At 43.9% G+C, this 69580-nt stretch overlaps 4 protein-coding genes, 1 long non-coding RNA gene and 1 other non-coding gene across 6 annotated transcripts; 2 read left to right on the forward strand and 4 right to left on the reverse strand.

Moving 5' to 3' along the window:
- Positions 1–11421: 11421 nt before the first annotated feature.
- LOC113881852 (olfactory receptor 2H1-like) lies at positions 11422–13274 on the reverse strand. The gene has a single exon (XM_027524981.1). It carries the CDS (start codon positions 13209–13211, stop codon positions 12258–12260), a length of 954 nt encoding a protein of 317 aa, XP_027380782.1. The 5' UTR covers positions 13212–13274; the 3' UTR covers positions 11422–12257.
- Positions 13275–15374: 2100 nt separating this feature from the next.
- Positions 15375–41456, reverse strand: LOC113881861. The gene is made up of 4 exons (XR_003508185.1): positions 41372–41456; positions 31163–31263; positions 26981–27176; positions 15375–15583 (listed from the first exon to the last, which is right to left on the reverse strand). It is a non-coding gene; the product is annotated as an uncharacterized LOC113881861 (long non-coding RNA).
- On the forward strand, positions 16278–16383 carry LOC113882314. Its single transcript, XR_003508331.1, has one exon. It is a non-coding gene; the product is annotated as a U6 spliceosomal RNA (small nuclear RNA).
- Positions 25271–26940, reverse strand: LOC113881858 (olfactory receptor 2H1). The gene has a single exon (XM_027524989.1). The coding sequence runs from the start codon at positions 26902–26904 to the stop codon at positions 25966–25968; it is 939 nt and encodes a 312-aa protein (XP_027380790.1). The 5' UTR covers positions 26905–26940; the 3' UTR covers positions 25271–25965.
- On the forward strand, positions 41316–43769 carry LOC113881859 (ubiquitin D-like). The gene is made up of 2 exons (XM_027524990.1): positions 41316–41488; positions 42740–43769. The coding sequence occupies exons 1-2, from the start codon at positions 41471–41473 to the stop codon at positions 43208–43210; spliced, it is 489 nt and encodes a 162-aa protein (XP_027380791.1). The 5' UTR covers positions 41316–41470; the 3' UTR covers positions 43211–43769.
- Positions 43770–43933: 164 nt separating this feature from the next.
- On the reverse strand, positions 43934–46359 carry LOC113881454 (putative olfactory receptor 2I1). Its single transcript, XM_027524484.1, has 2 exons — positions 46320–46359; positions 43934–45923 (listed from the first exon to the last, which is right to left on the reverse strand). The coding sequence occupies exons 1-2, from the start codon at positions 46357–46359 to the stop codon at positions 44926–44928; spliced, it is 1038 nt and encodes a 345-aa protein (XP_027380285.1). The 3' UTR covers positions 43934–44925.
- Between the last annotated feature and the right edge of the window lie 23221 nt (positions 46360–69580).

The following is a 69580-nucleotide window of genomic DNA, read 5'->3' on the forward strand; positions in this document are numbered from 1 at the left end:
AAGAGCTCACTCCAATATATCAATAAGTTTAACACAAATTATGTTTTCCTATTTGAAGCTCTTATCAGACAGTTAATAAAATTGGAAAAACGAATTGCTATTTAAATTATTTTGTGGGATAGACATACTTTTCTAAACTCATAGGGAGTGTTTGAAGGGGAAAGAACGCCTGATGGAATAACTTGGAGACCTTGATCTTCTATTCTCCCTTCAGATATCTCACTATGTTTTCTATTTAGAAAACATTATTAAGACCTCTAACTCCTCCACTGTCCAATAGGATATGGGGACTCTGAAACATCACCAGTGGCCAGGCAGAAAATGTCTGAGAGTGATAGAGAAAGTGAAACCCCTGCAGTAGGACAAGGGTGGAGGATGGGTCTGGAGAGAGAAAGGGAAAGCTGCACAAAGCAGACTTGAGGGAAGTGTTTTCAGTTTTCAAATTTTATTTGTACCTTAGGTCTTCATGTCATTTCTGGAAAGGGAACAGGGGGAGTAGATGGTTAAAACTTCTCATAATTAAATCTCTCTCTTCTCATAACCTTTCTCTCACCCTGAGGCATACAGGATCTTAGTTCTCTGGACCAGGGATTGAACCCATGCCCCCTGCAGTGGGAGAGTGGAGTCTTAGCCATTGGACCTCCAGGGAAGTCTAGCCTACACCATCTTGGTGCCAAATCTGCATTCTCTGGGGAGGCAGGGAACTTTAGTCAGAATCTCCTGGTGGGAGAGCCCAGGAATGACATTTCCCAGGGATGATATTTGTTTGTTGATACCCCTTGGATCTGTGCCCGCAGCTGGCCCTGAGCTGCAGATCTGTAGGTCTAGCTGCTTCCATGCATGGTTCCCTGGACTCCCTGCATGTTTTGAACATGCCAAGGTCTCTCTGTCACCGGGTCACTGAGCATGACTTTCTGTCCACTGTATTCCCAACACTGTGAATTTACAATAATATGCAAGGTAAGCAGCATCTCCTCCAGGAAAACCTTCTTGACTCTCTTCCATCCTGTTCTGGGTTACATGCCCATCTTCTGTTCTTTTATACTTCCTCTGCAAACCTCTCAGAGGCCATTTCTCCAGCCATAAGTTCATCTGCTTACTTGTGCTTTACCCTCACTCAACAGTAGGAGTCTCAGATCAGATCAGATTAGATCAGTAGCTCAGTCGTGTCCGACTCTTTGTGACCCCATGAATTGCAGCACGCCAGTCCTCCCTGTCCATCACCAACTCCTCATGAGTTCACTGAGACTCATGTCCATCGAGTCAGTGATGCCATCCAGCCATCTCATCCTCTGTCGTCCCCTTCTCCTCCTGCCCCCAATCCCTCCCAGCATCAGAGTCTTTTCCAATGAGTCAACTCTTCGCATGAGGTGGCCAAAGTACTGGAGTTTCAGCTTTAGCATCATTCCTTCCAAAGAACACGCAGGGCTGATCTCCTTCAGAATGGACTGGTTGGATCTCCTTGCAGTCCAAGGGACTCTCAAGAGTCTTCTCCAACACCACACTTCAAAAGCATCAATTCTTCAGCGCTCAGCTTTCTTCACAGTCCAACTCTCACATCCATACATGACCACTGGAAAAACCATAGCCTTGACTAGATGAACCTTTGTTGGCAAAGTAATGTCTCTGCTTTTAAATATGCTGTCTAGGTTGGTCATAACTCTCCTTCCAAGGAGTAAGCGTCTTTTAATTTCATGGCTGTAGTCACCATCTGCAGTGATTTTGGAACCCAGAAAAATAAAGTCTGACACTGTTTCCACTGTTTCCCCATCTAGTTCCCATGAAGTGATGGGACCGGATGCCATGATCTTCGTTTTCTGAATGTTGAGCTTTAAGCCAACTTTTTCACTCTCCTCTTTCACTTTCATCAAGAGGCTTTTGAGTTCCTCTTCACATTCTGCCATAAGGGTGGTGTCATCTGCATATCTGAGGTTATTGATATTTCTCCCGGCAATCTTGATGCCAGCTTGTGTTTCTTCCAGTCCAGCATTTCTCATGATGTACTCTGCATATAAGTTAAATGAACAGGGTGACAATATACAGCCTTGATGTACTCCTTTTCCTATTTGGAACCAGTCTGCTGTTCCATGTCCAGTTCTAACTGGCGCTTCCTGACCCGAATACAAATTTCTCAAGAGGCAGGTCAGGTGGTCTGGTGTTCCCATCTCTTTCAGAATTTCCCACAGTTTATTGTGATCCACACAGTCAAAGGCTTTGGCATAGTCAATACAGCAGAAATAGATGTTTTTCTGGAACTCTCTTGCTTTTTCCATGATCCAGCGGATGTTGGCAATTTGATCTCTGGTTCCTCTGCCTTTTCTAAAACCAGCTTGAACATCAGGAAGTTCATGGTTCACATATTGCTGAAGCCTGGCTTGGAGAATTTTGAGCATTATTTTACTAGCATGTGAGATGAGTGCAATTGTGCGGTAGTTTGAGCATTCTTTGGCATTGCCTTTCTTTGGGATTGGAATGAAAACTGACCTTTTCCAGTCCTGTGGCCACTGCTGAGTTTTCCAAATTTGGTGGCATATTGAGTGCAGCACTTTCACAGCATCATCTTTCAGGATTTGGAATAGCTCAACTGGAATTCTATCACCTCCACTAGCTTTGTTTGTAGTGATGCTTCCTAAGGCCCACTTGACTTCACATTCCATGATGTCTGGCTTTAGGTCAGTGATCACACCATCGTGATTATCTGGGTTGTGAAGATCTTTTTTGTACAGTTCTTCTGTGTATTCTTGCCATCTCTTCTTAATGTCTTCTGCTTCTGTTAGGTCCATACCATTTCTGTCCTTTATCGAGCTCATCTTTGCATAAAATGTTCCTTTGGTATCTCTGATTTTCTTGAAGAGATCTCTAGTCTTTCCCATTTTGTTGTTTTCCTCTATTTCTTTGCATTGATCGCTGAAGAAGGCTTTCTTATCTCTTCTTGCTATTCTTTGGAACTCTGCATTCAGATGTTTGTATCTTTCCTTTTCTCCTTTGCTTTTTTCTTCTCTTCTTTTCACAGCTATTTGTAAGGCCTCCCCAGTAGGAGTCTAGGAGGTCATAATTGTGTCTCATTTTTGGCTGTGCCATGCAGCTTATGAGATCATAGTTCCCTGACCAGGGATCAAACCTGTGCCCCCCTGCATTGGAAACAGTGCATTTTAATGTCTGGACCACCAGGGAAGTCCTTCATAAATTGTGTCTTAATTGTCTTGTGTTTTTAGCACTCCTCAGGCATGCTGTCTGGCACTTTAAACAATAAATATTTAGTAAGTGCATGAATGAATTATTAAATGAATAAATAAGAATAAAAAGTGAGAAATAACATTTTGTGAGTATTATTATATTTCAGAAACTGCACAAGGTATTATTAAATGGTACCTCATTAAGATTTTAGCATTCTAGTGAGGTAAGTGTTAGTAATTTTGTTGGTAAGCAGGAGTCCTATTAGTAGTAGCTGGTAAGCAAGGGTCAAATACAAACCTCTATTTCTATACTCCTTGTCTTCTCCTGTTTCCTCTTTCAGTGGAAAGAAAAGAGGCGTGTGTACACGTGTGTGCTTTTTTATTATAGCAAAGATACAAGTTGAGGGAAGGAATAGAGAGATAAAGGAAAGCTGAGGATGCAAGGAGCCTTAGGATGAATGAGAGCAAGAAGGGTTTGGTGGAGTGGGGTCTATACATAGGCAGGAGCATCCCTGAGTGGTGCGCCCTGCCTGGAAGAACATATATGCCTCCACTGGGCAGAAGGGACCAAAGAGTTCATGAGTGCAGGACTCAGAGCCTGGAGGAAGACAGCACCCTGGTGCAAAGGTAGAGGAGAATTGCTGTCTCAGGACTATAAGTGGAAAAAGACAACACTGCGAAACAATTCCACAGAGCAGTAAAGAAACTGCCCGCTGGAGCTGGGGATTTCCTGCTTAGACAGGATCTGGATTCTGAGAAACAGTGTCCTTTCAAGGAAGGAAAATAACAAATCTGGACTTGGATCTCTCTTTTCCCTCTTCCCTTCTTATATGAAATTTCCTCCCAGCCCAAGTCCAGGGGGAGGGCTCTCCTAAGTGCCCCAGTGTCCTTTTGCTGACCACAGGTTTTTCTTGGGAACTGATTCCTCTTTGCTTTTTACTGCAGTGTCCATCTGACATTTTCCCATCTGTCACAATAAACTTTTTCAGAGGCAAATAAAAATCTCTTTTCTTTTGCTCCTCTAACAAATCTGGAAAACCAGTCAAGGTCAAAGATCATGCTGTGGAGATTTTGGCAGGTTTTAAAACAAATGTCTCAGATATCCAGAGCGGCCCAGCATGGTCCTAGCTGGCCGGGTGATCTAGGGCTCATCACTTCCCCACTGGGACTCCCTGGAGAAGATGCCTCTTTCCCATCTCTTTCATAAATGCCCATGAAAGAAGTTGTAAAACTGGGATCAGCAATATTGCTTCAGAAATGCCAAGCAAACTCAACAAAAATGCACCTGTGAGTTCTTATATAATGATGGTTAGGGGGAAAGTCTGTCCACTTTCAAGAAGGACCATCTGGAAAATATCTGCCAAATTCCAAAATGGACATGCCAAACTAAAACAACCCAAATATTTTTCAGTAATGGGGAAATAGATAACTGAACTGTAGAACAGCATCAGCAATAAACATGGATGGATGATACCTGCAAGCAACGATATGGATGGACATGCCACATACCAATTGAATGAAAGAAAACAAGGTCAAGGAGACTACAGAAAGTATGATACTATTCATAACTCTTCAAACCAAGCAAAACTACACAGAGAGACAGAGAACGGGATAAGCTACTTTGAAATTCAGAGTGTATTTGTTTTTTAAATAAATAAAGCCCAATCTAAATGCTGATAGGAGTTACTTAAAGAGTTTCAACAGGGAATGAGGCATTTAAGAGCCCTCTGATAGCTCATCCTGTTATATTTGGAGTCTAAAGTTTGACTTTGGGAACTTAATGTTTGGTGACACAATGTATTGAATGTAACTAATGTATGTTTTGTGTTAGTCGCTCAGTTGTATTCAACTCTTTGTGACCCCATGGACTGTAGCCCGCCAGACTCCTCTGTTCATGAGATTCTCCAGGCATGAATACTGGAGTGGGCTGCCATTTCCTTCTCCATAATGTGTGTTCTCTTATTAATTAATTAAGAGATTAACATATATTCACTCTCTTAAAGGTACAATAATGTTATGACCTGGGCTTCCCTGGTGGCTCAGTTGGTGAAGAAATCTGCCAGCAATGTAGGAGACCTGGGTTTGATCCTGGGGTTGGGAAGATCCCCTGGAGAAGGGATCTTCTCTCCAGTATTCACCTGGAGAATTCCATTGAGTGTATAGTCCATGGGATTGCAAAGAGTCGGACACTATTGAGTGACTTTCACTTACTCAGTCACTCAGTATTATGACTTAAAACATAAATGGTTCTAAAAGGAAATAAATATAAACAAAACTGAACAATCAGTGTTTAGGACCATATATGTATGCTTTTAAGGTGTCATAAAAATTTGAAAACCATGTTGATTATGACAAAATTATGCTTTAGAGTTTACATATATTACATTTATTCATTTGTGGTACCAAATTTGGTGACAAAAATATAATTTTTTAAAAAACTCATATACATATCCTAAATCCAACAATTCCACTTTAGGAATTTATTCTATTAATATACTCATATATGTATTAAATAAGATATATAGCAATGCAAGTATATAGTCATGTGATATTATTTGTAATTAAAAATAGAAACAACATTTATCAATAAGGAACTAAAAAAAAAATAAATGGGAAAAAATGACCTCAGATGATTCAAAAAATGATGAGTTATAAGGGGATTTTGTTGCATCAGATGAAGATTAAACAATGTCCTAAATGGCTCTTCAAAACTTCAGATTCTAGAATTTGTGCTTCTTACCCTGTAGTCCAACACAGAGAATAAAATAAAAGAATCTGAAAATTTACAACAAAGAGAATAGTCTGCATTAGATTGCTTCTCCTGTCAATAATAATTATAAATTCTCTGAAAATAAAAAATATTAAAAAAACAGCACATAAAGTCAGAGGGAGTGATCAAAAGCAAGGAGAAACTAGAGGACATTTGACCCTTGAAAAAAGAGAGTTATTCTGCATGAAATTAAGGAGAAATCCCAGGAAAGAGGAAACTGCAAAAGGACAACCCCCCCACTATCCCCAAACTACATACTTATGAAAGAGAAATTCAGTCAAAAGTATTCCTTTGTTAATACTTTCTGGATACATAACAGAATATTGAGAAATACTGCAATAGTCCAAACAAAATAGGCTCTCAGTAACTGATTGCTGAATTAATGAAAACTAATTAATTAATCCATATTTCACATTAGTTTCTTTTGTCTTCACTTGGTAAGTCTGAGATTCCAGTGTGAGTCTCCATCTGTCTTCTGCACATTCACGCCTTCCCCCCTCCCACTGGACCACATTTGACCAGGAAGAGCAGGGGAAGAGAAGGAGCTGCTGGGTGGTGATGTGCTGGGAAAGAGGCTGAGTGAGTGACGAATCATCCACCTGGTATGACCTGACAAGCACCCAGGGTGAGTTATTATAAAACAGGTGAGAACACATGTTCAGACAGCCCTCTAGGTCTGGACAGGAATTGGCTGTAGTTACCACAGCTCCCCAGTGAACTTACTCCTTCTGGGCTCCTCTGAACACTCAGGGCTTCAAAGAAGTCAGGACCTATTCATGGTTCAGTGAGCCTTTCAGAAGTGAACTGGTGATCATATCCTGAGATTTTTGAATCATGTCCCTTAAGTACTGCCAACTTATGTGTCTTATTGAATACACTCATAGGCTGTAGATCTTCTGATTTTTAATTATCTGTACAAATGTTTCCATTTGTATCCAATTCAGTAGCTTCTGTATGTTTCTGTCTGCTCTGCTAAGTGATGTCCAACTCTTTGTGACCCTGTGGACTCTAAGCTCCTCTGTCCATGGGATTTTCTAGGCAAGAGGTACTGGAGTGTGTTGGCATTTCCTCCTCCAGGGGATCTTCCCGACCCAGGGATTGAACCTGTATTTCCTTCATTGCAGGCAGATTCTTTACCTGCTGAACCATCAGGGAAGCCCCTCTATGTTTCTAAAATAACCTCCATTTTTCTCTTTAATCATTTGGTTCCCTGGTGTAACTCTTCCTATCTTAATGCACAACATACATTAGCTCATTTCCACATAGTAAATTGGCAAATATTTCATATTAATATTGTTCTCTCTGCCGTGTTTCAAACCTCTTGGAAGAATTCTCTGATACCCACACCACCCACACACTCGTACACTTTATTCTTTCATTCTCTATGCCTTTGGCCTCGTACTTGCCCCAAACTCAGTTGTGCAGTGGCTACTTATGTTGAAATTGTGTCTCTGACCATCTTGATCTGCTTCAGACACTTTGAGGTTGTGATTGAGTGATCTCATGCTGGAGTTTGTCCTCGAGTATCTAATAGATAACTGTCCACACAGACTGAGTACATTCGGAATGTTAGTCCTAAGTGAAGTGAAAGTGAAATTGCTCAGTTGTGTCCGACTCTTTGCGACCCCATGGACAGTAGCCTGCACCAGGCTTCTCCGTCCATGGGATTTTCTAGGCAAGAGTACTGGAGTGGGTTGCCATTTCCTTCTCCAGGGAGAAGAGGCTTTAGTCCTAAAGTCTCTGTTAAACCATTTATTCAACAAATCAGGTTTCATGAAAACATATTGTTTACACAGCTTCATTTAATTCTCTATTGTATTTCCCCTACAGTCTGTCTAGAAAGGATTTTCTTATATGGGAACATTAGGGCCTCTGAGCAGAGGGAGTTGATAAACAGGCAAGAAGAGTAGAGGTTTTTTGGTTCCACTAAGAGAAAGAAGATGAAGGTGGTGTATGGTTAGGCCACTCAAGATGGGTGCTCTCTTGCTCTATCTGTTCACTCCTGCTGACCAGTTCCTGCCTTACCTCACCCTACTCACAGGACTGACCTTCCCCCTCTTAGTCATAGAGCTTAATCAGTAACTATCTCCATGCTGGCCCCAGGCTCCAGCAGTCATTGTTCTTATCTTTGGGTCAGGTCAAAACAGTTTCACTATGCTAGTTTATCAGAGAAAAACATCTGATCCTTGACAGGCTTAATGGAGGGGTTAACCTGCCTCCTGAGAAATCTGTATGCAGGTCAAGAAGCAACAGTTAGAACTGGACATGGAATAACAGAATGGTTCCAAACAGGGGAAGGAATATGTCAAGGTTGTATATTGTCACCCTGTTTATTTAACTTATATGCATGAGAAACACTGGGCTGGAAGAAACACAAGCTGGAATCAAGATTGTCAGGAGAAATATAAAAAACCTCAGATATGCAGATGACACCACTCTTATGGCAGAAAGTGAAGAGGAACTAAAAAGCCTCTTGATGAAAGTGAAAGAAGAGAGTGAAAAAGTTGGCTTAAAACTCAACATTTAGAAAACTAATCACATGGCATCTGGTCCCATCACTTCATGGCAAATAGATGGGGAAACAGTGGAAACAGTGACAGCCTTTATTTTGGGGGGCTCTAAACTCAGTGCAGATGGTAACTGCAGCCATGAAATTAAAAGACACTTGCTCCTTGGAAGAAAAGTTATGACCAACCTAGACAGCATATTAAAAAGCAGAGACATGACTTTGCCAACAAAGGTCCATCTAGTCAAAGTTATGGTTTTTCCAGTAGTCATGTATGGATGTGAAAGTTGGACTATAAGAAAGCTGAGAGCCAAAGAATTGATGCTTTTGAACTGTGGTGTTGGAGAAGACTCTTGAGAGTCTCTTGAACAGCAAGGAGATCCAACCAGTCCATCCTAAAGGAAATCAGCCTTGAATATTCATTGGAAGGACTGATGCAAAGAACTGACTCATTGGAAAAGACCCTGATGCTGAGAAAGATCGAAGACGGGAGGAGAAGGGGGTGACAGAGGATGAGATGGTTGGATGGCATCACCAACTCCATGGACATGAGTTTGAGTAAACTCCAGGAGTTGGTGATGGACAGGGAGGTCTGCATGCTGCAGTCCATGGGGTCACAAAGAGCTGGACATGACTGAGCGACTGAACTAAACTGACCTGATGAGAGGTGTGCTCCTCTGCTTGTTTCCCTGGTAACAGATGGGCCAACCAGAAGTCAATTCCCCCTTTAACTGGTAACCTTCCCTCATTCTTACCCCCACAGCTAATGTCTGCTCTCTGCCTTATGCTCTGTGGGGGTCACTCCAGGACCTTTCTCTATCCAATAAACTGATATTCAGTAAATCATTGATGTCTCTGTCACTGTTCTGGGCTCTTTCTTCAGACTTAAGGCTGGGTGATTACAGGGCTTGAGAAACTTCATGGTGTAGCCTAATAGGTAATCATGAAAAACATGTATTACAAATGTTTGAAAAGTGGAATTAGGCTTAGCATTCATTGTAGGGCAAGATTAGAATTATTAAATAAAATGGGAGATCTACATTGAAATTATGATAAGGCTGGTAAAGGAGGCCAAGAAGACAAGAAGATTGGACTAATAGATGGCTGAAATGAAGATTAGGATTAAAATAGAGTTAATGCTGCTGTTCTTTGCTGATGCCAGAGTAAATGTTAAATCCAAGCCATTTTGTGTTGGGACTGGAATGGAAGTGGAAGTGTTAGTCAGTAAGTCGTGTCCAACTTTTTGTGACCCCATGGACTGTAGCCTGCCAGGCTCCTCTGTCCATGAAATTCTCCAGGCAAGAATACTGGAGTGCCATTCCCTTCTTCAGGGGATTTTCCTGACCTAGCGATTGAACCTGGGCTCCACATTGCAGGTGGATTCTTTACCATCTGAGCCACCAAACCTAGGCTTTTCCTTTTTCTTATTTTATCAGCACATACCTGAGAGAATTTGGTATTGTTGCCATTGCCATGGGAAAGCTGGGAGACGGTATCTGTGAGATTAGGACCCCAAAACCCTTTACATATTCTTCGGAGACATTCACTCACTCATTCTTTTATAGAACTAATTAGGGGCCAACTTAGTGCAACTTCCTGGTCCTTGCTTCTAGGACTCTGAAGCCCAGTGCAGGAACTGAGGAGCATACACCATGTACCAAAACTTCCTCCAGGAGGCTATTGTTTCTTGTTTCCATGGGATGCTTTGGAGCATATTGTAAACTCTTATTCCAGGGGAGCAAACCAACTAAACGCTTTTTTTAGATTGGGATGACTTCCTCAAAGTTAAAAAAAACTTATTTGGTTGCACTGGGTCTCAGTTGAAGCATACAAGATCTTTTAGTTGTAGCATGTGAACACTTAAGGCATGGGCATGTGGGGTCTAGTTCTCTAATCAGGCATGGAACCCAGGCGTGGAAGCATGGTCAGAGAAGTCCCCAGTTTCCTCAAAGTTTACTGAGAGCTTGAGAATTCTCACCTGGGCTAGGGAGACACTACTTGTATCCAACTGTAGGATGAAGATCATGAAAACTTAACCCAGTCCTCTTGGGTCCAAAGCTCTGACATTGTTAAGCTATTACGAAATTCTGGGTCTTAGTTTCTGCATCTGATAAAGGATATTACATGTTTCATAGTATTGTAATAGCGATTAAAAGAGCCAATGTGTGTGAACTACTTTAAATGGTACCTGGGATATCATCAGATCAGATCAGTCGCTCAGTCGTGTCCGACTCTTTGCGACCCCATGAATCGCAGCATGCCAGGCCTCCCTGTCCATCACCAACTCCTGGAGTTCACTCAGACTCACGTCCATCGAGTCAGTGATGCCATCCAGCCATCTCATCCTCTGTCGTCCCCTTCTCCTCCTGCCCCCAATCCCTCCCAGAATCAGAGTCTTTTCCAATGAGTCAACTCTTTGCATGAGGTGGCCAAAGTACTGGAGTTTCAGCTTTAGCATCATTCCTTCCAAAGAAATCCCAGGGCTGATCTCCTTCAGAATGGACTGGTTGGATTTCCTTGCAGTCCAAGGGACTCTCAAGAGTCTTCTCCAACACCACAGTTCAAAAGCATCAATTCTTTGGTGCTCAGCCTTCTTCACAACTTCACCAACTCTCACATCCATACATGACCACAGGAAAAACCATAGCCTTGACTAGACGAACACCCACTATTTAATACGTAATAATAACAATACGATCATTATCATCTTTCTGAGCAAGAGTAAAGGACTGATGACCCTGGACAGGTCTTAGGTCAGGAGTCTGAGATGCCAGATGTAATACCACATATTGCCATTAGTAGTGTTAGTCACTCAGTCGTGTCCGACTGACTCTTTGCGACTCCATGAATTGTAGCCCTCCAGGCTTTTCTTTCCATAGGATTCTCCAGGCAAGAATACTGGAGTGGTTTGCCATTCCCTTCTCCAGAGAATCTTCCCAACACAAGGATAGAACCCCGGTCTCCTGCTTTGTAGGCAGATTCTTTACCATCCGAACTACAGGGAAGATCCATTAGATGGCACCAATCCCTCCTTGTCAAAACTGTTCACCAGCATAAACATTTTGATGTCTCCCTCTCTGTCTTAGTGGTTGGTCTGTCATCTGTGGGTGCCAGAGAAGAGGAGGCAGTAGAACTGAAGAAATTAAGGTTTCTCCTAAGCCTCTGTTCTGACTTCCAGCCCAAGTATATGGAAAACAACTGCCTGTAATTGTGAAGCTGCCAGATGGAAGTCATAGGGCCTGGGATTTAGTCCTAACACTATGTGTCCTTGGGTGCATCTTGGAACCCCCTGGGCTTCACCTCCCTGTCTCCTTGATGTAAAATAGAATGAGATAGCAAAATAGACACATAGGGAAGTGGAAAAACCTTAAGGGAGAACTAAAGAAACTACAGTAGAAATTAGAAGTGGAGGTGAAGAAATAGTGACAATGTGACAAGGAGGTGAGCTAGAAATAGAAATGATAAAGTTGGGGAGATCAACATTTTGTGTGAAGCACAAAATATTACATTTGATTCATATGTTTCATATAGGGCTACATAAGTCCACTTAACACATTTTCAATTTTTGTTTCTCTTTGTGTGTGTCTCTCTGTGTCACACACACACTTGCATGCACACACACATAGGGGCTGTCATCCATTTCTGAGGCATCTCTCTGTGTCACACACCCACACTCACACTTGCATGAACACAGAGGGGGCTGCCATTCATTTCTGTGGTATGATGGATGTGAGGAGAGCAGAGTTGTGTGGACACAGACTTCCTGGCAAAACCACTGAGAAGCTGTTCTTGCTTTTCCAGCACATCAGGCAGCATTCCCTCGGCTCTCTCTGGAGTCCACATCCTTTCCCAGTAACCTCCTGAGCGCACTCTTTACCTCCTTGTTCCTCAGGGTGTATATGAGAGGATTAAGTAAAGGAGTGCCCACTGCATAGAAGAGACCAAAGAACTTGCCTCTCTTCTGGGCGTAGGGATTTTTGGGCTGGAGGTAGACAGCAATGCCCGAGCTGTAGAAAAGAGTGACCACAATGAGGTGGGAGGAGCAAGTCCCCAGAGCCTTCCTCCATGCTACTGCCGAGTTAATCCTCAGCACTGCCCGGGCAATGGCACCGTAAGAAACCAGGATGAGGCTGAGTGGCACAACCAAGATGAAGACACTGGCAACAGCCATCTGGATCTCACTGTAGGTGGTGTCTCCACAGGAGAGGTGAATTAGAGCTGGGACCTCACACACAAAATCATCCACTCGCCGGTGGCGGCAGAAAGGCAGACGGAGGGTCGGTGGTGTCTGGACCACTGACTCCACCAGCCCAATGACCCAGGCCATGGCCACCAGCTGCCAGCACAGGCGGGGGTGGATGATGGTGGCATAGTGGAGGGGCTGGCAGACAGCCACATAACGGTCAAAGGCCATCACGGTCAGGAGGACACACTCCGTGGTCCCCAGGAACAGGAAGATGAAGAGCTGGACAGAGCAGCCAAGGAAGCTGATGGTCTTCCTTGGGCCCCAGAGGTGGAACAGCATCTGCGGGACACAGCTTGTGGTGAAGCAGAGGTCCAGGAAGGAGAGGTTGGAGAGGAAAAAGTACATCGGGGAGTGGAGCCTGGGGTCCAGCATGGACAGCAGGATGATGAGTGTGTTGCCCACCAGAGTCAGGAGGTAAGAGATTGAGACAACCATGAAGAGGATTCTTTCAAGCCCTGGGTGTTCAGAGAAGCCCAGAAGGAGGAAGTCCACTGGGAAGCTGTGGTTGACCATGGCCTGTTCTTGTCCAGACCTAGAGGGATGAGGGCTGTCTGAGCTGTGTGTTCCCACCTGTCTTATAATAACTCACCTTGGGCACTTGTCAGGTCATACCAGGTGGGCGTTTCTCTTCTGTCGTCACTCACTCAGCCTCTTTCCCAGCACATCACCATCCAGCAGCTCCTTCTCTTCTCCTGCTCCTCCTGGTCAAATGTGGTCCAGTGAGAGTGAGGAAGCTGTGAATGTGCAGAAGACAGACGGAGACTCACACTGGTCTCAGATTCACTGGTTCAGTTTAAAGGGGGCTGGTGTAAAGCATGGATTAATTAGTTCACCCAACATGCATTTACGGAGTGCTGCTATTTTCAGAGCACTATTCTAAGTGTTGTCTTTTTCCTTATATATTTGTTGGAAGAAATAGCAAGGTATATACTTTGAATACATTTTCTGATTGTAAATGATGTCTGTAGATTTGATCATTTCTCTATTGTTCTGATGAATTTTTAGAGCTACTTATTTATACTCCCTGGATTTTATGCTTGTTTATTTGCGAAGCAGCTTATCAGAGATGGAATGTTTATCTATGAGACAGGTTTTCCCTTTGTGTCTAATGACAGATCAGTTTGCTTGCCTGAGTCACAGAACCAACATTCCTGCTTGGCAAGCTGGTCCACATGCTCAGTCTCTGCCTTGGGAAGCCTACAGGCAGGAGGTGAGGTGGTCCCGTGCACGCTAAAATCATGGAGGAGATCTCAGGAACACTGTCAAAGACTCCAAGATAAAAGTCAGGAATACCAACACACTGAGTGAATTAGAGAAAAAGTCAGAAAGATGAAGGACCAACTTGGGTAGGTGTAACAGGGAAAGCTTCCTAGAGGAGGTAACTGGATTAAAAAAAATAAATAGGGAAGTACTGGGGTATAGAAGGTCAGCTCAGGAATGGGGTGGAGGCTGCAGCCACTCTGGCAGTTGAGAGACAAGGACTCAGGGTTCTCTGGTCTTACAAGACCTTCAGAAGGCGGCTGGGGGATGGTGGCAGGCGGCAAAAGTGCCCTGCAGCTCTAGGGCGGCCTGAACATCTCCCATCACAAGATCTCCATTCGTGTTTAAGCTCTATTGCATCCCCCTTTTGCCAGAAAGTTCTGCTTTTGCATCTTTCTTGGTTTGTTCTTTCTTTTTCTCCTGTAGTTCTTTTCTCCTTTATAGGATATATTTAAAAGTACTTTCAGATTGTTATACTCAAATGAAAGTGTAAACAAAGCATATCTCTATAGTCTAATGAGTAATAAAGTCAACCCTGGTATATGTGCCAACCTGGACCGAATCAATGTCTCAAGTATCTTAGAAGCTCCTAGGAGCCCCTCCCTGACTGCTCAATTGCCCATTCCTGAAAGTGTAACCACCGTTTTGAATTTGTTTTTAACATTTTGAATTTTAAATTGTGACTTTGTTTTCTTTTTTGAAGATGTATTTTACACACCATAAATTCACCCTTTTAAAGGGTATAACCTAATGGTTTTTAGTATATTCATAAATTGTGCAACCAGCATTATCAATCCCAGAATGTTTCATCTCCAGAAAAAGAAATCCCAGGCCCCTTGAGCAGTCATCACCTCCTTTATTTTCTTTACTATAAAAGTCCTTGTACCCTTAATCAAAAACCAACTATTTTTTAAGATTAATTCACCATCATCCTAATCTTTTTTTTTTCATTTCTAACTTTCTCATTCTTTTGCCATTTCATTCCCTTGCTTCCTCTGCTTTATTCCTGAGTCTCTTTAAATGAGATCTTTCTTAGTGAGTTTCTCCTTTTTCTCTCCTTTGATCTGTCTTTTCGACTTTTATTTTCATTTAGCATCTTTCTCCTAGTCCTTTTCCCTCTGACACATTCATTCTTTAGCTTATACATTGATTCAGTTTTTGCACCCCCAAAGTACCAGCCTTGTGCTAGGAGCCAGGGCAGGGGTTGGCGGGTCCACTAAAAGGAGTTTTACATAATCCAGTGATCGGTACCTGCTCTTGCTATTAGCCATAACATTTGTTAAATGCTCCCTATGAGTCAAGCTTGGTGCCAATCAACTCTTTGAACACCCAGTTCTCATAGTAACGCTGCAATATTATGTTATTATCCCACATTTACCAAGAAGGGAACAGTTTCAGAGAGGTTAAGTAACTTGGCTAAGGTCAACCAGCCAGTTAGTTTCTGGGTTGGGATTCTAGTCCCTGTTTTAGTTTGAAGCTGTTGAGGACATGTGAAATGTGAAAACTCCTGCCTCAAAGGAGGAGAACAAACTTTTCACTTACCTTCAGTTAGATAAAAATCTCTTTTGCTGCCAATGATGACAAAACTCTTAACTGGTGCCTAGCTTTCTTTTCAAGGGGAAAACCTAAAGTAAAGAGGAATGGACATCCTTGAATGGGCAGTAGGTGTCTGATCACAATACAGATTGTTAATACTTACTGCTAGGCACTTTTCTAAGTGTATGCACATGTCATATGTTGCAGTTGATTCATACTAGCTCTTGATTGTTCGGAGAGGGAGATGGCACCCCACTCCAGTACTCTTGCCTGGAAAATCCCATGGACGGAGGAGCCTGGTAGGCTGCAGTCCATGGGGTCGCTAAGAGTTGGACACGACTGAGTGACTTCACTTTCACTTTTCACTTTCATGCATTGGAGAAGGAAATGGCAACCCACTCCAGTGTTCTTGCCTGGAGAATCCCAGGGATGGCAGAGCCTGGGGGGCTGCCGTCTATGGGGTTACACAGAATCGGACACGACTGAAGCGACTTAGCAGCAGCAGCAGCTCTTGATTGTTAAAATTTCAGGAATTTTGTGAGACACATGCTAAACTATTGGTAGCTTGAGTCAGCCATGGCAGCCATATTTACATAATGGAAACTGGCAACACTTCAATTTAGGGCTCTGTCTCCCCACAGCCCAGCTGGTTGTTAAACCTTTGCCAGCACATCTCTGATTGTCCTTACCACAGTTCTGTGTGTTATTTTCCTTTTGGTGGTGGTGGTGGTTTAGTCACTGAGTAAGATGAGAAAATTGAAACTAAGAATATTTAAATAGCTTGTGCTCCCTCTGGGCAGCACATATACTAAAATTAAAATGATACAGAGAAGATTAGCATGGCCCCTGCTCAAGAATGTTTAAATAACTTTACTCAGACAATGTAGTTAGTAAGCTGATATTTGAATCTAAGTAGTGGGTTGTAGAACCCACTCCAGTATTCTTGCCTGGAGAATCCCCATGGATAGATCAGCCTAGGGGGCTACCATCCATGGGGTAGTAAAAAGTTGAACATGACTGAGCGACTAAGCACAGCATAGTGGGTTGTAGGGGCTCCCCTGCTGGTGCTAGTGGTAAAGAACCAGATGAGGGTTGAATTCTTGGGTTGGGAAGATCCCCTGGAGGAGGGGATGGCAACCCACTCCAGTATTTTTGCCTGGAGAATCCCATGGACAGAGGAGCCTGACAGGCTACAGTCCATAGGGTCACAAAAAGTCAGATAAGACTGAAGTGACTTAGCACACACTCATGCAGTGGGTTGCAGAGACTGCGCCCCAACCACAGCCCTGAGCATCTCTGGAGGGAAGGTGAGGTCAATGGAGTGGAGGTCAGAGTTACCTATGCTGTGGAGCTCCTTGGGAGTGAAATGGCAAAAGAATCTTCTCCCTCTGTCTGCAGGAGCTGTTAACCTGTTTTTGTGGGAAGGGAGGTTAAGGATTGACACTGGTGTGGTGGTGGAGGGAGGAGTCCCAGTACGCCCATCCCATGGAGAGGTAGCACTCATTACTGTGCTAAGACCCTGGGGCTCACAGTTTACAGGCAACTAGCTAGATATTCCTTCGGGGGAATATCTAGAGGAGATGCTTCAGCAATAGTCATCCCTGTGGGAGGTAAAAAGGTTACCAACCGATTCTGTCAATAGGGAGAACTAAGTGATCTCTCCTTTTCTCCACCTCCAGAGAGTCCCCCCAGGCTTCCAGATAGTCCTTTCAAGCCTCTGATTCATCAATTCAGGATCCCATTTTTATTTTTTTGGCTCTACCTGAGGTCTTAGTTGCTGTGGGCAGGCTTTTCTCTAGTTGTGATGTCAGGGTTTCATAGCATGTGGGTTCTTAACTCCCTGAACAGAGATTGAACCAGCATCCCCTGCATTGGAAGGTGGATTCTCAACCTCGGGACCATCAGGGAAGTCCCAGGATGCCATGTTTATTTTATTTTTAAAGATTAATCGGTTAATTTTATTTTTGGGTGGCTATGCTAGGGCTTTTTCTGGTTGCAGCCAGTGGGAGTTACTCTCTGGTTGTGGTGCTTGGGCATGTGGGATCTTCCAGGACCAGGGATCAGACCCCCGTCTCCTGCATTGGCACGTGGTTTCTTAACCACTGAACCATGAGGGAAGTCCTTGCCTGCTTTTTAAAGTTCTCTACTTCTTCCTTTTCCATTTCAGTCTTTTTGAGTCAGAGCACACTGTGACACAGAATTATAAAAGCCTAGGGTTGGAAGAGCACTAAGCGTTCAGTCTAACCCTCATATGATGTAGCTGCATCATTATCACGCCCCTCCCCCATCAGAGCAGGGCTTATGGAGTTCTCTAATAAATGGCATCCTGGCCCAGTCCAGATCTCAATGGATCTGTTAGGTGCATGGACCTACCCAGTAGTCATCATTGAAGACCCTGAATATATAACTGGAATGTACGTACTTGGTAGAATCTCTACAACTGCCCTTTGGTCTTTGGAGTAAGAGAGGTGGGAGTGGATGGGAGATGTGGAGTGTGGGGCACCCACGTTGGAAGGGCTGTGAGAAGGCGACCATCAGGCTGGGTTAGGGCTGTGGGACTGCTGAGGGCTCGTGTCTTCTGGGCACACAGCTGGGACAGGGCAACACGGGATGTCCTCATACCTTCTCCCTGGACCAGTGCAACCACTGGACCCAGAGAGAGAAGCCCTTTCTCCTGCAGTTCCTCCCGAACCCTCTGAAGAAGCTTAATGTCCTCCTCACTGTAAAGGAGAAATCTTGAAAGGAATTCTGTCCATTAATGCATAACAGTTACTGAAGCTGAATTTGGAGCTGAGTCAATATATTGGTAACTGGTATGCATCTACAAATAAAATAAATATAAGTGTGCAATGTCCTTACTTTTAAAAAAATTTAATATTTTTATACTTTTGACTGGGCTGTGTGGCTTGTGGGATCTTACTTCCCAGAACAGGGATTGGCCCTGCATCCTCAGCAGTGAAAGCACAGAGTCCTAACTACTGGGCCACGAGGGAATTCCCTACTGTCCTTCCTTTTAAAAATACTGCCAGCATAGGGACCTCCTTGGTGGTCCAGACTTTGCCTTCCAATGCAAGGGGTGTGAGTTGAAAACATCAATCAGAAGCAATATTGTAACAAATTCAATAAAAGCCTTAAAAACAAACAAGAATAAAGACATCAATCAAAATGTTTTTAAAGGGTACTGCCAGCACATTATTTATACATTTGCACACCTCATTTTGTTCATTTGCTAAATGATCTTCTTAGTTTCTTATGTGGCCTTTGGTTAACTCCTAGAGGTTCTGAAATGGTTGTTTCTATTTTGTCCAAATTTATTAATTTGTTTTGAGAAGAAGATTTGCTAGAACCTCTCATCTATGCATTCTGCCTCCACTGAATTTCTATTCTAACCATCAGTAAATAAAAATCCAAAGTAGGTTTGGGTTTGGGTTTGGTTTGCATTTCTAAAGCATTATTTTTTCTATTCTATTAATAGTGTGTTTTCAAAGCACTTTCTCACATTCTCTCATGAGACTTTCCTTCTAGAAGGAAAGGAAGCATCTTCCCCAGGGAGGACTCGATGGGTGGATTGATTTGGTCAAGGCCACTCCATCATCCTGGGGCCAGATGGGAGGTTCATGGGCTGATGTGCTACTTACTTCATCTCCTTAACCTGTTAGAATTCCCACAGTCTAATTCTACTCCTTGTCTGATTTATTTTTATATTGCTAGAGAATAAACAGGGTCTTCTCAGGTGGCTCAGTAGTAAAGAACCAATGCAGGAGATGTGGGTTCGATCCCTGGGTAGGGAAGATCCCCTGGAGAAGGAAATGACAACCCACTCCAGTATTCTTGCCTGGGAAATCCCATGGACAGAGGAGCCTGGCAGGCTACAGTCCATAGGGTCACAAAAGAGTCAGGCATGACTTAGCAACTAAGCAACAAAAACTACAGAGAATATATAAGCTGAGAATATTCTGTCTTTAAGAGAATTTTACTTTTTTAGGACACAGAGCAAGAGAATCCATTCTGATGCTGCATTCGTAGCCAAGCACGTGTGAAAACTCCTGAGGAAAAAAAATGTTTTTGATCAGGAATGAAGGCAGCTGGGGAGTCCGGGTCTGTTCTGTCTCTGGGAGGGAGGTCATATCACACAGGAAGGGAGGAGCAAAGGGGGATGACCAGGATCCTAGGCTTTTTTTCACATTTCTTTAAAGGGCAGCATTTCCCTGAACTCTGGCCCTCACTGGGTAGGAAATCCCCTGGGTTAGTCTTTCTCGGAAGAAGCCCATGTTTCCCCCTGTAACAGCTGCAGGCTGTAAACCCCCAGCTCCAGTGGGCAGGTTCTCTGTTGTCACTAGGGTCTGGCCAGTCAGGAGCCACATGACACTCAGTGAGGTTGGAGGTGAGGATTTCTATTTGTGAAATCTGTAAGGGGAGGGGAACTTACTTTAACTGACAGGAAGAGGTAACTGACACACCTCTAAAACTCTGTCTTAAAGTATAGTGTATCAATAGATACAGATATGAAACTCGGTTATGTCAACAGTTTCAAAAATGATGGCCTCTGAAGAGACGGATTATTACTCATAGATTTCAAGAGGAGGTGGCCGTGCAGGGCCATGTTAGAAAGCAGCAAAGTTGGTCACAGGAAGAGAGAGGAGCAGAGAACTGTGGACAGGAGGCTTTCATGTGGTTTCAGCAGAAAGGAATGGACAAGACAGAAGAAGGAGGTTGAGAACTAGCTAGTTTGTATAATGTCAGTGGACTCTGACAAAGGGGCTATTTCTAGTTGTCTGGAACCCACCTGGAGAGATTTGGGCAGGTGGATGGTGGCCTGGAGTGTGAGGGCTTGATGAAGGAGGTGGTTGGGGACTGAGCTCTGAGTTGGTTGATTTGCATTTGAAAAGCCATTCTCAGGGTGATCTGTTTACTGTGCAACTGTTGTGCCAGGGCTTTCTCTAGTTGTGGCAGGGGCTGCTCTCTAGTTCCGGTGCACAGGCTTCACATGTGGTGGCTTCTCTTATTGCAGAGCACAGGCTCTAGGTGCCTGGGCTTCAGTAGTTGCAGCACTCAGGGCCAGTAATTGTGGCTTGCTGGCTCTAGGGCACGCAGGTTTCAGAAGCTGCAGCATTGGGGTTCACTAGTTTTGGCTCAAGGACTCTAGAGCCAGCAGGCTTCATTAGTTGCGATTCTCAGGCTCTAGAACAGGGGCTTGCTAGTTGCGGCACCATTGCTTCGAGGCATGCAGAATCTTCCAGGACCAGGGGTTGAATCTGTGTCCCCTGCACTGGCAGGCGAATCCTTATCCACTGTGCCACCAGGGAGGTCCAGGAATGAGCTAGTCTTGGGGCAAGTCCCTCCAGGGCCAACAAAACCCCAGATGTCAAAGCATCAGTTCAGTTCAGTTCAGTCTCTCAGTCGTGTCCGACTCTTTGTGACCCCATGAATCACAGCACGCCAGGCCTCCCTGTCCATCACCATCTCCGAGAGTTCACTCAAACTCACTCGAGTTCACTCGAGTTGGTGATGCCATCCAGCCATCTCATCCTCTGTCGTCCCCTTCTCCTCCTGCCCCCAATCCCTCCCAGCATCAGAGTCTTTTCCAATGAGTCAACTCTTTGCATGAGGTGATCAAAGTACTGGAGTTTCAGCGTTAGCATAAGGAGCAATGGCTGCGCTTTGCTAGAGCAGCCGTGAAGAGATACCCCACGCCCGAGGTAAGAGAAACCCAAGTAAGATGGTAGGTGTTGCAAGAGGGCATCAGAGGGCAGACACACTGAAACCATAATCACAGAAAACTAGTCAATCTAATCACACTAGGACCACAGCCTTGTCTAACTCAATGAAACTAAGCCATGCCCGTGGGGCAACCCAAGATGGGTGGGTCATGGTGGAGAGATCTGACAGAATGTGGTCCACTGGAGAAGGGAATGGCAAACCACTTCAGTATTCTTACCTTGAGAACCCCATGAACAGTATGAAAAGGCAAAATGATAGGATACTGAAAGAGAAACTCCCAATATGCTACTGGAGATCAGTGGAGAAATAACTCCAGAAAGAATGAAGGGATGGAGCAAAAGCAAAAAAAATACCCAGCTGTGGATGTGTCTGGTGATAGAAGCAAGGTCTGATGCTGTAAAGAGCAATATTGCATAGGAACCTGGAATGTCAGGTCCATGAATCAAGGCAAATTGGAAGTGGTCAAACAGGAGATGGCAAGAGTGAATGTCGACATTCTAGGAATCAGCGAACTGAAGTGGACTGGAATGGGTGAATTTAACTCAGATGACCATTATATCTACTACTGCAGGCAGGAATCCCTCAGAAGAAATGGAGTAGCCATCATGGTCAACAAAAGAGTCAGAAATGCAGTACTTGGATGCAATCTCAAAAATGACAGAATGATCTCTGTTTGTTTCCAAGGCAAACCATTCAATATCACAGTAATCCAAGTCTATGCCCCAACCAGGAATGCTGAAGAAGCTGAAGTTGAACGGTTCTATGAAGACCTACAAGACCTTTTAGAACTAACACCCAAAAAAGATGTCCTTTTCATTATAGGGGACTGGAATGCAAAAGTAGGAAGTCAAGAAACACCTGGAGTATCAGGAAAATTTGGCCTTGGAGTACGGAATGAAGCAGGGCAAAGACTGATAGAGTTTTGCCAAGAAAATGCACTGGTCATAACAAACACCCTCTTACAACAACACAAGAGAAGACTCTATACATGGACATCACCAGATGGTCAACACTGAAATCAGATTGATTATATTCTTTGCAGCCAAAGATGGAGAAGCTCTATAGAGTCAGCAAAAACAAGACCAGGAGCTGACTGTGGCTCAGACCATGAACTCCTTATTGCCAAATTCAGACTGAAATTGAAGAAAGTAGGGAAAACCACTAGACCATTCAGGTATGACCTAAATCAAATCCCTTATGATTATACAGTGGAAGTGAGAAATAGATTTAAGGGCCTAGATCTGATAGATAGAGTGCATGATGAACTATGGGATGAGGTTCGTGACATTGTACAGGAGACAGGGATCAAGACCACCCCCATGGAAAAGAAATGCAAAAAAGCAAAATGGCTGTCTGGGGAGGCCTTACAAATAGCTGTGAAAAGAAGAGAAGTGAAAAGCAAAGGAGAAAAGGAAAGATACAAACATCTGAATGCAGAGTTCCAAAGAATAGCAAGAAGAGATAAGAAAGCCTTCTTCAGTGATCATTGCAAAGAAATAGAGGAAAACAACAGAATGGGAAACACTAGAGATCTCTTCAAGAAAATCAGCGATAGCAAAGGAACATTTCATGCAAAGATGAGCTCGATAAAGGACAGAAATGGTATGGACCTAACAGAAGCAGAAGATATGAAGAAGAGGTGGCAAGAATACACAGAAGAACTGTACAAAAAAGATCTTCATAACCCAGATAATCACGATGGTGTGATCACTGACCTAGAGCCAGACATCCTGGAATGTGAAGTCAAGTGGGCCTTAGAAAGCATCACTACAAACAAAGCTAGTGGAGGTGATAGAATTCCAGTTGAGCTATTCCAAATCCTGAAAGATGATGCTATGAAAGTGCTGCGCTCAATATGCCAGCAAATTTGGAAAACTCAGCAGTGGCCACAGGGCTGGAAAAGGTCAGTTTTCATTCCAATTCCAAAGAAAGGCAATGCCAAAGAATGCTCAAACTACCGCACAATTGCACTCATCTCACACACTAGTAAAGTAATGCTCAAAATTCTCCAGGCCAGGCTTCAGCAAAACATGAACCGTGAACTTCCTGATGTTCAAGCTGGTTTTAGCAACGGCAGAAGAACCAGAGACAAAATTGCCAACATCCACTGGATCATGGAAAAAGCAAGAGAGTTCCAGAAAAACATCTATTTCTGCTTTATTGACTATGCCAAAGCCTTTGACTGTGTGGATCACAATAAACTGTGGAAAATTCTGAAAGAGATGGGAATACCAGACCACCTGACCTGCCTCTTGAGAAACCTATATGCAGGTCAGGAAGCAACAGTTAGAACTGGACATGGAAGAACGACGGGTTCCAAATAGGAAAAGGAGTTCGTCAGGGCTGTATATTGTCACCCTGTTTATTTAACTTATATGCAGAGTACATCATGAGAAACACTGGACTGGAAGAAGCACAAGCTGGCATCAAGATTGCTGGGAGAAATATCAATAACCTCAGATATGCAGATGACACCACCCTTATGGCAGAAAGTGAAGAGGAACTAAAAAGCCTCCTGATGAAAGTGAAAGAGTAGAGTGAAAAAGTTGGCTTAAAGCTCAACATTCAGAAAATGAAGATCATGGCATCTGGTCCCATCACTTCATGGGAAATAGATGGGGAAACAGGGGAAACAGTGTCAGATTTTTTTTTTTCTGGGCTCCAAAATCACTGCAGATGGTGACTCCAGCCATGAAATTAAAAGACGCTTACTCCTTGGAAGAAAAGTTATGACCAACCTAGATAGCATATTGAAAAGCAGAGACATTAGTTAGCCAACAAAGGTTTGTCTAGTCAAGGCTATGGTTTTTCCAGTGGTCATGTATGGATGTGAGAGTTGGACTGTGAAGAAGGCTGAGCGCCAAAGAATTGATGCTTTTGAACTGTGGTGTTGGAGAAGACTCTTGAAAGTCCCTTGGACTGCAAGGAGATCCAACCAGTCCTTTCTGAAGGAGATCAGCCCTGCGTGTTCTTTGGAAGGAATGATGCTAAAGCTGAAACTCCAGTACTTTGGCCACATCAGGGGAAGAGTTGACTCATTGGAAAAGACTCTGATGCTGGGAAGGATTGGGGGCAAGAGGAGAAGGGGACGACAGAGGATGAGACGGCTGGATGGCATCACTGACTCGATGGACGTGAGTCTGAGTGAACTCCGGGTGTTGGTGATGGACAGGGAGGCCTGGCGTGCTGCGATTCATGGGGTTGCAAAGAGTCAGACACAACTGAGCCACTGATCTGATCTGATCTTCCAAAGAAATCCCAGGACTGATCTCCTTTAGAATGGACTGGTTGGATCTCCTTGCAGTCCAAGGGACTCTCAAGAGTCTTCTCCAACACCACAGTTCAAAAGCATCAATTCTTTGGTGCTCAGCCTTATTGACAGTCCAACTCTCATATCCGTACATGACCACTGGAAAAACCATAGCCTTGACTAGATGGACCTTTGTTGGCAAAGTAATGTCTCTGCTTTTCAATATGCTATCTAGGTTGGTCATAACTTTTCTTCCAAGGAGTAAGCGTCTTTTAATTTCATGGCTGCAGTCACCATCTGCAGTGATTTTGAAGCCCCCCAAAAATAAAATCTGACACTGTTTCCCCTGTTTCCCCATCTATTTTCCATGAAGTGATGGGACCAGATGCCATGATCTTCGTTTTCTGAATGTTGAGCTTTAAGCCAACTTTTTCACTCTCCTCTTTCACTTTCAAGAGGCTTTTTAGTTCCTCTTCACTTTCTGCCGTAAGAGTGGTGTCCTCTGCATATCTGAGGTTATTGATATTTCTCCTGGCAATCTTGATTCCAGCTTGTGCTTCTTCCAGCCCAGCATTTCTCATGATGTACTCTGCATATAAGTTAAATAAGCAGGGTGACAATATACAGCCTTGACGTACTCCTTTTCCTATTTGGAACCTGTCTGTTGTTCCATGTCCAGTTCTAACTGTTGCTTCCTGACCTGCACATAGGTTTCTCAAGAGGCAGGTCAGGTGGCCTGGTATTCCCATCTCTTTCAGAATTTTCCACAGTTTATTGTGATCAAAGGCTTTGGCATAGTCAATAAAGCAGAAACAGATGTTTTTCTGTCAAAGCATCAAGATATAACAAATGAAAGACATGATTAATATATTCTGCCTGGGAGTGGAGACCTCAGGGGTTTAGTCTTTGCTTTGCTCAACTGTTGAGGCCCTGGCAACCCTGCAGAAGCCTGCAGGCCACGTGGCATCAGCTGATGGGCGTGAGTGTCACCTGAAGGACAGGCTGGTGGGGCCCTGAACACTCATAGTCCTGGGAGAACAGCTCTTGTCTACCTGTCCTCCAGGCTGCATGCTTCCTCCAGGCCCTGTTCCCTGCATTCAGGGGCTGTTCTCTTCCTTCTAGAAAGTATGGGAAAAGTACATGGGGGGGCGGGTCCCAGGGAAGGCCTGCCATCAGGGAAGGCCTAAGCATCACGATGCTTACTCCTGCCTACACATAGACCCCAAACTTCTCCTTGTTTTCACTCATACCAAAGCTCTTTGAAGTTCTCTCTATTCTTTTTTTTTTTTTAAACTCTGTTTCCCCTTTCCAACATACATGTCTCCTGTAACACACACACACACACACAGACACACACACAGACACACACACACGCATACACTGTGACTCACCGTAGCGGATTGGATAGGTATAGGGAAAGCTGTAGACTGGAGAGGTCAAACTTGTCCAAAAAAGAATAAAGAATATCCTCTCAATGAAGGCACATCAAACAGCTTACCTTTAGTTCTCCCTGGAGTCCTTGTCTTTCCCCAGCAACCTCCTGAGCGCCCCCTTTACCTCCTTGTTCCTCAGGCTGTATATGAGGGGATTAAGTAAAGGAGTGCCCACTGCATAGAAGAGACCAAAGAACTTGCCTCTCTTCTGGGCATAAGGATTTTTGGGCTGGAGGTAGACAGCAATGACTAAACTGTAGAATAAGGTGATCACAATGAGATGGGAAGAGCAGGTCCCCAGAGCCTTCCTCCATGCTATGGCCGAGTTAATCCTCAGCACTGCCCGGGCAATGGCACCGTAAGAGATAAGGATGAGGGTAAGTGGCATGACCAAGAAGATGAAACTGGACACAGCTAACTGGATTTCATTGTAGGTGGTGTCTCCACAGGACAGTTGAATTAGAGAAGGGACCTCACACACAAAGTCATCTATCTGCCGATGTGGGCAGAAGGGCAGGCGGAGGGTCGGTGGTGTCTGGACTACCGATTGGACCAGACCCATTACCCAGGCCACGGCCGCCAGCTGCCAGCACAGGCGGGGGTGGATGATGGTGGCATAGTGGAGGGGCTGGCAGACAGCCATGTAGCGGTCAAAGGCCATCACGGTCAGGAGGACACACTCCGTGGTCCCCAGGAACAGGAAGATGAAGAGCTGGACAGAGCAGCCAAGGAAGCTGATGGTCTTCCTTGGGCCCCAGAGGTGGACCAGCATCTGCGGGACACAGCTTGTGGTGAAGCAGAGGTCCAGGAAGGAGAGGTTGGAGAGGAAAAAGTACATCGGGGAGTGGAGCCTGGGGTCCAGCATGGACAGCAGGATGATGAGTGTGTTGCCCACCAGAGTCAGGAGGTAAGAGATTGAGACAACCATGAAGAGGATTCTTTCAAGCCCTGGGTGTTCAGAGAAGCCCAGAAGGAGGAAGTCCACTGGGAAGCTGCGGTTGACCATGGCCTGTTCTTGTCCAGACCTAGAGGGATGAGGGCTGTTTGAGCTGTGTGTTCCCACCTGTCTTATAATAACTCACCTTGGGCACTTGTCAGGTCATACCAGGTGGGCGTTTTTCTTCTGTCGTCACTCACTCAGCCTCTTTCCCAGCACATCGCCATCCAGCAGCTCCTTCTCTTCTCCTGCTCCTCCTGGTCAAATGTGGTCCAGTAAGAGTGAGGAAGCCGTGAATGTGCAGAAGACAGACGGAGACTCACACTGGTATCTCAGACTTACTGAGTGAAGGCAAAAGAAACTGATGTGAAATATGGAATAATTAATTAGTTTTCCTTAATTCACCAATCATTTATTGAACGCCTATTTTGTTCTGAGGACTGTGGTAGTTTTCGATATTCCCTTATGTCAGAAATCATTACCAAAGGAATCATTTTTACTGAGTTTCCTTCCTGAGAGTATCTATGCAGTACTTCCTACTTTGGATGATAAATTTTCTGGATCACTCATGTTTTATCCGCTTTACTTTCATTTGTAGGAGAGCCACCAGAGGCAGAATGTATGAATTAAGGACATTTCTTCTCTGTATGAAGTGACCCCACTATAGAGATATTAACTAAGTTATCTTGTCCCATGAAAAAATTGTGATTGGGACTTCCCTGGTGGTCCAGTGGCTAAGACTCCGAGCTCCCAATACAGGGGGCTAGGGTTCGATACCTGATCAGGGAACCAGATCCCACATACATATCAGACCTGGCACAGACAAATAAATATTTAAAAAATTGTGATTTATTAAACTAAGTACAAGAGCATTTTCTATAACTAAAAACCTGAGGACTTCCCTGGTGGTCAGTGGCTAAGATTTTGAGCTCCTAATGCAGGAGGCCCAGGTTTGATCTCTGGTCAGGGAATTAGATCCCACATGTCACAACTAAAGATCCCACGTGCCACACTAAGACCTCATGCATCCAAATAAATAAATAAATAAATAAATATTTTTTTAAATAAAGCCCTAAGCTCAACTTAACATTACATGCATGTCACAAAATAAGACCAAACAGGCTGCCAGTTGTCTTGCTTTGGAAGTAGAAACATCTATACTAATTGGACCTTGAAATAAGGAAGATGATGTAATTAAAAAATACTTTCCCTTTCAGATAAGATTACATCAAAAGCAAAATATGCTGAGTTGCTATTGAGATATTTAAGTAGAATATAGAATTTGTTGAATGCTTTCTTAATTCTACTCAGTATTTGAGATTTTAAAACTTTCTATATCCAACTCTGAAACTTGCAGAAAATTTCCAAGTCTAAAAATTCTTGTTTATTCTTGATCAATGAATTGTTAGTATTTGCCACTTTTAAATCATTCTATCTTTTCTTTATATACACAGTTATATTTATTCAGAGCTATTGGCAAGTAGGTTGCATACATAATGCTTCTTCACACCTTTATATGTTAACATGTAGTTTCTAATCAAAAGGAAATTCTTTTATGTAAACACAGTACAGCTACTCAATATAGAAAACCCACCATTGGCAAAACATTGACTGTAGCTCATACTCATAATTTTGTTCATACTCATAGTAATGTTTTTTTATAGCAAATTTCCCCATAAAAGATCTGGTGCCTATCACTTATGTGTGACCTTGGTCGTATAGTAGCCTTTCCTTAGCTACTGAAATGAAAACGTCTTCAGGTATAAGGTGATGAGAGAGTCATTTCCTAGGCAGGTTGATAAGGAGTCTAGGGGTCCCCAAGGAGAGAGGGGTCTGGAATTCTCAAGGAGGAAGAAAGGACAAACTTTTTTTCTTTCTCTACATTCCTTAGGATTATATAACAATAATGTATCCTGCCTAAGGACAGTGTCTGGATCAAACCTTCTGGCTGTTATCTTAAAATGTAAATTATGGGAGTAGGTCTGATGAGGTCTTTACAATCTCCAGACATTCTTTGGATTATATAACTTCATTGTTAACACTAGCAAGCGGGTACTCTTTCTGCCCCCTTCTGATGCCTATGTCAGAAGCTTTCTCTATCTCCTTTATACTTTAATAAAACTTTATTACACAAAAGCTCTGAGCGATCAAGCCTCGTCTCTGGCCCGGATTGAATTCTTCTCCTCCGGGGGCCAAGAATCCCGGTGTCTTCGCGTGATTCAACAACAACTTTTCAGTGATGGGTTCAAGTCTCACCAGAAGAAGCAGAGATTGGTGTACAGCTGGCCTCATGCAGTAGTTCAAAAGGGAGGAAAGGCATAGAAAATGTTGAGATCGCCAAGAAATTGAAGGCAAATAAAGCAAAGATGATGGGTGTGTGGGAGAAGGAAGTCTGAACAGTAAGGAGGATTCTGGGCAAGTAAGTCAAGAAAACATCCTGGAGAAGGTGACCCAAATCTTTGCTGTGAAAGACAGTTTGGGTCACAGGTGAGCTCACAAACAATCCTAAAGGAAATGAGTCCTGAATATTCATTGGAAGGACTGATGCTGAAGCTGAAACTCCAATACTTTAGCCACCTGATGCGAAGAACTGACTCATTGGAAAAGACCCTGATGCCGGGAAAGATTGAAGGCAGGAGGAGAAGGGGATGACAGAAGATGAGATGGTTGGATGGTATCACCGACTGGATGGACCTGAGTTTGAGTAAGCTCCAGGAGTTGGTGATGGACAGGGAAGCCTGGCGTGCTGCAGTCAATGGGGTTTCAAAGAGTTGGACATGACTGAGTGACTGAACTGAACTGAGCCCACAGATGGTTGCAAGATGTGGAACCACTCTGGCAGTCAAGGGGCAGAATTGGGGGTCTTCTGAGAAGAGACAATCGTAGGAAACCATTGAGGGGATGTGGTGGCAAGCATGTGGGTAGCTTTGATGGCAGAAAATGTCCCAGAAGCTTTTGAAATGGGATAGGCTTCCATGTTGGCTCAGTGGTAAAGAATCTGTCTGCCAGTGCAGGGGATGCAGGAGATGTGTGTCTGACCCCTGGGTTGGGAAGATCCCCTGGAGGAGGAAATGGCAGCCCACTCCAGTATTCTTGCCTGGAAGATTCCAGAGGAGCCTGGCAGGCTACAGTCCATGGGGTCACCAAAGAGTCAACACGGCTTTGCTACTAAACAACAACAACAACAAAGCATTTCTTCATCACAAAGTCACCATTTTGTGTTAGAAGCTGCATTTCTTCCCCTTTTTGTTAGGACTCCTTTTTATCTTCTTCTCTAGTTCTTCTTCCATCATTACTTTCCCTTTGAGGATAAGATTTGTTCCCTTTAATAACTTTTTTTTTTTTTTTGGTAGCTTGTGGGATATTAGTTCCCTGACCAGGCATTGAATCCATGCAGTGAAAATGTGGAGTCCTAACCACTGGACCACCAGGGAATTCCCAACAATTTGAGTAATAAAGAGTGTATAAAATATGTCTATAAGCTTTACAGGATAATAAAATAAACACATGGCATATCTGCCCCTGACTCAATTTAAGAGCAGAACAAATGTTACCCATAGCTCTGGGTACCTCTCTGATCACATCTGATCACAAAGAGACATCTTCTCTTTGCCCTTTAGGAAGTAATTGGTATTCGGCTTATTTTAAATTTCTTTTGAACTTTATAGTGGTCCTATTGCTTGTATCTCAGCAATTACCCACCAAGTTTTATTTATCCATCAGCTGTAGAATTTCCCATATTCTTATTTTCTTGGCAATGTGTTTCCTTACTCTGTATGTTATTTCTGGATACCTTTAGGTTCTATCTTCCTTTGACTCTCCGTTCCTTCTTTTTGTCTGTTTTTCGTAACAGGTCTTTTCCTCATCCTCTTTCTCTAGGTTCTTCTTTTCTCTTACACCAAGAAAAGCAAACACTACTTCCAGTTCCCATTGATTCCAATATTCATGTGCATGTTTAATCTTTTATCGGTCACCAAAGAGTCAGTCATTTCTAAGAGCTACAAGGTCATGAGATGCAAATTCCACATCCAGTAATGATAATCTCATATTATTTTCATAGTTATCATCTCTTGAGTGTTTCCTAAGCACCAGGCACTATGTTAAAAAAAATTCTCAATATCTGTATTTCACAAAAACCATGAAAAAACTTGTTGATACTATCCCTCATTTATAGAAGAAACAGCTTCAGAAAGGATGAGTAAGTCACCCAAGATGATCCAGCTAGTAAGTGCCAGGGCCAGATTTCTAGACCCTGTTTCATTCATAATATTAATGATGATATATAGTAATGGATGGGCTATAGGAGAAGAATAAATATGTGACTTACCCACAATCAAGTCAGTCTCCTCATTGCCTTGCTGCCAGAGCATCCCCAGGATACGGAGCTTTGGACTGGTTTGAGCCTTCACTTGATCCTCATACTGAAAACTAAAAGCAAATTATGAGAAATACTATATCCTTGAAATTGATTAAAGCTCAGATTTCAGGTAAGGGTAATGATTGCTATGGGTTCCTTCCCCAGTCACTTTGCAAAGCACATCACAGTAGATTGCTCTTTATGACAACTTCAAGAGATGGGCACAATTATTATCTTCTTTTTCGGACACAGAAATGAAAATGAACAGAGGATGAATCCCTTGTTCTGAAAGTGTAGCTAGCAAGCACCACCGCTGAGATTTGAACCCAGGGTGGTGGCTGAGGAGGTCATGTAATAACCACATCCCACCATCACTTTGCTGAGCCTGTGAGGCCAGAGGCAGCCTTTTACTGTGGAGCTTTTTGATAACAAGTTCTCCTCCTCAATCCAGGAAGTTAACTTCTCTTTTAGTGGTACTGGAGGTAAAAAGGGAAGAGTGGTGAGGTGATGAAGGGAGTGATCCCAGGACTCTTATCCCATGAGAGAAACACCTCCTCAATTCTGCCAAGACTGGGGGCCTCGCAATTCACAGCTAATTAGCGACTGCCACTAATCATGGTTAAGAAAAGACAGGAAGATCTAGAGTAAATGTGCCAGAAACATCGCTCCCTTTGGTAAATAGAAAGGTCTCCCTCTGCTCCCCTGTGTCACAGGGGAGTACAAGGGTATTGTTTTCTTTTTACTACCACCTCCTGAGTGTCATGGGCTTCCCTCAGTGGTAAGGAGTCTGCCTGCCAGTGCACGAGCTGCAGGGGATGCGGGTTAAATCTCTGGGTCGGGAAAATCCCCTGGAGAAGGAAATGACAACCTACTCCGGTATTCTTGCCTGGAAAATCCCATGGACAGAGGAGCCTGGTGGGCCACAGGCCATGGGGTCACAAAAGAGTTGGACATGACTTAGCAACCAAACAGCAACAACAAGGGGAACAACAGCATGCCTACTTAAGGACTATTTCACAGCCTCCCTTTCAATTTCATGTGGTTGTAAGATGCTAGGCAATAGGATGTAGGAGAAATCTCTTCTGACCATTTCATGGAGCCTTTTAAAAAATACCACTGAAGCTCTCTGTTCCTGGAATAATGATGTAATGGCCGGAGCACTAGATACCATTTTGGACCACAACAATGTGGACCGTGTCCTAAAAGGTCAGACCCCCTTCAAAGGAAGGGGGTCCTGAGTTGCTTTTTTTTGAACAGAACTACCACATTGGCTCTGAATCTTCTACTTCTGAATTTTGAAGCCACTTATATCTTTACAAAGCCAAATATTTTTAGGTATCTGTTAATAATAACAGAGCTTAATCCTAAATGAAATCTCCAGCTGACAGAAGAAAGTACTAAGCTTGAGGATAGTTAAAGAGCTTGCATAAAAGTAGGAAGCAGAGTCTGAATTTATTCTAGGAAGGCCTGAGAGCTGCAAAGTGGATGTGGGCCACTGGCCCACAGGCCATCCCACACCTCCTAGTGCAGTAACTACTCCGGGTATTTTGTCCATTTAGTCAATTTTCACATGTTGCCATCAGACTAAGATCATGGCTCAGTGACAGTTTTGAGTTGTATATATATATATACATTACATATATTTGGTTTATTTGATTAGATTTGACCAAAAATCTAACCAAAGATTAGATTTGACCTCTGATTTTAGCTAATATTAAATTCTCTTGATTTCAGATAATATTATAGAGTATATTATTGATTTTTCCAAGTTTGGGATTATGTAAAATATTAGTGGATGTTGCATGTTTGGGAGTAGGGAAGGCACAGGATCATGACAATTAACCTACTATCAGTTCACTTCAGTCACTCAGTCCTGTCAGACTGTTTGCGACCCCATGAACTGCAGCACGCCAGGCCTCCCTGTCCATCACCAACTTCCGGAGCTTACCCAAACCCATGCCCATTGAGTCGGTGATGCCATCCAACCATCTCATCCTCTGTCGTTCCCTTCTCCTCCTTCCCTTAGTCTTTCCCAGCATCAGGGTCTTTTCCAAATGAGTCAGCTCTTCGCATCAGGTGGCCAAAGTATTGGAGTTTCAGTTTCAACATCAGTCCTTCCAATGAAAACTCAGGACTGATCTCCTTTAGGATGGACTGGTTGGATCTCCTCACAGTCTGAGGGACTCTCAAGAGTCTTCTCCAACACCACAGTTCAAAAGCATCAAATTTTCAGCACTCAGCTTTCTTTATAGTCCAACTCTCACATCCATACATGACTACTGGAAAAACCATAGTCTTGAGTAGATGGACCTTTGTTGGCAAAGTAATGTCTCTGCTTTTTGATATGCTGTCTAGGTTGGTTATAACTTTCCTTCCAAGGGGTAAGTGTCTTTTAATTTCATGGCTGCAGTCACCATCTGCAGTGATTTTGGAGCCCAAGAAAATAAAGGCAGCTGCCTTTTCCACTGTTTCCCCATCTGTTTGCCATAAAGTGATGGGACTGGATGTCATGATCTTTGTTTTCTGAAGGTTGAGCTTTGAGCCAACTTTTTTACTCTCCTCTTTCACTTTCATTAAGAGGCTCTTTAGGTTCTTCTTCACTTTCTGCCATAAGGGTGGTGTCCTCTGCATATCTGAGGTTATTGATATTTCTCCTGGCAATCTTGATTCCAGCTTGTGCTTCTTCCAGCCCAGCATTTTGCATGATGTATTCTGCATATAAGTTAAATAAGCAGAGTGACAATATACAGCCTTGACAGACTCCTTTTCCTATTTGGAACCAGTCTGTTGTTCCATGTCCAGTTCTAACTGTTGCTCCCTGACCTGCATACAGATTTCTCAAGAGGCAGGTCAGGTGCTCTGGTATGCCCATCTCTTTCAGAATTTTCCACAGTTTATTTTTTTGAGCCACACAGTCAAAGGCTTTGGCATAGTCAATAAAGCAGAAATAGATGTTTTTCTGGAACTGTCTTGCTTTTTTGAATATCCAGCAGATGTTGGCAATTTGATCTCTGGTTCCTCTGCCTTTTCTAAAACCAGCTTGAAATCTGGAAGTTCATGGTTCATGTATTGCTGAAGCCTGGCTTGGAGAATTTTGAGCATTACTTTATTAGCGTGTGGGATGACCTACTATAGTGCTAGCTTTTCATGGCCATCTGCTTAGCAGCAAGTGATTGAGTACAGAAACTGGTTCCCATCAGTGCATGGTGCATAGCTTGTAGCCAGTTCTATCTTGAGCTAGTGACGGCATAAAAAAGATGCATACCCCTTCCTCCACCCCTTTCTCTGTTCCCTCCTCTCTTTTGCTATGGAACAGGTAATACATACACTGGAGGCGGAGAAATGGAATATTGCCGGCTGTATCAGAAAACAGTCACAGTCATCAGCGATTGCAGCACAGGTGAGCTGGTGAGCCCTGAGGGAACTCAGCATGAGAAAACACAGGATACTGGCCCCAGAGAGCTGAGACGCATATCAAAGGGAGGATTTCAAAGAGCCCAGACTCTTACATCTTCCCATAGGTAGAAAAGCACTAAATTCCTTAAGACACCTAGTTTTCTTTTACTAACAGTAATCTTTTATTTCTAGTACCTGCCTTTTGTTGCAAAACTCCTATATATCCTAGTTTCCATTTCACCTTCTTGAAGCAGTTTTCTCAGCGTTACTTGAGGTGCTGCTCTGGAGCTCTAATTTGTTGGCCTGTCCTCTGAAGAAAACACAATGCTTAACTTTTAGGTTAAGATCATGGCATCCGGTCCCACCACTTCATGGCAAATAGATGGGGAAACAGTGGAAACAGAGTCAGATTTTATTTTTTGGGGCTCCAAAATCACTGCAGATGGTGATTGCAGCCATGAAATTAAAAGACGCTTACTCCTTGGAAGGAAAGTTATGACCAACCTAGACAGCATATTAAAAAGCAGAGGCATTACTTTGCCAACAAAGATCTGTCTAGTCAAGGCTATGGTTTTTCCAGTGGTCATATATTGATGTGAAAGTTGGACTATAAAGAAAGCTGAGCACCGAAGAATTAATACTTTTGAACTGTGGTGTTGGAGAACACTCTTGAGAGTCCCTTGGACTGCAAGGAGATCCAACCAGTCCATCCTAAAGGAGATCAGTTCTGGGTGTTCATTGGAAAGACTAATGTTGAAACTGAAACTCCAATACTTTGGCCACCTTATGCAAAGAGCTGACTCATTGGAAAAGACCCTGATGCTGGGAAAGGTTGAGGGCAGGAGGAGAAGGGGACAACAGAGTATAAGGTGGTTGGATGGCATCACCGACTCAATGGACATGGGTTTGGGTAAGCTCCGGGAGTTGGTGATGGACAGGGAGGCTTGGCGTGCTGCGATACATGGGGCTGCAAAGAATCGGACATGACTGAGCGACTGAACTGAACTGAACTTTTAGGTGGTGAATATATTTTTTTAGTCGACAATACAAAACTAAAAACAGTAACAGTACAAGGCACATAATAAGTAAATCTCCCTCCCATTCCAGTTTCTTAGGCAATACAGTTTGTTTCCTCTCAGAGATATTGCATGCATGCATATTTCAGCATATGTGTGTATATATTATTCTTTTTTAAATATCAGAAAATTATACATTTGTAACTTGATTCTTTCAGTTAATTCCTCTGTATACACTTTCATTTATTTAATTCCTTGTTGATAAATGTTGTTTCCATTTTTTGGATGACAAGTAATACCGCATGAATATGCTTGTATTGATACATATCTTATTTCATACATATATGAGTATACTGATAGAATAAATTCCTAAAGTGAAATTTCTGGGTTTAGGATAGATAGATGAAAAAAAAGAATTAGTTATAGCTTTGGTACCACAAAAGAATTATGTAACATATATAAACTCTAAAGCGTAATTGCGTCATAATCAACACTTATGATTTTTACGTTTTTATGACAGCTTGATGACACACTATATGGCCTTAAACACTAATTGTTGTTTTGCTTGTATTTATTTTCCTTTAGAACATTTATCCTTTAGGTTATAACATTATTTTATTTTTAATTGACTGAATATGTGTTTTCTCTTAATTAATTAATAAGGCAACATATATTAGTTACATTCAATGCATTGCTTCACGAAACATTAAGTTCCCAAAGTTAAACTTTAAACTCTAAATGCAGGATGGGGCTTCCCTAGTAGCTTAGCTGGTAAAGAATATGCCTGCAATGCGGGAGACCTGGGTTGGATCCCTGGGTTGGGAAGATCCGCTGAAGAAGGAAATGGCAACCCACTCCAGTATTCTTGCCTGCAGAATCCCCATGGACAGAGGAGCCTGGCGGGCTACAGTCCATGGGGTCACCAAGAGTCAGACACAACTGAGCACAGCACAGCATGCAACAGGATGAGCTATCAGAGGGCTCTCAAATGTCTTATTTGCTGTTGAAAATCTTCAAGTGACCCCTTGCAGCACGTAGATTGGGCTTCATTTATTTAGAAAACAAATATACTCTGAATTTCAAAGTAGCTAATCTCTTTCTCTGCTTCTCTGTGTACTTTTGCTTGTTTTGAAGAATTATGAATAGTAGCATACCCTCTGTAGTCTCCCTGGCCTTGTTTTCTTTCGCTCAGCTTGTATGTGGCATGTCCATCCATATCGTTGCTTGCAGGTATAATTCAACCATGTTTATTGCTGAAGCTGTTCTACAGTTTAGTTATCTATGTCCCTATTACTGAAAGGTATTTGGGTTGTTTTAGTTTGGCATGTCCATTTTTCATTTTGACAAATATTTTCCAAATGGTCATTCTTTGAGATTAGACAGACTTTCCCTATAGCCATTATTAAACAAGAATTTACAGATGTATTTTGATTGAGTTTGGTTGGCATTTCTTTTTATTTATGTCTATCTGAGTCTTCCTTGCTGCATGGACTTATCTCTAGTTTCTGCTAGTGGGGACTTCTCTCTTAGTTGCAGTACACGGGCTTCTCATTGCAGTGGCTTCTCTTGTTGCAGAACAGAGGCTATAGGGCCAGCAGGCTTTGGTAGCTGTGGCATATAGGTCCAGTAGCTGTGTCTCCCGGGCTCTAGAGCACAGGTTCAATAGTTGGGGCAAACGGGCTTAGCTGCTCCGCGGCATGTGGGATCTTCTCGGACCAGGGATTGAACCATGTCTCCTGCATTGGCAGGCAGATTTTTCATCACTGAGCCACCAGAGAAGCCTTCTGATTGGAATTTCTGAAGCAATATTCCTGATCTCAAGGCAGTTTTACAAACTGTTTCATGAGTGTTTTGAAAGAGATGGGAAAGAGGCTTCTGCTCCAAGGAGTCCCAGTAGGGACAGTGACATGCAATAGACCACCCGGTCAGCTAGGGCCAAGCTGGGAGGCTATGGATGTCAGAGACATTTGTTTTAAAACCTGCCAAAGTTTCCACAGCATGATCTTTGAACTTGGCTAGTTTTCTGCATTTGTTAGAGGGGCAAAGGAAAAAAGATCTTTTTGCCTCTGAAAAAGTGCATTGTGACACAGAGGGAAAAAACAAGTCAGATGAGCACTGTGGTGAGAAGCAAGGAGGAGTCAGTTCCCAAGAAGAACCTATAGACAGCAAGGGACACCAGGGTGTTTGGGACAGCCCCTCCCCCAGACTTAGGCTAGGAGGGAATTTGACGTAAGAAGGGAGGAGGGCAAAGAGAGATCAGAGTCCAGATTTGTTATTCTCGTTCCTTGAAAGGACTGAATTTCTCGGAATCCAGATCCTATCTGGGGAGGGAATCACTTGAACTAGTTTTTCCTGGGAAAATCTGTGGCTTGCCCTAGAGTAACTCAAGGCTGTAAAATCCCCAGCTCCAGTGGGCAGTTTTTCTACCGCTCTGGGGAATTGCCTCGCAGTGCTGTCTTTTATTACTCACAGTCCTGGGAGAGCAGCTCTCTCCCAGGGTGCAGTCTTCCTCCAGGCTCTGAGTCCTGCACTCTCCACTGCTCTTTGTTTACCTCTGCCCAGGCAGGGGCTGCCACATGCATCCAAAGGCTCCTTGCATCCTCTGCTTTCCTTTATCTATTTATTCCCTCAACTCGTACTTTTCCTGTAATAAAAAGGTATGCAAGGGCATATAATCCCCGCCCTTCTTTCCACTGAAGCACAACGTGAGACGATGAGGACTGTAGAAATAGAGGTTTGCATTTGAACCCTTACTTGTTGTTGTTTAGTCTCTCAATTGTGTTCCGCTCTTTGCGACCCTTTGGACTGTACCCGCCAGGCTCCTCTGTCCATGGGATTTCCCAGGCAAGAATACTGGAGTGGGTTGCCATTCCCTTCTCCAGGGGATCTTGTGGATCCATGGATCGAACCCGTTTCTCCTTCATTGGCAGGTGAATTCTTTACTGCTGAGCCACCAGGGAAGCCTGTGGAACCCTTACTTACCAGCTAGCACTAATATGACTGTGGGTAAGTTAGCATCCTGTTTATCCATAAAGGTACTACTACTTCAGAATCCTAAATTACTTAATGAGGTACCATTTAATAAAACCTTGTGCAGTTCCTGTAATGTAATTGGTACTCACTAAGTGTTATTTTCCTATTAATATTCACTTACTTATTTATTCATTTATTGATTTACTCATACATTTGGCAAATATTTAGTAAGAATGGAGTGTCAGACAGCCTGGGAAGTGTTGAAGATACAAGTTAAGACTTAGCCATGGCCCTCAAGAGTCTCATTGATTACTGAGGGGGGAAGGACAAGTACACCAATGACATTATTTCTAGAGAAACATGCTCTGGGAAGTTTGCTGAAGGCGTATAGAAGGACAGAAAATGGGCATGTAACCCAGCATAGGATGGAAGAGAGTCAGGGAGGTCTTCCTGGAGGGGACGCTGCTTCTGTTGTATATTCTTATAAATCCATGGTGTTGGGGGGTAGAGTTAAAGGGAAAGCCATGTTCAATGATCTGGTGGTGGAGAGCCTGGCATGTTCAAAAATACATAGGGAATTCAGGACCCTGTGCATGGAAAGAAGTGGCTAGACATACAGATCTGCAGCTCAGGGTGGGACTATGGATACAGATGTGAAGTGTGTCAGCAGACAAATAACACCCCTGGGAAATATTCCTGGGATCCTCCTCCCCCTGAGAATGTAAACATTGGCACCAAGGTGGTATAGGTGCCAATATTTACACTCCCAGGGCAGAAAGGCAAAGCAGAAAGGGTATGAAAAAAGAATGATTTAATTTAAAGGAGCTTAACCATCTATTCTCCCACTTCTCTTTCCAATAATGATGTGGAGACCTAAGAAATTGAGGGATGCAAACAAAATGTGAAAACTGAAAGCTGTTTCCTCAAGTCTGCTTTGTACAGCTTTTTCTTTCTCTCTCCAGACCCAACAGCCATCCTTGTCCTGCTAGAGGAGTTTCACTTTTTCTATCACTCTCAACTTGATCTGATGTTTTTTGCCTGGCCACTGATGATGTTTCAGAGTTCTCAAATCTTATTGGACAGTGGGTGCAGGGTACTCCTTTTCTACTGTGGGGTAGCCGGGAGGTCACAATCATGTTTTCTAAACAGAGAGATTCTTGGAACCTGCTGAAATATCTAAAGGGAGAAGAGCAGGTCAGGGCTTTCAGTCTGTTCCATCAGGTTGCATTCTTCCCTTTCCATATTCATTCTGTTTATAAAAAAGTTTGTCCGCCCCACAAAGTATATTTAAATAATAATTCGTTTTACCAACTTTATTAACTATCTAATAAGAGCTTCAGTTAAAAGAACATTATTTATGTTAAGCCTATTGAAATATTGGAATGAGTTCCTGGGTCCCATTACTTGTGTAGACACTTCTGCAAAGCCAAGTTCTCTAGGCTGGAAACTCCTGAAATAAAATGCGATCATGTGAAATTTATCAGTGAATGAAGGGACAGTAAATTTTCACTGAAAACACAGTAAAGAAATTAACTTGGCTTTTTTTTTTTTTTACAGACTTTTTACTTTGAAATTATTTGGAGCACTTTAAATACATGTTTTGTTAGAAAAAAATGGGTTTTATGGAGATGTCCTGAGACTTTCAGAGAGAGCAGGGATTAACTTGAAATGTTAGGAGATCAGAGTGATCAAGAAAATCCTCTGAGCATGCACAGTTTATGTTCTCTCTCTCTTTTTTTAAAAAATTGTTCATTTACTTGGCTGTGCCAGGTCATAGCTGCAGCAGGTGGGATGGCATGGCATCTTTAGTGGAGGCATGTGGGATACATTTCCCTGGCCAGGCTGAACCCGGGTCCCCTGGATTGGGAGCTTGAAGTCCTAGTCACTGGACCACCAGGAAAGTCCCCTCTCTTTTTGTCCCCAGTCAAAATTTGAAGATCCAGCGGGTAAACAGCTCCTTAGGCATTTGTGAGGTCACGCTAGTGAGGGTCCGGGGTAAGGGTGAGAAAATAGAGGCACTGTAGTGAGACAAGGATATGTGGTTGTTTTGCATGTGGAAGGTGGGAGTCAGTGTTTGATTGTTGGCTTCAGATTGTTCTCAAGTAGTAGATTTGGTTTCCAGGTTCTCAGACAGCATGAGAAGAATGTTAGAAAACTCAAGACCCAGGAATCTAAAGTTCTTTGTAAAGGACATTTATAAACAAAATTTTATGAGTCTGGAAGACACTTAGGAATTCTCTCCAATCATCCTTTTGTAGACCAGAAAGCCAATATCCAGGGAGGTGAACAGACTTGCCCAGGTTAATTGAGTGTCAGCCCTGGGACTGGAACTCATGGCTCTTCTCAGTCCAGGGTTATTTATGTGTTTTCTCCAGGTCAGCTTCACACATTCTGCTAGGCTAGGGTTAACAGGCTCACATCACTCATGGCAACTCTCACGGTCCTCTCCCGGGCACCTCTGTTCTCAGGAAGTTCTCTGACTAATGGCGAGGGGGCTCTTAAAAGCTAAGGGGAGGACCACAAGAGTTAAAGGTCTTTAAGCTAGTGAAGGTCAGAGCTGCGGGCTAGGAAGTCACAAGTCAGGACTGGGAGTGGTGGGTTGTAAATCAGGGGAAAATTCTCAACAGAGAAAGACCATCCCATGTTTGGAACAGGGAGGACAAATGGGTTGATTGTGGGGCCAAGTGCCTAATCATAAGGTACTTTTGTTTACTGACTCCCCAGTAGCAAAAGTGAAAGTAACTTGAGGAGGTTTGATAACAAAGGGTAGAGAAAAACTTGAAAACCACCGTACCTTGAAAACCAGGCAGGGGATTTCCAATTTAGCTGCTTATATAAACTGGAGGCGAGGTCCTTTGCTCTGTCTTCTGATTCTGCTCCTCTGATTGCAGACATGGCCACTGTGGTCGATGTGAGTTGGGATTTGATACTGAGGGTGGAGAAAGGGAGAGGACCTCTGAGTCATGGGAGAGAATTGGGAATGGATGAGGGACAGTGCTGGGAAGTGAAGGGGGCGCTGCTGGAAAGGTATCTGGAAGGGGAGGAGATAGGCATTGTTACTTACTGAATGTGAAGAAAGTTTCCATGAAGAGAACCAGGTCGCTTGGCTCCTGAGTTCTCTTGCATTGAGACCTTGCACTGGTCACACTTAGGGGTATGTGGTAGGAAGTGGGAGTGGGCTTTGTGCTCAGCAGGGCTGGCAAGACTTGAAACTATGGGAATATTTTCTTGATCCTTTTCTGTCTTATCCTGTTTAGGCCTCCAGGGCTGTTAAACTTGAGCTTTCTTCTTTTACCAAAAGAGAGGTCTACAGAATTCATTTATTCTAAGTTGTTAATGCCTGTGTAAGACTATATGCTCTACAAAAGGAACTTAGAATGAGGCTAATGCTTAGCATAGAAGCGTGTGAATTCAGTGAAGAAATGTCTGTGGCATCTAGTTTGGGAAGATATTTTGAATGAAGCCTGAAAGAGGTCCTCCAAGACTTTCAGGTGATAGCACAGGAGTGAGATTCCTTGTGTTCATATTATTGAAATAAGACTCAGATGTAGTCCCTACTTTCTGTGAGTGGGACCCCGATTCAATTAAAGGAGGGATCATATTCTACAACAGGTGGATATAAGAACACAGGAAACAGATGAACAGGTGATATTGAACATAGCTTCACTACAATGTGTGAGTTATTATTTAAAGCATTAAGAAAGAAACTAACAATACAGAAAAGATGTGTCATAAACAGAATTTCCTTCTAAAGAAGTCATAGTCACAGAGGACAGCCATGTGAGTATTCCATTAGGCTGTCAGGTCTTGGGAATTCTGTTTGAGAGCTGTTTTTCAAATCTGGTGTACATCTTTGGATGCTTTCTAGGTGTATTTAGTTTTTGACATTTGACAACATTTATCTGGAGAGGAGACAGGTAAAAAAGATAGGAAATTATCAATAACATTTTGCAATGGATAAGAGGACAAAGGGATAAAACTGGTTTTCTTGCATTATAACCTGGAAATTTCAAAAACAAGTTTCAAACAAGGGAGGGGCACAGCTTGTAAAGGATCTGGAGGACCAGATAGGCAGAGAGGGGTGGGAGCAATGGAGGAGGGGGTACAAAGGGTATAGATGAGTGCAGGCATAGGCAACTCTCTCTTGGCCACTTTCGTCCAGGTGACTGTCCATTCTGAGAAATGGAAACCGATGACCTTCCCTGCCCATCCGGGAGACAGAGTGAATAAGATCAAGGAACATGTGCGCTCTAAGACCAGGGTTCCCGTGCAGGACCAGGTCCTCCAGCTGGGCTCGAAGACCCTAAAGCCGCAGAGAACTCTGTCATCGTATGGCATTGACAAGGAGACGACCATCCACCTCACCCTGAAGGTGGTGAAGCCCAGTGATGAGGAGCTGCCCTTGGTTTTGGTGGAGCCTGGTGAGGGGGGGCAGAGGCATGAGCTCCAGGTGCGAAGGTCCAGCTTAGTGACCCAGGTGAAGGAGATGATCAAGATGAAGACCGCTATACCCCCTAAGAATCAGATTGTGAACTGCAATGGAAAGAAACTGGAAGATGGGAAGATCATGGGAGATTATGGCATCAAAAAGGGCCATTTACTCTTCCTGACATATCCCTGCATTGGCGGATGATGACCCTGCAGATGGAATGATAGCAGAAATGAAAGAGCTCATTTCCTTTTACTTCTTACTCACTAATCACACCCTCTGAAAATCTCCCAAAATTAATGTGAAAGATAAATAGAAAGAGAAGATTTAGGTTGGGCTGGTGAAGAATGTTGTAGAACATTTCTAATTCATTGATTCTTTCATTTTCACATGATTGAATAATTGCAAAATTGCATATAATACATTATATGTTGATATGTTAGAATATATTGGAATTTGAACACCTCTTAGAGGTAACATTCAAAGCCAGCTTGCAGTTTAATTCTGAATTGGTTCTGACTCATAGAAAAACTCCTATTTCCTTTCCCAATCAACAAAAGTACATTTTAGGTTGTGATCCATGTTCTTCTAATTACTGTGTTTGCATCTATTTTTAGTGCAGTGCTTCTTCTATCATATCACTCAAAAATTGTTGAGCTACATTTACTTTCTACTTATAGAGAATAGTGAAATGCTTTATTATTGAACTATTTACTGTGATGATTCCAATCTTATTAATAAATAATTTAGAAATTCAATCAAACGACTTCCCCTCGCCTTATTTAAAGCTATTTGTTATGAAGTGAAACTTGGCACCATGCCCCTTTCTACTCTCTGTTTCTCACACTCTTATTAAACCATTCTTATTTCTGGGGATGATGGTGGTCATGGCAAGATATTCATGGTGGGATCTAGAGATTTTATGCCTCTAGTGGGGGCTCCTTGGGAGTAGATGTACTTTAGGTGGGAACAGATTTTCAGAAAATTGAGTGATTGTGGAGCAGTCTCTGTCCTGACTGCCTAGGGCTCTAGCAGGTCTTCTCTGGGTTGGATGGGAGCTGAGGATTGGTTTCTGGGTTGACCCCAACATTCTGCCCACATTCTGGCTAGCGGAGTGTTCCCCTCTCTGCTTCCTCCATCTCTCTCCCTTCCTTTACTCCTATGTCTCACCACCTTAGGTCTCCTTCCCAATCACCTATATGTTTTTCTTGCAGCCTGAAACATGTCCACCCTCTTCCCCACTAGTCTCTTCTCTTGTTTATAACTGTCTCAAGAACCACTTCCTGCAGAAGCCTTTCTGAACTTAATGCACTCAGCACAAACCGCACTTACAGGTGTTGCTCAGTATAATTATGGGTCAAGTTCTCTGGGGTGGGCACTATTTAACTGGGTAGGAGGGCATTTGTTTGCACTGATTCCCTGCAATGAGAGACCATGTCTTCTTTTTTTGGATGGAATCTCCCGCAGGGCTGAGTCTATGATTTTATTGTCACTTAGGGATATGTCTGATGACAAACACCATGGGGTCTTCCATGGCCTCCTCCACTAGACTGGGATCTTCATACATCTTCTTACCAGCATACGGACTCTTGACTTGGGGATATGGTAAGCTTGAAGATGGGAAAGGTCCTCCCCAAATCTCACTTTCTTATTTTCATCAGCTTTGGAGAAAGCCCAAGGGCCATTTTCCCCTCACTAAACCTGCACAGTTAAAGGACATGGGGGGTTTTCCCTATAGCACAAGAACCTTTCCTGATGGGAGGAAGGGACCTCCCCATTAATCATGGGCTTCTTAAGGACAAGTCTTACGGATTCATGTAGAGAAATGAACAGCCTGAAGGCTAAACCCTTTCTTTCCACTGGGCATTCCCATCCTTGGGCCCTGGGGTAACACTCCCCTCCTTCCCTCCCCAATTGACTCACTGTGCATCTTGTCCTCTCCCCACAGCCCCCAGGAGCCTCCTCGCTGCCCCTTTCACTTCCTTATTCCTGAGGGTGTAGATGAGTGGGTTGAGGGCGGGTGTGACTACAGTGTAGAAAAGAGAAATGAACTTGCCCCGCCGTTGGTTGTAGTTGTGCGTGGGTTGCAGGTAGGTGTAGATGGCTGAACCATAGAACAGGCAGACGGCTGTCAGGTGAGACCCACAGGTGCCCACCGCTTTCCTGCGGCTGCCTCTGGTCCTCATGCCCCATACAGCACGGGCCACGCCGCCATAAGAGGCCAGGATGACGGCGGACGGCACCAGAAGGATGCACACGCGGGCAGCAAACATCTGGCGCTCGGTGGAGTCCTGGCCGCCGCCGTCGCAGGCCAGCTGGAGCAGCGCGGGCAGCTCGCAGATGAAGTGGTCCACCCGACCGGGCGCGCACAGCGGCCGAGCGGCCAGCAGCGCGGTTTGCGCGGCAGAGTTGGTGAGGCCCCCGAGCCAGGCGGCAGCGGCCAGAGTGTGGCAGAGGCGGGGGGAGGCGAGGCCGGCGTAGCGCAGAGGACTACATACGGCGGCTGCGCGGTCCAGAGCCATCACCGCCAGGAGGACGCACTCGGCAGAGCCCAGCGCCAGCGATGCGCACAGCTGCGCCAGGCAGCCGCCGCGCTCCAGCCTCAGGGCCCGGCCGCGCAGGTTGGCCAGCAGGGGTGGCACCACGCTCGTGGTGAAGCCCGTATCCACCAAGGCCAGGTGGCAGAGGAAGTAGTACATGGGCGTGTGTAGTCGCGGCTCGCGCACCGCCAGCAGCACCAGCGCCGAGTTGCCCATCAGAGTCAGGAGGTAGCAGAGGAGGACGAGGACGAAGAGCACAGGCTGCAGGGAGGGCCAGTCGGAGAAGCCCAGCAGGAGGAAGCGCTCCTCTGTGCTGTGGTTGCCCTGAAGAGGGAAACTCGCAGGTTTGGAAGGACGATACACAGGGCGATGTGTCCCTTACAAGCAAAGGAAAACCCGGACCATGGGAGTGGGGAGGGGGAACAGATGGCAGGCAGCACACACATGCTTAGGTGTCCATTGGAGCTCATTTACAGATCTGAACCTTTAGTTTAGGAAGGCAGCCATATATTAGTATGCTCTAGTTATATATTTACCAGAAAATTCTATGAGGAAATAGAATCTCCCTTCTAGAGATGAACAGACTTGGGCTCAGTAAGGTAAAGCATCCCAAGGTCATAGATAAGTGAGTGCCCCTGTGGAAGTGTATTCAGGACTGTTTGATTTCCAAAATCAGTGTTTTATCAGTGGCTTTCCTGCCAGAAGGAGAAACTTTAATTTGTGGTGAATCTCTCTTCTAGGCTGTGTGCAATGTACATGTCACTCCTGCTTACCAGCTACTGTGATGAGCGTGAACAACACAGATGGACACATATGTACCAGCCTTTAAATCCAGAGTCATCTGGGTAGAGAAAGACCACTAGCCAGGAGACCTGGGTTTCACCTAGTAGAACTCCCTTTTGTTAATGATTTGATATGGGGACGTCATTTCATTTCTTTCCACCTCAATTTTTTTTCATGTGTGAACCATTGAGTAAGAACTAAATGACATCTGAAGTTCCTGTACTACCTTCCTGGCTCTCATTTTAATAAATTTTTTTTTCACTTTAATAACTATTTTTCAAGCAAAGTAAAAGTGGATGCAAAAGTCTTAATCCTTGAGGGAATGCCGAATCAAATTTCTAACAGTACAGAAACCATCATGGTTGATGTGATGGATAAAAGTCACATAGAAAGCTTCCTACTGCATGGTCTCTGACAGGTTATCATTGTAAGGATAACTTATTTTAAAAATCATATTTGCTGTTCTTAAATTATAATCCTGTATTTTTTATTGTTCAGAAAAGAAACTTCTTCCCCCCTAATACAACATTGTATCTGTATGGTTCTCTCATTTATCTTCATTAAGCAGAACAAGTATTAATGTTTTGATTTACAATAAGGGTTTGGGGGACTTCCCTGGTGGTCCAGGGGCTAAGACTCAGCACTCCCAATGCAGAGACACTTTGTTGAATCCCTTGTCAGGGAACCAGATCCCACGTGCCACACCTAACAGTTCCCAGGACACAACGAAAGAGTCCTGCATGCCGCAGTGAAGATGCTTTATGCTGCAACCAAGACCCGGCACAGCCAAATACTGATAAATAAATAAAAATAATTAAAAAAAAACCACAAGGATTTGGGAGTCAGACTGCCCCTGTTCCATTCTTGCTTCTCTCATTTCTTACCCGAGCAACCTTGGCCACTGTTGTTTAACCTCTCTGTGCCTCAGTTTCCTGATGTGAAAGTAGAATTGGTTAAGTAGGTCAAACATGTCAAGCTCTTAGATCAGTTTCTGACAATGTAGTAGATGGTGAATGAATGTTAACTATCAAACCCTATTTCATATCAGGGAATAGGCTTCTAGAGGGTTCTTACACTAGGTCAGGACAAAGCTGGTGTGTGAATTTATATCCCTTTTCATATATTCACTCTGACCTTATGTGAAAAATTAGATAATATCCTTACTTTATATAATAAGAGAGGAGGGCAAATGAGGTTAAATAACATGCTCAAAGTCACATAGTTTGTAAATGCCTCTCAGGATTTCAACTCAAATCTGATTAATTCGGGGACCCTTGCTTTTTTTAAAGGAACCAGGCTCTAATATGTTAAGGACTGTGATGGATAAAATTCCATACAAAGATTTACCTTTATTTCTGGATAATATTATAGTCATATCAAAGACGAAAAAAGTATGAAAGCTGACAATGGCGTTAGGGACGTTGAGTTATAAAAAGTCAAATTTTCTAATTCTGTGGCTACATAAATACACAACAGTTCAGCCAGGCAAGCCTTAAGACATTCTTCTGCAAACCCACCAAACTCTGAAAACAGGCACACAGTGGTAAAATTGCACAGACATCTTTACTGCAGGTACATACAAATTCCCAAACAAGTAGCTCAGACACGTTTGTACACACATACAAACACCCCATAATCCCCCTCAAGCATCCAGAACACAAAATATGTTGTAAAAAATATTCTAATCTGTCCTCACACATCATTTGGTGTTCTAGAATGCACCCCTCATCCATAAGACCATTTTTAAAAAGTGGGATGTGGTAATAAACCTACCTTCATGTCTTATTCTTTGGCACTGGTGTTTAGGCCTTCAGCTAACAGATGAGAGGCTGGTCTTGTGCTCCTGCTCTGGATTCTCTGGGTTTGAAGTGGCCGGGGGAGGGATGAAAGAAAGGCCAAGTCACATGACTGTTATTTCTGGAATGGGTGCCTGAGATCAGAGCAGCTACCTTAGGGAAGAAGACTTAGGGTGGATGCTTCTTGCTGGTCAGCAGAGGAATGAATAGAATGACCTGGGGCAAGAAGCCCCGTAAGTCCTGGGATACACTGAGACCCAGGTACAGGTGGTGATATGGGTTCCCGGAGAACCCTGTAATAAGGTTTAGACAAGGCGAGGACCTGATCCTTGTGGTGATAGCAAATCAGTACTGTTGGTAGTGGCAGCAAAGATGTCTTTCCTTAAAAATGTTTTTTAAAAAATGAAAAAAAGCCCACATCTCATTTTATTAGATTTGATTCTTATGTGTCCAAAACAAAAAAAAGAAGCATAAAAATGTTTTTTAAAAAATAGAAAAAGTCCATATCCCATTTTACTGGATTTGATTCTTTATGTATTTAAAACAAACCAACAAAAAGCATAAAAATATTTTTAAAAAAATAGAAAAAAAAAATGTTCTTCCTGATTCTTAAGGGCAGAGCAGTTGTAGAGAATGAAGAAGGAGCCGGGGAATTAACCGATTCCTGTTATTTAGAGAGAGGGTGGAGCTCTGGGGACTCTTTGACCCTCTCCCATAATTAGTCCTTCGTATGGAGGTATCCGGAGAGAGAGCTCTCCCAGGGTAGGCAAGGGAAGATACTAGAGGGAATGGTCCTTTTGGGTAGAGTGTCCCTGGCAGTATGTGGAAGCCAGAGGCAGCGCGATTCCTTCTCACATTGTTGCTACTCTTAATTTTTAACTGGTTTAGGATTTCATTCTCTGTAGGGTGACCTTCAGCCAGCTGTTCAACCTAGTGATTCTTGGTGTCACCATCTGTAAAACGTAGGTAGCAACCCTGACCTGTGGGAGATATTATAGATTTGATGAGGTCATCTTCAGTTTTGAACGCAGCTTCGGCTCTCACTTCAGCTTTACCCTCGACACTCCTCGTTGCTGTCATTTCCCACCTCACCCACTTTGCTTTCCTTTGAAACACACACATATGTATGTATCACTTTACATCCCCACCAACAGCACACCAGGGTTCTCTTCCCCACATCCTCACTGACACTTATCTCTCTTGTCTTTTTGATGATAGCTGTTGTAATAAGTGTAAGGTGATGTCTCATTGTGCTTTTTTTGGGGGGACGGGGGACGTCTGTGATGGGTCTTAGCTGTGGTGTGCTGGTTCTCTATTTGTGGCACTCGAGGTTAGTTTCTCCGGGGCATGTGGGATCTTAGTTTCCAGACCAGGGATTGAACCCGTGTTTCCTGCATTGAAAGGCAGATTCTTAACCACTGGACCACCAGGGAAGTCCAGCCCCCTCTCATTGTGGTTCTGAGTTGCATTTCCCTGATGGCTAGTGATGTCAAGCATGTTTTCATGTTCCTGGTAGCCCTTTTTTATGACTTTGGAAAAAACATCTATTCAGATCCTTTGTCCACTTTTTGATCAGATTTTTTTTTCCTGAAAAATATCTGTTCAAGTCCTTTGACAATTATTTAATTGAATTTATTTTGCTAGTGAGTTGTATATGTTTTTTTTTTTTTTTTTTTTTGGAATATTAACCCCTTATCAGATAATACGGTTTACAAATATTTCCTCCCATTCTGTAAGCTGCCTCTTTCAGGGGCCAAGTGAAGACACTTGAACCCAGAAACCTTCACCATGGTCCCTTTGATCTTCTTTCCATGTCTCTCAGGATCTTTCAGAATCCTTGTATTCATCTTGAAATTAACTTAAATGATTCCTGCCTCAATAAGAGTGTTGGAAGGTTGGAGAAATATGTGACTTTCTCCAGTGCCCCCTCTCCCCAGATAGAGCCAGTAGTCTGAAGTCTGGCATTCAAGGCTTCTAAGAATCCAGCCTCAAGTTTCCAGGCCTGGCACGTGTTCTGCTTTTTCTCACATAAACTTGTTGCCCTGGTGGGGTTGGGTGACTCTTTGCGCATCCCCACCTCTGTATCTTTGCTTGAAGGAATGCCCTCCTTGTCCCTTTACACCTACCTCATTCCTCCCTACCCCTCCAGCTTCAAAACAAGCATCACCTCCTCCAGGAAGCCTTTCTAAGCCTCTTCTCACTTCCCACAGCCTTTAGAATTTGCAAAACAAACAATCTTTTTTCACCTTCTGCTTTTCATTTCATTATAGGGCTTCCCTGGTAGTTCAATGGGTCAGAATCTGCCTGCCAATTCAGGGGACTTGGGTTCAATCCCTGGTCCAATATCTCTGGAGGACCCAGCGCTTCTGTTTCTCAGCCCCATGGCACCTGAGTTTCTCCCACTTTCCTTGCCTCTTCCCTGGTTGACCCTGACAGTGACAGTACATACCCTAGAGAGACAAAGAGGGTGCCAGTGAACAGAGTGAGCACCCACTCATGTTTTCTGGACTGAGCTGAAACCTTTGTCTCTATTCCTCAGCCACTCCTGCTTTCTACATCTCTTTTCTGGCTCCCAAGGGAGATCCTCTCCTGCCAGGCTCTCCAGTCCCTCCCTGGGACCCTGATCTGTGAATGTGAGAGAGCCTGGGGAGGAGGTGAAGCAGGGGGATCCGAGAGTGCAGGCTGGGGAGGTGAGATCCATGGGTGAGTGTGCTGCTCCTTAGCTCCTAAAAGAGGCTGGCCCAGGGAGCCCAGACACCAATTTCCCTGTGAGCTAGTGAGTTTTCCTCTGGGCTTTTGTGGTGGTCCTTCTTTTTCTCCACCAGCGGGTCACCCTGCCTGCACCCCTCCTATTCCCATCCCAGTCACCTCCCACTTCAATTCTGCAGAGTGAGGGGAGGAGGTCACTTCCGGAGCAGATGTCTAGGGGTGGGGCACACTTTAGAGGGTGGGTCCTCTGAGGATGGGAAAGTTATGGGAAAGTCAGGGAGAGAGGTGGGGCAGAGGAAGCCTGACAGAAAGGGCAGTGGGAGGTGAAGAGGAGGACCAGTGGTTGTTGTGGGCAAGGGCAGGATCCGAGAATAGAGCAGGATGTGAATAGGGGTAATAGCTTCTAGGTGTCAGGTTCAGGGAGGCAGAATGGAGTGGGGGGTGATACCCTCAAGAATGAAATCTCTCAATGGCCTCCCCAGCTTAACTTTCCCCTATCTTCATCCTCCACAGACTAACTGTGACATCCATGCACTTTGCAACTGGGGTTCAGGGGAGAATGTGGCCTCTTGACTTCCCCCTTGTCTTTTCTTCTACCTCTTCCTCTTTCCTACTTTTATGGTGACTCTGTGTTCCTTTTCCTTTTTGCTCTTTGGGCTAGTACTCAGCCATCTCTTTCCTTTTACTCCATCTCACAAGCCTGACTGTTTCAGTTTTCTCTGAACCAAAAGCTCTGACTTGTCTTATGATGAAACCAGGTGGGTGGGATTCATTCATTTGTTCATTCAGCATGTATGTAGAGGCAAGATCACAATGGCCAGAGAACTTGGTTGGGCCAAAGGAAACCTAGGATTCTGGTTCTGCACTAGGTAGCTTTGTGACCATGGACACATTTAAGTCTGTCTATGTCTTTGTTTTCTCATCTTCCAAATGATGGGATTAGACCAGATAAGCCCACTTTTCTGCTCAAATGCCCTATTGACTCCTTGATGCTGGAGTTATGTTTATTAAGCAGTGCTGGCCACCTAATTCATTTGGTCCCATTGGTTCAGGTCACTCTGCCTTTATCTGCTCCTTATGCCATCTCTTCTCTGTGTCTTTGAATCTTGCTTCCTCTTCATATTTGAATGTCTTTTCTTGTCTATCAGCCCTTATGGGGCTCATCCTTGGGCTCACATGCTATTCCAGGGTTGCTGACATTTGAGAAGTTGGCTTTGAGTTTCTTCTGGGAAGAGTGAGGGTATCTGGACTGTTTTCCTTGTAGAACTCCTCATCCTGGAATGGTCATTCTGCATGTCTCCCCCAGCCCCCTCCAACTTTTAAGAGAGTTTCATTTGTCAGTACTTCACAGTCCTAACACCCAGATCTCATTGTATCTTAATCCTTCCTTTGTTCAGTTGGGTGGGTGAAAGGAGAAACTCCAGCCTAAGAGGGTTCTTGCTAAAGTTTAGGAAAGTATTCTTGAATAAACACTTCTCAAATTGTTGGATGTGAGAAATGGAACATTTCCTGCCATATTAGTGAACAATGATGTCACAGTCCACAGTCGTCAGCAATTCCAGACCTCCAATCTGAGCATAAAGGCACTCAGGAAGTAGAAGAATATCTGAGATCTAATAGCCATCAGGTTGCAGCCACTCCCTACAGTGAGCCCAAGGGAGCTTAGGATGTGAAAAACATAAGATGCTGGCCCCGGATAGCTGAGACGGATATGAAAGGAATGATTTCAGTTAGCCCAGATTCTTTCTTGCATCCTCCCATACATAGAAAAGTGCTAAATTTCTTAACTTGAGATATCTGATTTTCTTTAATTAACAATAATCTTTTGCTCAATCTGATTTCGGTGTTGACCATCTGGTGACGTCCATGTGTAGAGTCTTCTCTTGTGTTGTTGGAAGAGGGTGTTTGCTATGACCAGTGCGTTCTCTTGGCAAAACTCTATTAGCCTTTGCCCTGCTTCATTCCGTACTCCAAGGCCAAAATTGCCTGTTAATTCAGCTGTTTCTTGACTTCCTACTTCTGCATTCCAGTCCCCTATAATGAAAAGGACATCTTTTTTGGGTGTTAGTTCTAAGAGGTCTTGTAGGTCTTCATAGAACTGTTCAACTTCAGCTTCTTCAGTGTTACTGGTTGGGGCATAGGCTTGGATTACTGTGATATTGAATGGTTTGCCTTGGAAACGAACAGAGATCATTCTGTCATTTTTGAGATTGCATCCAAGTACTGCATTTTGGACTCTTTTGTTGACCATGATGGCTACTCCATTTCTCCTGAGGGATTCCTGCTCACAGGAGTAGATACAGTGGTCATCTGAGTTAAATTCACCCATTCCAGTCCATTTTAGTTCGCTGATTCCTAGAATGTTGACGTTCACTCTTGCCATCTCCTGTTGACCACTTCCAATTTGCCTTGATTCATGGACCTGACATTCCAGGTTCCTATGAAATATTGTTCTTTACAGCATTAGACCTTACTTCTATCACTAGTCATATCCACAACTGGGTATTGTTTTTGTTTTGGCTCCATCCCTTCATTCTTTCTGGAATTATTTCTCCACTGATCTCCAGTAGTATATTGGGCACCTACCAACGTGGGGAGTTCCTCTTTCAGTGTCCTATCATTTTGCCTTTCATACTGTTCATGGGGTTTTCAAGGCAAGAATACTGAAGTGGTTTGCCATTCCCTTCTCCAGTAGACCACATTCTGTCAGACCTCTCCACCATGACCTGCCCGTCTTTGGTGGCCCCACATGGCATGGCTTAGTTTCATTGAGTTAGACAAGGCTGTGGTCCATGTGATCAGATTGGCTAGTTTTCTGTGATTATGGTTTTAGTATGTCTGTCCTCTGATGCCCTCTCATAACACCTACCATCTTACTTGGGTTTCTCTTATCTTGGACATGGGGTATCTCTTCACGGCTGCTCCAGCAAGTGCAGCCGCTGCTCCTTACCTTGGATGAGGGGTATCTCCTCATGGCCGCACCTCTTGACCTTTAACGTGGAGTAGCTTCTCTCAGCCCTCCTGCACCAGCGCAGCCAGCGCTCCTTGGACTCTACACATACACAAGAGAATACTCTACACATGGACATCACCAGATGGTCAACACCGAAATCAGATTGATTATATTCTTTGCAGCCAGAGATGGAGAAGCTCTATACAGTCAGCAAAAACAAGACCGGGAGCTGACTGTGGCTCAGAACATGAACTCCTTATTGCCAAATTCAGACTTAAATTGAAGAAAGTAGGGAAAACCACTTGACCATTCAGGTATGACCTAAATCAAATCTCTTATGATTATACAGTGGAAGTGAGAAATAGATTTAGGGGACTAGATCTGATAGATAGTGTGCCTGATGAGCTATGGATGGAGGTTCATGACCTTGTACAGGAGACAGAGATCAAGACCATTCCCATGGAAAAGAAATGCAAAAAAGCAAAATGGCTGTCTGAGGAAGCCTTACAAATAGCTGTTGAAAGAAGAGAAGCAAAAAGCAAAGGAGAGAAGGAAAGATATAAACATCTGAATGCAGAGTTCCAAAGAATAGCAAGAAGAGATAAGAAAGCCTTCCTCAGCGATCAATGCAAAGAAATAGAGGAAAACAACAGAATGGGAAAGACTAGAGATCTCTTCAAGAAAAGTAGAGATACCAAGGGAATATTTCATGCAAAGATGGGCTCGATAAAGGACAGAAATGGTATGGACCTAACAGAAGCAGAAGATATAAGAAGAGGTGGCAAGCATACACAGAAGAACTGTACAAAAAAGATCTTCATGACCAAGATAATCATGATGGTGTGATCACTCACCTAGAGCCAGACATCCTGGAATGTGAAGTCAAATGGGCCTTAGGAAGCATCACTATGAACAAAGCTAGTGGAGGTGATGGCATTCCAGTTGAGCGATTTCAAATCCTGAAAGATGATGCTGTGAAAGTGCTGCACTCAATATGCCACCAAATTTGGAAAACTCAGCAGTGGCCACAGGACTGGAAAAGGTCCGTTTTCATTCCAATCCCAAGGAAAGGCAATGCCAAAGAATGCTCAAACTACTGCACAATTGCACTCATCTCACATGCTAGTAAAGTAATGCTCAAAATTCTCCAAGCCAGGCTTCAACAATACATGAATCGTGAACTTCCAGATGCTCAAGCTGGTTTTAGAAAAGGCAGAGGAACCAGAGATCAAATTGCCAACATCCACTGGATCATGGAAAAAGCAAGAGAGTTCCAGAAAAGGATCTACTTCTGCTTTATTGACTATGCCAAAGCCTTTGACTGTGTGGATCACAATAAACTGTGGAAAATTCTGAAAGAGATGGGAATTCCAGACCACCTGACCTGCCTCTTGAGAAATCTGTATGCAGGTCAGGAAGCAACAGTTAGAACTGGACATGGAACAACAGACTGCTTCCAAATGGGAAAAGGAGTATGTCAAGGCTGTATATTGTCACCCTATTTATTTAACTTATATGCAGAGTACATCATGAGAAACGCTGGGCTGGAAGAAGCACAAGCTGGAATCAAGATTGCCGGGAGAAATATCAATAACCTCAGATATGCAGATGGCACCACCCTTATGGCAGAAAGTGAAGAGGAACTCAAAAGCCTCTTGATGAAAGTGAAAGTGGAGAGTGAAAAAGTTGGCTTAAAGCTCAACATTCAGAAAACAAAGATCATGGCATCTGGTCCCATCATTTCACAGGAAATAGATGGGGAAACAGTGGAAACAGTGTCAGACTTTATTTTTTTAGGCTCCAAAATCACTGCAGATGGTGACTACAGCCATGAAATTAAAAGACGCTTACTCCTTGGAAGGAAAGTTATGACCAACCTAGACAGTATATTCAAAAGCAGAGACATTACTTAGCCAACAAAGGTCTGTCTAGTCAAGGCTATGGTTTTTCCAGTAGTCATGTATGGATGTGAAAGTTGGACTGTGAAGAAAGCTGAGCTCAGAAGAATCGATGCTTTTGAACTGTGGTGTTGGAGAAGACTCTTGAGAGTCCCTTGGACTGCAAGGAGATCCAACCAGTCCATTCTAAAGGAGATCAGTCCTGGGTGTTCATTGGAAGGACTGATGCTAAAGCTGAAACTCCAATACTTTGGCCACCTCATGCGAAGAGTTGACTCATTGGAAAAGACTCTGATGCTGGGAGGGATTGGGGGCAGGAGGAGAAGGGGACGACAGAGGATGAGATGGCTGGATGGCATCACGGACTCAATGGATGTGAGTTTGGGTGAACTCCGGGAGTTGGTGATGGACAGGGAGTCCTGGTGTGCTGCGATTCATGGGGTCGCAAAGAGTCGGACACGGCTGAGCGACTGAATTGAACTGAACTGAACTGAACTGTATCTTTTGATATTTAGACTATCTGCTCTTTGTTGTAAGACTTCTATAAAACCTGGCTTCTTCCCATCAGCTCCTCAGAGCGGTTCTCTTAGGTTCACTTGAGATGCTCTCTCCTGGGCTTAAGTCCTAAAAATTCCCACTGAGTAAAACAAAGCTGAAGTTTTAGGTTGTTTAAAGTCAATATTTTTTAAGTCGATAGATGCCTTTGGTCAATTCCTAGAGCCCTTCCATTATCGTTTTTGACAAATCTGTACAGTTATTTTGTTTTTGTTGTTGGTGGTGAGAGTATTTGCTGAGTGCCTGCCTCACTCAGATATTTTAAAAGTTCCCCTCCACCTTAACCTCCTTAACCCCTAAATAATGGTAAGTCAAGTAGAATCAGGAAATTAAATCTACTAAGACCAAGTAGAAACAACCTTTTATTTGCTTTCTTTTTGAAATGTCTGAGTTTCTTGCGAGTATGGAGACCATGGAGTCTGAAGTAACCCTTGACACCTTCCCCTTTCCCTTTCCAAGTGCTCCATTCAGCACATATTTATTAAACAGCTTTATAACCATACAGACTTGTTAAGTATGTCTTATTTCCCCCATTTTACAGATGAGGAAGAAGGCTTAGAGATCCTGAGTGATTTGCCCCACAGGTCAATATTAGCCTCAGTACTAAGGCTCGAATCTGCCAGTTTGCACTGCACTTCATTTCCACCCATCTCAAACCCTGGCTTCTGCTTTCCCCTGCAGGAGACATCATGAAATCCTTACCGAACCCAGGAGGTCTGTGAGGCAGAGACTCCTTTCCCCAGCCCTGCCCAGTGGGGATGAGGTCTCCGAGGAGCATTCTGACAAGGTTCTCTACTGATGCCCCTCGAGGGCAAGGAACTGACCCTTTGCACTGCCATCGACTCTCCCTGATGACCCTTTTCTGCTCCAGATCCACGCAAGCCTTACCAGTGCCCGCTGCGGGGCAAGGGCGTCAGCCACCCCTCCAAAAGGAACCGCCAACAGCGCATCCCCAGCGAGAAGAAGCTTTTCCAGTGTCCACAGCTCAATGAGAGCCTGAGCTGGAGCTCAGATCCGACTTGCCACTGCTGCAGGCACCGCGGGGAGGCTCCTTTAAGCTGCGCGCCGTCCGCGGAGCGCTTTGGCCTCAAATCTTTAGAGTTGCTGAGGACACGGGACACCAGCAGTGCACGCACGCCGCTGAGCTGCCCTGCCCGCAGTGCACCCGCAGCTTTGGCCGCATCTCGTCATGCTCGCGCACCAGCGAATCCACAGGGGCCAGCAGCCCTACCGCGGCAGTGAGTTTCGACAAGTGCTTCCACCTTGGCCAAGACCCGGCACCGGCGCATCCACGGTGGCAAGAGACCCCACAAGTGCGCGGATTGTACCAAGTGTTTCAGCCACCGCGCCAACCTCATTCCGCACAGGCGGGTCCCCGCCGGCGGGAAGCCCGGCAAGACAAGTGGCGGGGTGGCACGGAGCTCGCACCTCATCCCGTACCTGTGGCTAGGGATGGCTAAGACCAGGGCTTCAGCAGATGGTCGCGCACCACAGGGTCCATATGCGCAAGAAACCCTAAGGCTGCGCGGCCGACCGGGGTTGGGGGGCGGGGTGGGGGCGGCAGGAGCTTCAGTCCTAAAACCAACCTCATCACATCCAGAAGCTGCAAGCCTTTGGCCTCCTTATGGGAACAATGGACACACTGGAAAAGACCCTGATGCTGGGGAAGGATTGAAGGCAGGAGGAGAAGGGATGATAGAGGATGTGATGGTTGGATGGCAGCACCGACTCAACAGACATGAGTTTGAGCAAGCTCTGGGAGATTTTGAAGGACAGGGAAGCCTGGCGTGCTGCAGTGATGGGGTCGCAAGGAGTCAGACACTTCTGAACTACTGAACAGCAACAACCAGGGTTTTGCCTTTTCTCAGAGCTAAGAATTAAAGAGCCTCTTGAGGAAAGTGAAAGAAGACAGTGAAAATGTTGGCTTAAAACTCAACATTCAGAAAGCTAAAATCATGGCATCTGGTCCCATCACTTTGTTGTAGCCACGAGTTCCGGGAAACAAACTCACTCAGAAGGACAATGCAGATAGTGGAGTGCAGATTATTACACGGGCAGGCCCAAGGCAGAGTCTCCTCTTAGCCAAGGATCCTGACCAGTTTTTGTGAAAACCTTATATACCCTAAGTGTACATGCACAAACCCACCTCCCCAAATTCCCTGAAACTAGTCTGAACAAAGGAAAAAGAAAGATACAATCAAAGTTAACCCATGATTCATATGCCTTAAGGCTAGGTAGTGCTGTGAAAGTGCTGCACTCAATATGCCACCAAATTTGGAAAACTCAGCAGTGGCCACAGGACTGGAAAAGGTCAGTTTTCATTTCAATCCCAAAGAAAGGCAATGCCAAAGAATGCTCAAACTACTGCACAATTGCACTCATCTCACACGCTAGTAAAGTAATGCTCAAAATTCTCCAAGCCAGGCTTCAGCAATATGTAAACCGTGAACTTCCAGATGTTCAAGCTGGTTTTAGAAAAGGCAGAGGAACCAGAGATCAAATTGCCAACATCCACTGGATCATGGAAAAAGCAAGAGAGTTCCAGAAAAACATCTATTTCTACTTTATTGACTATACCAAAGCCTTTGACTGTGTGGTTCTCAACAAACTGTGGAAAATTCTGAAAGAGATGGGAATACCAGACCACCTGACCTGCCTCTTGAGAAACCTATATGCAGGTCAGGAAGCAACAGTTAGAACTGGACATGGAACAACAGACTGCTTCCAAATGGGAAAAGGAGTATGTCAAGGCTGTATATTGTCACCCTGTTTATTTAACTTATATGCAGAGTACATCATGAGAAACAAGCTGGAATCAAGATTGCCAGGAGAAATATCAAGAACCTCAGATATGCAGATGACACCACCCTTATGGCAGAAAGTGAAGAGGAACTCAAAAGCCTCTTGATGAAAGTGAAAGTGGAGAGTGAAAAAGTTGGCTTAAAGCCCAACATTCAGAAAATGAAGATCATGGCATCTGGTCCCATCACTTCATGGGAAATAGATGGGGAAACAGTGGAAACAGTGTCAGACTTTATTTTTTTAGGCTCCAAAATCACTGCAGATGGTGACTGCAGCCATGAAATTAAAAGATGCTTACTCCTTGTAAGGAAAGTCATGACCAACCTAGATAGCATATTCAAAAGCAGAGACATTACTTAGCCAACAAAGGTCTGTCTAGTCAAGGCTATGGTTTTTCCAGTGGTCATGTATGGATGTGAGAGTTGGACTGTGAAGAAAGCTGAGCACAGAAGAATTGATGCTTTTGAACTGTGGTGTTGGAGAAGACTCTTGAGAGTCCCTTGGACTGCAAGGAGATCCAATCAGTCCATTCTAAGGGAGATCAGTCCTGGGTGTTCATTGGAAGGACTGATGCTAAAGCTGAAACTCCAATACTTTGGCCACCTCATGCGAAGAGTTGACTCATTGGAAAAGACTCTGATGCTGGGAGGGATTGGGGGCAGGAGGAGAAGGGGATGACAGAAGATGAGATGACTGGATGGCATCACTGACTCGATGGACGTGAGTTTGGGTGAACTCCGGGAGTTGGTGATGGACAGGGAGTCCTGGCGTGCTGCAATTCATGGGGTCACAAAGAGTCGACACGACTGAGAGACTGAACTGAACTGAAGGCTAGGTAGTTAACAGTGGAGAATTATCAATAGGCCTGTGGTCATACCCCAATAAGCATAATAGAATGTATGATTATATTTGGTTACCCAGATAATTAGGGTATTCTTTTAGGCTACAGAGAGCCCTGGGGCTCTTTCTTCTGGGGGTCTGGTTTTCCAGTTGGTGTGTCGTTTACATAGATACTGGGCATATAGCTCAAAGTCCACAGTCCGCCCAAGATGGAGTCCTGCTTTCAAGATAGAGCCTGTTCTGTTTCCTCCTTCAACTTCATGGCAAATAGGTGGGAAAACAATGGAAACAGTGAGAGAGTTTGTTTTTTGGGGGGCTCCAAAATCACTGCAAGTTGGTGACTGCAGCCATGAAATTAAAAGATGCTTGCTCCTTGGAAGAAAAGCTATGACCAACCTAGACAGCATATTAAAAAGCAGAGACATTACTTTGCCAACAAAGGTCCGTCTAGTCAAGGCTATGGTTTTTCCAGTAGTCATGTATGGATGTGAGAGTTAAACTATAAAGAAAGCTGAGCACCAAAGAACTGATGCTTTTGAACTGTGGTGTTGGAGAAGATTCTTGAGAGTCCCTTAGACTGAAGGAGCTCCAACTAGTCCATCCTAAAGGAAATAAGTTCTGAATATTCATTGGAAGACCTGATGCTGAAGCTGAAGCTATAATACTTTGGCCACCTGTTGTGAAGAACTGACTCATTGGAAAAGACCCTGATGCTGGGAAAGATTGAAGGCTGGAGGAGAAGGGAATGACAGAGGATGAAATGGTTGGATGGCATCACTGACCTGATGGACATGAATTTGAGTAGGCTCTGGGAGTTGGTGATGGACAGGGAAGACTGGCGTGCTGCAGTCCATGGGGTTGCAAAGAGTCAGACATGACTGAGTAACTATAAACTGAACTGAGTGGCCTTCAGGCAAATATCTGGGGTTGATGGTTACTAAGTAGGGTTTCTAAGCAGGCCTCGGTCCTTCCTGCCTCTTCAGTGTCTTCCATGCCCCTATCCAGAAGTGTAAGAAATGCTAGAGAGCATCAGACAGCTAATCCCTGGGTCCTCAGGGAATGATCTTGGAGCAGAAGGTACAGGGCAGGTGGTAGGTGCTCAGGTTAAATCTGTTTGTAGAGTTTTTTTTAATCTAACTTACATCATCTTATTTTCTAAGGTTTTTATTCTCACTTGTTGGAGCCCCTAGTCTATCTCATGGGAGAAGATAAAGAGGGAGGAGCAGGTGGCCCCCTTTTGAAGAGGTCCCCTGAAATATTTTCACCTCCTAAATGACCTGAGCCCTGCAGCCCAAGTGTCCTCATTTGTACCACCCCATGGTCATCTTGCTCCTCCTCCCTCACCCAAATCTTTGGTTTTCAGAGTTCTGAATTTTGATGTTACAGGGTTGTGTTGTTTTCTTTGAAATTGTACTCTGCTTCACTGGTGTAACTTCCTGCCTGTGTTGCATTAGGGCAGGATGTGGTGGGAGTCTGTGTAACTAGCAATTAAAAAAGCCAAACAAGCAACACTTTTTTGTGTTTCCACAGAACTCAAAACAGGGGGTAGAAGTTAAACACAGGGGACATGGTGGTGGAGAGTTAGCGGCCTGGTTTCCTCTCAGCACTTGATGTTTTCTGGTTGAAGAGGTGTCAGAGTTGATACGGTGAGGGTAGCAATACCATTCTTTGCTCAGTCCTCTAACCGAAAATCAGACGTTATGGAGCTGGAAATTATCACCAAATTCCACTGGATGCACTTCCTGGAGGTTGGTACTTCCTATATGTTTCCTTGTGCACCGACTTTTCCCTTCAATCAGCTGTCGTTTTGCTGGAAGAAAATTATTTTTAAGCTTGTGGTTGGTGGAAGCCAGCACTTCTCTTTCTACATGAATTATATGACTAGCCACACTTTCCTGTGCAGTCTTGGCAACTGGTTTAAAAATACTTTGATTTTGACTTTCTAATTTTCCTCAACGTTCCTGGAGCCTATCAAGTTCTGGGAAGAGGCCTTTCCCTATGTCGTTGCATACTATACACTTTAGGTCAAAATATCAGGAGTTCCAAGGAATAGCAAGGAGACATACAAAGAAATAGAGGAAAACAATAGAATGAGAGAGACTAGAGCTCTCTTCAAAAAGATTAGAGATACCAAGGGACATTTCATGCAAGTTCAGTTCAGCTCAGTTCAGTCGCTCAGTTGTGGCCAACTCTTTGCAACCCCATGAATCGCAGCACGCCAGGCCTCCCTGTCCATCACCAACTCCTGGAGTTCACTCAACTCATGTCCATTGAGTCGGTGATGCCATCCAGTCATCTCATCCTCTGTCATCCCTTTCTCCTCCTGCCAATCCCTCCCAGCATCAGAGTCTTTTCCAATGAGTCAACTCTTCACATGAGGTGGCCAAAGTACTGGAGTTTCAGCTTTAGCATCAGTCCTTCCAATGAACACCCAGGACTGATCTCCTTTAGAATGGACTGGTTGGATCTCCTTGCAGTCCAAGGGACTCTCAAGAGTCTTCTCCAACACCACAGTTCAAAAGCATCAATTCTTTGGTGCTCAGCTTCCTTCACAGTCCAACTCTCACATCCATACATGACCACTGGAAAAACCATAGCCTTGACTAGACGGACCTTTGTTGGCTAAGTAATGTCTCTGCTTTTAAATATACTGTCTAGGTTGGTCATAACTTTCCTTCCAAAAAGTAAGTGTCTTTTAATTTCATGGCTGTAGTCACCATCTGCAGTGATTTTGGAGCCTAAAAAAATAAAGTCTGACACTGTTTCCACTGTTTCCCCATCTATTTCCCATGAAGTGATGGGACCGGATACCATGATCTTTGTTTTCTGAATGTTGAGCTTTAAGTCAACTTTTTCATTCTCCTCTTTCACTTTCATCAAGAGGCTTTTGAGTTCCTCTTCACATTCTGCCATAAGGGTGGTGCCGTCTGCATATCTGAGGTTCTTGATATTTCTCCCGGCAATCTTGATTCTAGCTTGTGTTTCTTCCAGTCCAGCATTTCTCATGATGTACTCTGCATATAAGTTAAATAAGCAGGGTGACAATATACAGCCTTGACATACTCCTTTTCCTATTTGGAACCAGTCTGTTGTTCCATGTCCAATTCTACTGTTGCTTCCTGACCTGCATATAGGTTTCTCAAGAGGCAGGTCAGGTGGTCTGGTATTCCCATCTCTTTCAGAATTTTCCACAGTTTGTTGTGATCCACACAGTCAAAGGCTTTGGCATAGTCAATAAAACAGAAATAGATGTTTTTCTGGAACTCTCCTGCTTTTTCCATGATCCAGTAGATGTTGGCAATTTGATCTCTGGTTCCTCTGCCTTTTCTAAAACCAGCTTGAACATCTGGAAGTTCACGATTCATGTATTGCTGAAGCCTGGCTTGGAGAATTTTAAGCATTACTTTACTAGTGTGTGCTGCTGCTGCTGCCACTAAGTCGCTTCAGTCATGTCCTACTCTGTGGGACCCCATGGACTGCAGCCCACCAGGCTTCTCTGGCCATGGGATTCTCCAGGCAAGAACACTGGAGTGGGTTGCCATTTCCTTCTCCAATGCATGAAAGTGGAAAGTGAAAGTGAAGTTGCTCATCCGTGTCTGACTCTAAAGGACCCCATGGACTGCAGCCTACCAGGCTCTTCCATCCATGGGATTTTCCAGGCAACAGTACTGGAGTGGGGTGCCATTGCCTTCTCCCTACTAGTGTGTGAGATGAGTGCAATTGTGTGGTAGTTTGAGCATTCTTCAGCATTGCCTTTCTTTGGGATTGGAATGAAAACTGACCTTTTCCAGTCCTGTGGCCACTGCTGAGTTTTCCAAATTTGCTGGCATATTGAGTGCAGCACTTTCACAGCATCATCTTTCAGGATTTGGAACAGCTCAACTGGAATTCAATCATCTGTACTAGCTTTGTTCGTAGTGATGCTTTCTAAGGCCCACTTGACTTCACATTTCAGGATGTCTGGCTCTAGGTGAGTGATCACACCATCGTGATTATCTTGGTCATGAAGATCTTTTTTGTACAGTTCTTCTGTGCATTCTTGCCACCTCTTCTTAGTATCTTCTGCTTCTGTTAGGTCCATACCATTTCTGTCCTTTATGGAGCCCATGAAATGTTCCCTTGGTATCTCTAATTTTCTTGATGAGGTCTCTAGTCTTTCCTATTCTGTTGTTTTCCTCTATTTCTTTGCATTGATTGCTGAGGAAGGCGTTCTTATCGCTCCTTGCTATTCTTTGGAACTCTGCATTCAGATGCTTATATCTTTCCTTTTTCCCTTTGCTTTTCACTTCTCTTCTTTTCACAGCTATTTGTAAGGCCTTCTCATATAGCCATTTTGCTTTTTAGTTTTTCTTTTCTATGGGGATGGTCTTGATCTCTGTCTCCTGTACAAGGTCACGAACCTCTGTCCATAGTTCATCAGGCACTTTATCTATCAGATCTAGTCCCTTAAATCTATTTCTCACTTCCACTGTATAATCATAAGAGATATGATTTAGGTCATACCTGAATGGTCTAGTGGTTTTCCTTACTTTCTTCAATTTCAGTCTGAATTTGGCAATAAGGAATTCATGATCTGAGCCACAGTCAGCTCCCAGTCTTATTTTTGCTGACTGTATAGAGCTTCTCCATCTTTGGCTGCAGAGAATGTAATCAGTCTGATTTTGGTGTTGACCATCTGGTGATATCCATGTGTAGAGTCTTCTCTTGTGTTGTTGGAAGAGGGTGTTTGCAATGACCAGTGCGTTCTCTTGGCAAAACTCTATTAGCCTTTGCCCTGCTTCATTCTGTACTCCAAGGCCAAATTTGCCTGTTACCTCAGGTGTTCACTGACCTAGAGCCAGACATCCTGGAATGTGAAGTTAAGTGGGCCTTAGAAAGCATCACTACGAACAAAGCTAGTGGAGCTGATGGAATTCCAGTTGAGGTATTCCAAATCCTGAAAGATGATGCTGTGAAAGTGCTGCACTCAATATGCCACCAAATTTTGAAAACTCAGCAGTGGCCACAGGACTGGAAAAGGTCAATTTTCATTCCAATCCCAAAGAAAGGCAATGCCAAAGAATGCTCAAACTACCACACAATTGCACTCATCTCACACGCTAGTAAAGTAATGCTCAAAATTCTCCAAGCCAGGCTTCAGCAATATGTGAACCATGAACTTCCAGATGCTCAAGCTGGATTTAGAAAAGGCAGAGGAACCAGAGATCAAATTGCCAACATCCACTGGATCATGGAAAAAGCAAGAGAGTTCCAGGAAAGCATCTATTTCTGTTTTATTGACTATGCCAAAGTCTTTGACTGTGTGGATCACAATAAACTGTGGAAAATTCTGAAAGAGATGGGAATACCAGACCACCTGATCTGCCTCTTGAGAAATTTGTATGCAGATCTTGAAGCAACAGCTAGAACTGGACATGGAACAACAGACTGGTTCCAAATAGGAAAAGGAGTATGTCAAGGCTGTATATTGTCACCCTGCTTATTTAACTTATATGCAGAGTACATCATGAGAAACGCTGGACTGGAAGAAGCACAAGCTGGAATCAAGATTGCCAGGAGAAATATCAATAACCTCAGATATGCAGAGGACACCACCCTTATGGCAGAAAGTGAAGAGGAACTCAAAAGCCTCTTGATGAAAGTGAAAGTGGAGAGTGAAAAAGTTGGCTTAAAGCCCAACATTCAGAAAATGAAGATCATGGCATCCGGTCCCATCACTTCATGGGAAATAGATGGGGAAACAGTGGAAACAGTGGCAGACTTTATTTTTCTGGGCTCCAAAATCACTGCAGATGGTGACTACAGCCATGAAATTAAAAGACGCTTACTCCTTGGAAGGAAAGTTATGAGCAACCTAGATAGCATATTGAAAAGCAGAGACATTACTTAACCAACAAAGGTTCGTCTAGTCAAGGCTATGGGTTTTCCTGTGGTCATGTATGGATGTGAGAGTTGGACTGTGAAGAAGGCTGAATGCTGAAGAATTGATGCTTTTGAACTGTGGTGTTGGAGAAGACTCTTGAAAGTCCCTTGGACTGCAAGGAGATCCAACCAGTCCATTCTGAAGGAGATCAGCCCTGGGATTTCTTTGGAAGGACTGATGCTAAAGCTGAAACTCCAGTACTTTGGCCACCTCATGTGAAGAGTTGACTCATTGGAAAAGACTCTGATGCTGGGAGGGATTGGGGGCAAGAGGAGAAGGGGATGACAGAGGATGAGATGGCTGGATGGCATCACTGACTCGATGGACATGAGTCTCTGTGAACTCCAGGAGTTGGTGATGGACAGGGAGGCCTGGCATGCTGTGATTCATGGGGTCTCAAAGAGTCGGACACGACTGAGCAACTGATCTGATCTCAGGTATTTCTTGACTTCCTACTTTTGCCTTCCAGTCCCCTATAATGAAAAGGATTTCTTTTTTGGGTGTTAGTTCTAAAAGGTCTTGTAGGTCTTCATAGAGCCATTCAACTTCAGCTTCTTCAGCGTTACTGGTTGGGGCATAGGCTTGGATTACTGTGATAGTGAATGGTTTACCTTGGAAACAAACAGAGATCATTCTGTCATTTTTGAGATTGCATCCAAGTACTGCATTTCAGACTCTTTTGTTGACCATGATGGCTACTCCATTTGTCCTAAGGGATTCCTGCCCACAGTAGTAGATATAATGGTCATCTGAGTTAAATTCACCCATTCCAGTCCATTTTAGTTCACTGATTCCTAGAATGTCGACATTCACTCTTGCCATCTTTTGTTTGACCACTTCCAATTTGTCTTGATTCATGGACCTGACATTCCAGGTTCCTAAGCAATATTGCTCTTTACAGCATCGGCCTTGCTTCTATCAGCAGACACATCCACAGTCGGGTATTGTTTTTGCTTTGGCTCCATCCCTTCATTCTTTCTGGAGTTATTTCTCCACTGATCTCCAGTAGCATATTGGGCACCTACCGACCCAGGGAGTTTCTCTTTCAGTATCCTATCATTTTGCCTTTTCATACTATTCATGGGGTTCTCAAGGAAGAATACTGAAGTGGTTTGCCATTCCTTTCTCCAGTGGACCACATTCTGTCAGACCTCTCCACCATGATCTGCCCATTTTGGGTGGCCCTACATGGCATGGCTTAGTTTCATTGGGTTAGACAAGGCTGTGGTCCATGTGATTAGATTGGCTAGTTTTCTATGATTATGGTTTCAGTGTGTCTGCCCTCTGATGCCCTCTTGCAACACCTACTGTCTTACTTGGGTTTCCCTTACCTTGGATGTGGGGTATATTTTCATGGCTGCTCCAGCAAGTGCAGCTGCTGCTCCTTACCTTGGATGAGGGGTATCTCCTCACGGCCACCCCTCCTGACCTTGAATGTGGAGCAGCTCCTCTCGGCCCTCCTGCTAGGCACAATAAAGGACAGATACGGTATGGACCTAACAGATGCAGAAGATTTTAAGAAGAGGTGGCAACAATACATAGAAGAACTATATAAAAATGATCTTCATGACCCAGATAACTGTGATGGTGTGATCACTCACCTAGAGCCAGACATCCTGGAGTGCAAAGTCAAATGGGCCTTAGGAAGCATCGGTATGAATAAAGCTAGTGGACGTGATGGAATTCCAGCTGAGCTATTTCAAATACTAAAAGATGATGCTATGAAAGTGCCGCACTCAATATGCCAGCAAATTTAGAAAACTCCGTAGTGGCCACAGGACTGGAAAAGGTATTTTCATTCCAAATCCAAAGAAAGGCAATGCTGAGGAATATTCTAACTACCACACAATTGCACTCATTTCACATCCTAGGAAGGTCATGCTCAAAATCCTTCAAGCTAGACTTCAACAGTATGTGAAGCAAGAACTTCCAGAAGTACAAGATGGATTTAGCAAAGGCAGAGGAACCAGAGATCAATTTGTCAACATCCACTGGATCATAAAAAAAGCAAAAGAATTCCAGAAAAATCTGCCTCTGCTTCATTGACTATGACAAAGCCTTTGGCTGTATGGATCACAACAAACTGTGGAAAGTTGTTAAAGAGATGGGAACACTAGACTACCTTACCTGCCTCATGTGAAACCTGTATACAAGTCAAGAAGCAACTGTTAGAACTGCACATGGAACAACGGACTGGTTCAAAATTGGGAAAGGAGTACGTCAAGGGTGTATACTGTCACCCTGCTTATTTAACTTATATGCAGAGCACATCATGGGAAATGCTGGACTGGATGAAGCACAAGCTGGAATCAAGATAGCCGGGAGAAATATCAATAACCTCAGATATGCAGATGATACCACCCTAATGGCAGAAAGGAAAGAGGAATTAAAGAGCCTTTTAATGAAGGTGAAAGAGGAGAGTGAAAAGCTGGCTTAAAACTCAACATTCAAAAAAAGAAGATCATGACATCCGGTCCCATCACTTCATGGCAAATAGATGGGGAAACAATGGAAACAGTGACAGACTCTTTTCTTGGGCTTCAAATCACAACCGACGATGGCTGTAGTCATGAAATTAAAAGACACTTGCTCCTTGGAAGAAAAGCTACAACTGATCTAGACAGCATATTAAAAATCAGAGAGAGTACTTTGCCAACAAAGGTCCATATAGTCAAAGCTATGGTTTTTTAGTAGTTATGTACAGATGTGAAAACTGGACAATAAAAAATACTGAGCACTGAAGAATTGATGCCTTTGAACTGTGGCGCTGGAGAAGATTCTTGAGAGTCCCTTGGACTGGAAGGGGATCAAACCAGCGAATCCTAAAGGAAATCAATCTTGAATATTCATTGGAAGGACTGATGCTGAAGCTGAAACTCCCAATACTTTGGCCACCTGATATGAAGAGCCAACTCATTGGAAAAGACCCTGATGCTGGGAAAGACTGAAGGCAAGAGAAGGGGATGACAGAGGATGAGATGGTTGGATGGTATCATCGACTTAATGGACATGAGTTGAACAAACTCTGGCAAATAGTGGAAGACAGAAGCCTGGTGTGCTGCCCTCCATGGGGACTCTGCCTGTTGGCAGAGTCAGACTGAGCGACTGAACTTCAGGATGTCAGGATTGGTATGCCACCCTGTGGTCATAATAGAGAACTGAATCATCTCCAGAATTCTGGAGAGCAAGACCCGATCCTGAAATACTGTAGCAAGTATCCCTTGAGCTAAGGTCTAGGATACTAATTTTAGTCTTTAAGATGGATTTTACCCACAGAATTCCTGATTCAGTAGGTCTGGGGAGGCCCCTGAGAATTTTACATTTCTATGTTCCTGAGAGATGTCGTTCCTTCTGGTTAGGAGACTGCATTTTAAGAATCTCTGTCCTAGTTTAGTTAAAAGCCAGTAGTATAGAGCCCTCAGCTCCATCACTGCACGTTCCCACCCAAATCCAAACCAAGGGTAATCAGGGTGTTCCCGTCTGTACAGTCTGTATTGAAGAGATGGAGATTGTAATCTGTACCAGTCCCTGACCACAAGGGGGCGCGTTATAAAATAGTCTGTTGTCTGATTAGTTCATCTGGAAAAGCTCAGAGAAGTGCAAGGAAATGAGAGAGCCCAGATGAAGTCTGGCTTACCCAGGAGAAGCCCTACGATTGACCAGGGCACACTGGGACATGGACAAAATCTAACTTGGCCACCTTTTCAGACTCTTCCTTTTATTTTATTTACTTAACATTTTGGCTGGGGGACATGTGGAATCTTAGTTCCCTGAC

The sequence above is a fragment of the Bos indicus x Bos taurus genome, chromosome 23, assembly GCF_003369695.1.
Source record: "Bos indicus x Bos taurus breed Angus x Brahman F1 hybrid chromosome 23, Bos_hybrid_MaternalHap_v2.0, whole genome shotgun sequence".
Classification (NCBI taxonomy): Eukaryota; Metazoa; Chordata; class Mammalia; order Artiodactyla; family Bovidae; genus Bos; species Bos indicus x Bos taurus.

Excerpts from the sequence above, each read along its gene's own strand:
- LOC113881852 (XM_027524981.1), bottom strand. The coding sequence starts at position 13,211 with ATGGTCAACCACAGCTTCCCAGTGGACTTCCTCCTTCTGGGCTTCTCT.
- LOC113881858 (XM_027524989.1), bottom strand. The coding sequence starts at position 26,904 with ATGGTCAACCGCAGCTTCCCAGTGGACTTCCTCCTTCTGGGCTTCTCT.
- LOC113881454 (XM_027524484.1), bottom strand. The coding sequence starts at position 46,359 with ATGTGTCCATCTGTGTTGTTCACGCTCATCACAGTAGCTG. Across the intron at positions 45,924-46,319 it reads CACGCTCATCACAGTAGCTG|GGACACATCGCCCTGTGTAT; the intron begins GTAAGCAGGAGT and ends TTTGCTTGTAAG.